The following is a 62,230-nucleotide window of genomic DNA, read 5'->3' as shown; positions in this document are numbered from 1 at the left end:
ATTCTGAGAGTTCTTGGGATCAAAGTCACTTGAACTAGCTGGGAGGGAAACATCAGAGTATTCCCTACCTCTTTCCTCTGCATGTGCTTTTCCAGCCACGAGAGCTAATTATTGCTGGGAAGAAGCAATTGCTCATACACTAAGGATCATGACACCAGGTGTGGTCATGGAGGGCCTATTGGAGCCTAACAGGTTAATTTTATATTTTACTAATATTTGTGCTTATGCTAATTTACAGCTCAAAGAGTAGAACTGCAGTGACAACTGTGGAAGCTTCTTCGGAAGACAATGATGGCACCATTCCTATTTGGTACCAGATGTGACTTCAGTGTTCAGAATTGAAAATGTGTGAAAATCCAATGAAACGAACAAAATGCTCACTCAAAACCCTCCCCAAGCATACAGACTTTAGTGAGTACATCCTAATGCACTGAAAATATCTCAACATCAGCCATAACTAAAAAAAAATCCAACAACCCACAAAAAGAGAAATCACATTGATTGAAGTATTTGCTAGTCATTCTCCATGGTGGAACATGACATAAAAAGATCCATCTCAACCTACCAGGTAACATTACTCATGTCTGCATGATTGTAACACAGATAACCTTATCTGCAAGATATTTGTAGATACCAAAGATTTACCAAGAAAGCACCATGGTAGTTTCCATAAATTCATAGTTATCTTGTTGGCTTTGTGGAAGGGGGTGCCTGGAGATGAAAAAGACAAATGAGGTCATGTTACTTTTCAGTGGTAGTTGGATGGTAGCTGAAAATTTCAAATAGCAATGACAAAAGGAGATTTATGAGCACCTTGCAATATTTAAGAACATCTGGGCCCAAATATACTTCCTTATGCAAACAGATACTTGAGTATGGAAATTGGCACTTACACAAACAGATCACCATGGGTACAAATGTCTCCCCTTGAAAACTGCTCATTTCTTAAGCCAAATCTGCTCCCGTTCAAATTTATGGCACAATTTCATTTGGTCAGAGAGGAAGCAAGAATAGAAACCCAACCTCTGCAAAAACATTCTCAAGGTTGTTTGGGCTTTGGTCGGCTGGTTGTTTTTTTAAATCAGACCTGCATATGGGACTGTCCATCAACTTGAAGATCATTCAGCAATTGGAATGGATTTATCAGAAGTTATTTCTGCAATCTTTTCTCAACACAAGGTCAGTAAAGCTTTTTAAGTGGTTATTTCCTGCAGAGTGCGCTCAGACTTACATTGCTAATGCACCCAAAGGCCTCAGAAGTTTTGTTTACAGATTCAGAAAACTGCAAACTTTTTCATTTAGGATGCATTCACATTTTCATTCCAGAAGACAAACTGTTATCTGTTTACCACAAGGAACGTCAGATATTTCTTCTATAAGGATTTTGACAGAATTCTGGTGTGTCAAATTTACTGAATCCCAAAAATATGAGCCTATTTATTAATCACAGTTAGCTTTGATAAGCTCTGCACACTGATACCAACTTGTTTTTTCATTTCTTTTCTTACAATTTTTCTTTATTTTTTCAATCAACCAACATTACCAGTGAGTAATAAGCAGCCAGGAAAAGTGATCCATAAAACACAACAATGTTGTACGTTTCCCATGGCTACTCAAGCTATTAAAAGGTTAGTTCAAGTCTGTAGGCAGTGAAATCATACCATCATTATCATTGTCTTGTGGGAGCAATGATTCTGGGTGGTCTGTAACACTACAACTCCTGGCCTCCTAGATAGTATGACGATGTTGTCAAGAAGAGCCTATCTAGGAGTGTAAGTAGGCTGAGGCTTTTTGACCTCATAGATAAATAGGTTTTGTTGAAAGCTGTTCTATTATTTTTCAGATTAGCTTGGACTTGCATTTGGTTCATTCTCTGCCATGGGGGTGGGGAGAGAGAAATGCCTTGAGATATCCAATAAATATTTATCCAGCTGCGGTAGCTTGATTCTTAAAGTATAACTGTCAACATCTCCGCTCCCTCATGCAAATCTAAATTTGTAAACAATCCTAATAATTTCTCCTCCCTGTTGTTCATTTTAGTTTCACATTCCTGACTGAACAGCCAGAGTATTTGAAGGAAGGAAAGCAGCACTAGTCAATCCAGAGCTGACTGCAGTGGAAAAAATATGTGCTAAAACCATGGGTTCTCAGAACGGACTGTTCAATGCTAATTTTAAATCCTAAAAAACAGGGCCAGTCTGACTTCAGAGTGTGGCATTTTTTCGTATTTTTTAAATAATCAAAAGCAACTGTGTGGCTTTTTAAAAACAAAACATTTGATTCAGCTCCCATTCCAATAGCCTTAGAACATTTATCAATTTTTTTTAAAACTATACAAACAGCATTGCACTTCACAGGCATTTGCTTACCACCTTAAACCATAAAATAAAATTTCTTTATCTAATCTGTGTTTGTCTTCGCAGCTATACTGTGCCAGAGCAGAGGGGGCAGTAAGTTGACCTACAAAGGATATTCACACAGTTCTATGTACCACAAGCAAGCTGAATGTTACAATGACATGATACACCACCACTGAAGACGTTTCATTCCAGCCACAGCTAAGAGCTCTTTTCAGCATTTATTTAGTTTCAGCAAAGGCCAGATATTGCAAGTATTTATGCACAGGCTTAATGGAGAATAGCTTTGAAGAAGTTAATGAGCCTCATGATCTGCCAAGACTAGTCTTGCACTTAAATTTTTGGAGCACAAGGGACTAATAGCTTCAAAATTATGGAGACAATTCTCTTTAAATGTAACATTTTAACTTGTTGAGACGTTAAGAAACAAAATAAGGTATTTCGCATAGATTTTATATATGTTAAGTTTCAAGTCCTTGGAGGACTCTCTAATGAATACAGTTTTCCCCATCAGTAAAAGTTAAAGTTCCTTTCAATTTTCTCCTCAACTATTCTCACATCACTTCAAGAACAACCAAATTTGGTTAGAAGTTTGTAGAAAATTCTGAATTGATGAAGGGACTGATAAAGCAATGGCATAATCCCTGTTTCTGGCATGGTTTCTTTATGAAAAGGCTTATTAATAAGATGGAAATTAAAAAAACAAAACAAACAAAAAAAACACCATCTGTGCTAGACCTTGTCAAACCCACAGCTGTAAAAAAGGTGTTTAGTTTGTATATATTGATTTGGAAGATTATATGCTAAAAAGAATGTGTATGCACAGGGAGTCAGTCGAGACTTAACTCTTTCTTCCTATCTACAGCTTTAGCTCTCAGCTTTAACACAGCTTTTCTGTTACTTCCTAAATGCAAAGAGTGAACTATGCATTTCCTCACTCTCATTCAGCTTGCCAGGAAGGAATTGAATACCACAAGCAACCTCGCAGCTTTGATATTACTCCCTATTTCACGTGGAGCCTGAGTTCCACACGCATTTGAATTAAAAGCTCTGTTGAGCATCAGTCTGCTTTCAGTTCCTGCTGGTAGATGAAGCCTGAAATACAAATATCTATCCTTATTTTCCCCACTACTTTTTTCTCTCTCCTGAGATATGCTCATGAGGCAGTTCTATTAACTCAACTCTTTTTCTCTTTCCTCTCCCTCCCCTAGAGGCTTCCACATTTTCTCTGGAGAAAACACACATTTTGGTCAGTCCAGCTGCTCAGGAATCCCCATTGCTACCTCTAGAGCTCAAGGAGGTCCTACACCTTCAGATGGCTTTTCGTACCTCATGCCTTCATAGACATACTGTCACCTTAAGAACACGGTGTTTCTGTATGCTGGTATTCCCTCAGGTCTGCCAACTGACTGAAACTGCACTATTTTAACAATAAATACTGTATTCCTGGGGTAACAGCTGGACTCAATGATCATAAAGGTCTTTTCCAACCTAGCTGATTCTATGATGCTGTGATCAGATGCAGAAGTTAGCATGCACCACTACTGAGGATCACATTTCCTCTTTGCCGTGTAAACAAGTAAGGTCCTACTGTGCACCAGGCACTGAAACTTGGTCCAGATTCTCTAGATGTGTGGAGCTGAGAAATTAGAAAGAAGTCTTCTGGGAAGCAGAGGAGGGATACTACATCCTCCTGGTCTCAATGGCTGTTCTTCAGCATTCAGTGATACCAAGGGTGGAATATAGTATGAAAAAGAATCACCTCAACCTAGCAGGTAACATTACTCATGTCTGCATAACTCACAAGGCCAGCATACATGGCTGAGGGTCAGTTCTGGCACACAGATGTTGCCCTTGTGATCTGACCCCCTTTCCATTTGCAGAACATAAAGCCCCATGGAGCAGCTGTTGAAGGAATTCATAGAAGAGAAAGGGATGGTATTACAGAGGTTACAGCTTCTCCAGTTCCAAGTCTTTCAGAAAAGAACCTAAAGTAGATCTGTTTACTCAGCCGTACAAATCCAGATGATCCATTCTGCCAAGCAGTATTTTAGTCTCTCATTCCTGTCCCTGAATTTCTTCACTGTTGATACAAATATGAAAAGGAATCTAAACTAGTTCTACTCTGTGAAATTTTCAAATTACATGTCCTGTTGCATCTTCATACTCTGTTGATCAGACCTAATTTCCTGGCAGTATTTGTCACTATTACTCACTCACAACACACCATTTAAGTCATTTTTGTAAGACCTCATCAATGATGCTTACAACATTGGCTTTTGCTGTACTTCGTAAATGCGGAGTAGTACATACAGTTATTCATAAAGGCATTGAAAAGGCAGTCTTGAAATGCAGATTAAGGACATCATTGTTTTTAGACCCACTTTGGCAAGCATTAGGTGTGTCTTTATAGCTGTCCCCTACATTTCCTGTGCAGCAATGTCTTCAAAGAATTCCATCAAGGCAGTGAGCTGTGACCTCCACTTCCTGATGCTCAGCCCACCGTAATCAGGCTTTTCTGAACAATCTTACATTTCATCTCTGAAAAGTATTTTTCTAGGACTTTCCTACCAAGAGATGTCAATTGTGCAGGATGGCACACACGGGTGCTTCCCTGGGCATTTAGGACAAAGGCAGTGTGTGGCACATGTGAGGCTGCAGGCAGCTGCTCAAAACTAAACCACCTTGGAAAACACTTCCTAGAGATGCCTTGTTCCCCTCCTCAGGCACCTTCCTGCTCTTGGGCATGGGTAGATGTTGTACTGCCCAAATACTGAGAGGGCCCTGCCACATGTGGCTTACAGCACATGCCTGGCACCCAGCAGGGGAACAGCAGCAACCTAATAGATCTCGGTAAGGTTGAATGTGTGTCCTGGTCTGCATTCCATTAGTGACTGCTTATTTAAAAAAATAAATAAAAATAGCATATCTCAATGACACCAGGACACCAGCCACTCCTCATTTCATATCCCAAAAGGCTGATTCCTTAGTCAACCGCATATTCATATGTGAAAGACGAAATCACAACAAGAGTTTAAGATCTTTTGGAAATACATTCCAGTTTTTCAAAAGTAATTCTTACAATCATGGAATAGTTTGGGTTGGAAGGGACCTTTAAGGGTCCTCCTGTCCAGCCCTTCTTACAATGAGCAGGGATATTTTCCATAGGATCAGGTTGCTTGGAACTACATCAAGCCTGACCTTGAGCACTTCCAGGGATGGGGCAACCATCCGTCACCTCTCTGGGCAGCCTGTGTTTCACCATCCTTACTGTAAAAACGTTCTTCCTTATATCTAGTCTGACTCTGTGCTGTTTTAGTTTAAAACCATTTCCCCATATCCTATCACAACAGGCCCTGATAAAAAGTTTGTCCCTATCTTTCTTATAAGCCTCCATTACATATTGAAAGACTCTAATGAGGCCTCCTTGGAGCCTTCTCCAAGTCTTTTTACAAGGGTAGGAATTTCTTTTGAAAACATCTTCTTTATGCTTATTAATGCAGCTACATGAAAGTTGAGTTTCTATTTTTTAAAGAAAATCATGTTGGCTGTTTTCAGTAGGAAATACAAAATATTTTCAAGGTTCCTACAAATGGGATGTTCTGGGTGAAAATTCAGGATTTCAGTGCTGTGTTAGGTTTCTCTTGCAACACAGTGTCACTGCTAGAGCATAGCATGTATTATGGTAGTTCCAATATTTCTTTTAGGTACCAAGGTTAGGCATATTATTATTTTGTGAAATACTCCTGAGGTTTTAGAAGTTTAATAATTCCTATGCAAGAATGTAAACACTAACTCTTGTTCAGAGGTACTTGGAAATAATTTTTATTTGTTTACATTTATACTTTTTTATTTAAAATAGTTATGAAGTCTTTTGCGTTGAGACAGAATCTGACATAACATTGCTATGCATTCTTCCTAAGATGTGGTGTAAAAGTATGTTCAGTTACAAGAAAAAGACCTTAAAAACTGAGGTATTTTGAACAATAATTAGTGTTTCTAAATTTATAGTCTTCTGAATTAAAGTATTATTTATTTTGCTGGAAAGTTTTGCTGATGAATAAAATCATTTGTGTTGGAAATTTTATTGAATTATTACAGAATCAAGATTCCTGAAAATGTTTCTCTATTTAAGAACTGGTAAGTCAGCTAAATCCCATCTTCAAAGTAAAATTGCTGTGTCAGAGATGGATAAAGGTCCCTTAACATCAGTGAGAATACTTGATCTGTGCACAGATGAATTCCTCTTCAATTGTTCTACAAGTTCTGATTATTTTGACAGCTTTTAAGCTACCAAGTTTGCCTTCCCCACCCTGTATCATTATGAGACCATGTTAGGGCCTTACACTACTCTGATCATTCCTAACAGCCATTTACCACAAAACAGATCATGTTGTTCTGCTTCAGAGACAAAGGTCCAGCCTTACCCTACGTGGCTGTGTGCAATGAAGCAATTAAAACCATTTTCTGAAGTACACGAAGAACCAGTGGGGCTAATATCAGCTCCAGTTGCTCCTGACTCCTTTGGCAGCCAGGCACCTTTCCACCAAGTGAATCAAAGGGGATGGATTCAAGTTACTCCAGAGGAAAGCTCAAACTAGTCTGATCCATAGCAAGGGTAGTGACCTGCTCCTGCCTCCTGCTTCTGTCTCAGGAGGGTGTAATGCATGAGCTCCGGCTAATACGAGCACTTGCCAGGCTGTAGCTGTTCAGCCTGATCAAGGAGCACAGTACATCACAGGGCAACAGGCAAACTGGAACATCTATTTATTGAATTAAGCAGCAAAACAGATTTTGTTCACTTGCTTAATGTGAAGTTCTAAACTGGTCTCAAGTTATTTAGAAAACAGTTCACCGGATTGCAAATAATAACTCAAATGAGGAGATTCATACAGAGGGAAGAGGACAATTTAGGTGCCAGGAGCACCATCTCTCCATCACTCTGCCTGCAGAGAGTTAAAGAAGGGGAAGAGGAGGATGAAGAGGACAGGAAGAGTCAGGGCACAGAACTACTATAGGTTTTCTTTTTTTAACCTAAGTCCTTACCAAACAACTCCACCACAATGTTCCTGTTATACTAAAAGCACATACTTGCCAAGAAACAAAGAAAAGCTGTGTTTGTCCCTGGAAAAAAAAAAGCCACAACAAAAAAGCAATGCTTCTCTTGCCCTACAAAGTTTTGCCCTTATATCTTGCTTTATTTTCATTATAATCTTTGTCTCCCTGCAATGTCTGAGATTTCTTTTTAATCTTTCAATTACTCCCCAATATCCATTGTCCCAACTCTCTGCACTTTTCCTGCTTTACATGCAACCCATGTCCTGAAAGCATGTGAGGAGGCCAAATACCAGGCATCTTGGCACAAGCTTGTACTTTACACCTATTCACAAAGAGAAAACATTCTTCTTTTCTTAAGGAAAAAGAAAAAATAAGGGGGAGCAGAGCTCCACCAAGTAGTCATAGCAAAGAGATGAAGTAATGTTTACACTCACCCTTTCTAAAACACGTCTGGTCCTTTAATAATGACCTGTCAAAGCTGAAAATTAAGAGCAGCCTCCAAAACGGTGAATTTATTGTTATTAATTATTATCCATACTGCTGTTATTTCCTTACGTTCTCTAACTGTCTCCATCACACAAGCTGGTTTACATTTGCAAAACAAGAGGATTTCCGCAGGCAAGGTAGGGGCTGCTGCCGGACAATGGCAGCATGTGGACTGGCCTGATGTTCACTGCAGCGTGGCACAGTGGCACCCAAGAGACTCTCAAAGTCCACCAGAAGCTTAGGCCCAGACCCAAGCACCCAGAGCTGCCAGGGAAAGAGCAAAGAGCACTGAAAGAGCCTTGGACAAAGAGTCTCCAACAGGGAAGCTCAGATGGGCCAGCTGGGAGGGCGTGATGCCAAGCACAGAGCAGGAGCAGCATTTGTTTCAAGTAAAGCTCTACAGATAAGCAAGGCTCGGACCCACTACCCCAGGCTGTGGATGCTGGGTCCAGACATCCTTCTTCTGAGCACTATGTCCTGTGGATGAGCAAAACAACACAGGTCCCCCGCACCACTCTTGCCAGTGGGCAAACCTCCGGAGAGAGGAGGGTGGAAAGCTCAGCCTGAGAAGCAGCATGGCACAGAGGAGCTCATGGTAGCTCTGCCAGGCTTCTTCCTCCATTCTACTCCACCGAAGAAGCTACCATGAGCAGCAAGCCAGAGTCATGGCAGGGGAAGATATTTGACCTAAAACATGAGGTTTTTTACTGTCAAAGTACTCTTTATTTGAGAATTGCTTCTTATGAAAGCATTAGTTACCTATCAAATCACGAGCCACTAAGTCAACAAAAATTATGTTATAGTCTCCTTCTCTTGGATCATAAGACAGATCTAGCCTCTTGTCTGAAGAATTTACAGTGTAATCAATTACATACCTTGTTTTTATTTTTTAACATCACAAAAGCACACAATAGGTACCATTTTGACATATAAAACCATCCATGAGCACAGATCAATTTTTTACGATTAAGTCAATACCCCATCAGAATAATTCCTCTTCACATATTTCCACAAATCCATCCTCCCAAGGAAACTTGTCCATTCTCATGGACACTCAGAACAGCACAGCAATTCATTCTCAGCAGCAAGACCTCTGCCCAGGGAGATGAGCCAGGAGCAAGGGGCAAAGCAAGGCAGGAAGGGACCTCATGAGCAAGCAACACAGTCCACAGTCTCTGAGCAAACACCACAGGTTCAGTGACATTAACTCGGGTCAGCCACACTCTCCAGACAAGTGTGCAGTGATGAGATAGGTCCAAAGTCAAGCCAGGAAGTCAAGACAAGTCAAGACAAGGCAAAACAAGGTCAGGGTCAGCAAGGCACATGGCCAGGTACAGGCACACTTACAGTGCAGTATAGGCAGGGAAGTGAGCTTAAATGTGACTCCTGAACAAAGGGAGAAATCCCCCAAGAAGCCTTCTCACCAAGCTTACACAGCTGCTCCATATCACAGCTGGTTTTGACAGAGCCAGGGAATGGTGAGCAGGTTGAAGACCCTACTGCCACACTCCACACCTGAAATCCACCTCCAGGAGCAGAGAAGCAAGCCCATAATTGCACATAATTGTCCTGTCCTCCTGCTCCCATCATCACTACAGCTGAGTGTCTCAAACAGCCTTTTTCTGTATTGCATAGACTTCCCGTCTAAAAATTTATTAAGCAGTATAGCTTTTGCATTTGTATGGCATATCCACTGGCTGATATTTTTGAAGTGTAACAAATGTGAATGTGAGTTTATCAATTACTCTGAAAGGATTGCACTGAATAAATCCTATCTGTATACTTTAAATAAGGTTTATGCTCATGTTTATGGAAATCTGTGAAAGCAAGGATTTGTGAAAGCTGTAATTCACGGGTATTGTGGGTGAGTATAAATAGAATTGGCTACTCACATTTAAAAATAAAGACAGCATCAGTATTCAAAGGTGAAAAACATGTTCTTAGTATCAGCCTTGTTACAAAAAAAAAAAACCCAAACAACAAAACCAACACACACAAAAACCCAGCAGAATTACCAGCCTAGTTCATGCATGCAAAATTCTATTGTATTTTCCTGTGTAACAGCTATTTGCAAGGACATGTGCTTCATGGATTCATTGCAGTATCTGAGAAACGCTGCAGTTACATGCTTGACCTCTGGAAAAAGCACAACCATACTCTCAAACATGTACGAGAAGCAAACCAACATGGAGAACAAGCAAGGTTTTATTCCCAGGTCAGAGGAAGGTGTCTCCTCCAGCCTGGCCCTCAGACTGGCACTGGCTGGGAGAGAACAAGGCACTGCTCAGGTAGGTGACGCAAACTGGCCAAAGTGAGGGCACAGGCACTGGGTGTCTCCATTTGCTCTTGGCAGCAAACTGAAATTTGAAACACACCACTTGGAAGAGATTTCTGCCTACTCCTGTTTTCTAGTAATGAAGGAGGGGTTTTGTTCAAAGAACATGGACTTTGTTTAAACCTGACATTTCTGCAAAGCTGTACATTGTTGTAGTCTTGAAAAGAAATAGTTTAAAAGAAGAAATTCCTTGCCAACTGGGATTTATTATTATGTGCCTTTAAAAATAACTGTCTGAAAGACTGCTGATAGGCTTGTGGCTATGAGAACTGAATAGTCACTATGAACGATACAAATAACCGTATACAGAGTACACTGCTCCAGGACAGGTATTAGTTTTGCATTGTAAGACAGACATCTGTAGATCTATTTCAAATTATCCCCTCATTAGAGTTTTTGTACCACTGCTCCCTCCTTAACAGCTCTGTGTTATTAAACTGAAAGTCAGCTGAGCATAATAAAGTAGTGTATTTAAAGTATGTAGTGGATGTCATGTCACAGTCACAACAGCTTATTAGCTGACAGTCAAAAACATCTACTGGCTAAGCCTTTCTTCAGGACAAGCTGGGGATTCTTAAATTCCTCCATCAATACATTTTGCATTTCGAGCTCTCCTGCAAGAGGTGCAGAGGACAAAATACCAGCACAAGAGGCTGTGCTGGCCCTTCTCCCCTGAAACCACCACTAGGGTTCACATCTCCTCCTGCCTGGACCAGGGCTTGTTCTTTTCCAAACTGTCCTCACATCAGCCTCAGTTGTGCTCCACTCACAGTGTATATTTTACATTGTTTAACTACATCCTCTCAGTACAAGTTTGGGGGGGTTTGGCTGTGCACGAGAACTAAACAGCCCACAGAGATTATAAGGACAAAATGCATTGAGCTACCTAAGGCAATTTCAACAGACTTCAAGCAGTGGTGACACAAATTTTCTCTCAGACTAAGCTTTTATAATTCTATCTAGCTGGATAAGGACCACAGAGAAAGCTTCCTGCTTCCCACCCTGTGAGGTGGCAGGTTCAATACAGCTCTTGCCCCTGTGCAACTACAGCACACTCCTGAAAATCTGAAGCAAGCACTGGTGAAATACCTCTACCCAAAACAAGACCCATTCCTGTAGATTGCACATACAGGTACAGTGGACAAAGTGTTGAAGAATATGTGCTATAAAAAGATACAGTTTAGTTGGTTTAAAATCAATTTAACCTTGTATTGGTTTACAAGCAAAACGACCCCTACTAGCAAATGGTTTTGTTAATACAGTTATGTCTGCAGTCAGACTGACCTTTGCTTGCATAGAGCCTGACTTGAAGAGAACAATAGAAGCCTTCTACAATCGCCATTGCGGGGGGGAAGGAGGGAGAACTCAAATTCAGTTGAATAGTATAGAAGTTTGCATTTTTCAGTCATATGATTCAATACAAAGTAGATTTTATTTTAAAATGCTGCAGAATTGTACAGGCCAAAAATAGAAAGCTAAATTGGTCACATCTGAAATTCTTTATGTTGATGTATGGTCACCTTTAGCTGACAAACATCCACCAACAATGTCTGCTGTGTCAAGCTGGCAGACTAAAAACCAAACCAAACCCAGAAAATAAGCATCATGCTAGCCCAAAAGTGAAGATTTACTGAACAAAATTAATGTATAGTATTTCGTTGCCTCTTCACTCCTGAGGAAGATTTCTAGCATGAATGTGCACATCTACGGGGGTATAATACAATGGGCATCACAGAAACATGGTGGGATGGCTCCTTTGACTGGAATGTTGGAATGGAAGGTTACAGGCTCTTTAGAAAGGACAGGCCCAGCAGCAGGGGAGGGGGAGTTACTATTTATGTTAGGCATAGGCTGGAGAGTATGGAACTCTGTCTGGGGACAGGTAAGCCATCAACAGAGAGTTTGTGGGTGAGGGTTAAAGGGAGAACAGCAATGGCAGACATTACTGTGGGGATCTGTTACAGACCGCCTGATCAAGAGGAACCTGTGGATGAAGCACTCTACAGACAAATAGGAAAAGCCTCACACTCACAGGCCCTTGTTCTCATGGGGGACTTCAACCACCCTGACATCTGTTGGGGCAACGGTACGGCCCGGCACAAGCAATCCAGGAGGTTTCTCGATTGTGTGGAAGACAACTTCCTTCTGCAAGCAATAGAGGAGCTGACGAGGAGAGGTGCCCTGCTTGACCTCGTGCTCACCAACAGGGAAGGGCTCGTTGGAAATGTGACTCTCCAGGGCAGCCTTGGTTGAGCGATCAGGAGATAATTGAGTTTGAGATCCTCAGGACAGTGAGAAGAGCGTGCAGCAAGCTCACTGCCCTGGACTTCAAGAGAGCAGACTCTGGGCTCTTCAGGAACCTGCTTAGCAAGGTTCTATGGGATATAGCCTTAGAGGACAGGGGGGGCCAAGACTCTTGGTTGATATTCAAGGATCACCTGCTACAAGCTCAGGAGTGTTGCATCCTGACTAGAAGGAAGTGCAGCAGGAGGGCCAGGAGACCTCCTTGGATGGATGAGCTGCTGAGGAAACTTTGAAGACAAAAAGAAGTTTATAAAATGTGGAAGCAAGGACAGGCGGCCTGGGATGTTGTCCAGGAATCTAGGTACCAGGTTAGGAAAGCTAAGGCCTAGTTAGAATTAAACTTGGCTAGGGATGTTAAGGATAACAGGAAGGGATTCTATAGGTATGTAGCGAATAAAAGACAGGCTAGGGACAAGGGGGGGCCTCTCTGGAAGCTATCAGGAGAGCTGGCTACCCTGGATTTGGAGAAGGCTGAGGTTCTCAATTACTTCTTTGCCTCGGTCTTCACTGGCAAAGGCTCTGACCACACCACCCAAGTCCTGGAAGGCAGACACAGGGACTGTGAGAATGAAGACCTTGGGCCCACTGTAGGAGAGGGTCTGGTTTGAGACCATCTTAAAAACCTGAACATACACAAGTCCATGGGACCTGATGAAATCCATCCACGGGTCCTGAAGGAGCTGGTGAATGAAGTTGCAAAGCCACTGGCCATCATATTTGAAAAATCATGGCAGTCAGGTGAAGTTCCTGATGACTGGAAAAAGGGAAATATAACCCCCATTTTCAAGAAGGGGAAAATAGATGACCCTGGGAATTACAGACCAGTCAGTCTCACCTCTCTGCCTGGCAAAATCTGGGAGCAGATTCTCCTGCAAGGCATGCTAAGGCACATGAAAAACAACAAGGTGCTTGGTGACAGCCAGCAGGGCTTTACTGGGGGAAAATCCTGCCTGACCAATTTGGTGGCCTTCTATGAAGGAGATACAGAACTGATGGACAGGGGTAGAGCAGTTGATGTCATCTACCTGGACTTGTGCAAAGCATTCAACACTGTCCCACATGACATCCTTGTCTCTAAATTGAAGAGACATCAGTTTGATGGGTGGACCACTCGGTGGATAAAGAACTGGCTGGATGGCTACACTCAAAGAGTTGTGGTCAACGGTTCAATGTCCAGCTGGAGATCAGTAACGAGTGGTGTCCCTCAGGGATCAGTGTTGGAACTGGTCTTGTTCAACATCTTTGTCTCTGACATGGACAATGGAATTGAGTGTGCCCTCAGCAAGTTTGCTGATGACACCAAGCTGTGTGGTTCTGTTGATACGCTGGAGGGAAGGAATGCCATTCAGAGGGACCTTGACACACTTGTGAGGTGGGCTGATGCCAACCTTATGATGTTTAACCATGCCAAGTAGCTACAGGTTGGGCAAAAAGGAAATTCATGGCAGCCCTGTGGAGAAGGACCTGGGAGTGTTGGTCAATGAGAAAATGAACATGAGCCAGCTTCAGTGTGCACTCACAGCCCAGAAAGCCAAATGTATCCTGGGCTGCGTCAAAAGGAGCATGACCAGCAGGTTGAAGGAGGTGATCCTGCCCGTCTACTCTGCTCTCATGAGACCTCACTTGGAGCACTGTGTGCAGTTCTGGTGTCCTCAACATAAAAAGGACATGGAACTGTCGGAACAAGTCCAGAGGAGGCCACGAGGACGATCAGGGGACTGGAGCACCTCCCATATGAAGACAGGCTGCGAAAGTTGGGTCTGTTCAGCCTGGAGAAGAGAAGGCTGCATGGAGACCTCGTAGCAGCCTTCCAGTATCTGAAGGGGGCCTACAGGGATGCTGGGGAGGGACTATTCATTAGGGACTGTAGTGATAGGACAAGGGGTAATGGGTTGAAACTTAAACAGCAGAGGTTTAGACTGAGTATAAGGAAGAAATTCTTTACTGTTAGGGTGGTGAGGTACTGGAATGGGTTGCCCAGGGAGGTGGTGAATGCTCCATCCCTAGCAGTGTTCAAGACCAGGTTGGATGAAGCCTTGGGTGATATGGTTTAGTGTGAGGTGTCCCTGCCCATGGCAGGGGGGTTGGAATTTGATGATCTTAAGGTCCTTTAGAAACCTAACCATTCTATGATTCTATGCACAGGTCAGCAGAATGTATAAATTACTGCATCATGTTATAATTTAAATAGTACTTGTCATCTGGGCAAGGAACAGGGGTTTGTTAATCTTTAATTTTTTAGAAAAAGAGTAATTTCATTTTAGTACAACAGTCTCTGAAAGATAATGAATACACAATTGCTAATAAGAGGACTTGGTACAAGGATTACAGCAAAGATGATCTTAAGAAAGCAAAAGTATACTGAGTCCATAAACAACACCCTGCTTCTTCTAAAAGTTAATGCTGTAACAAGGTTTTATGGCATTTGTAATTTTTTCTCAGTTCCAATTTCCTGTGCATTTGGGGAAAGAAACCAGTTGGAAAAAGTCTTAATGACACAGCCAAATGCATATTTGCATTGTAACAGCAAAATTAGTTGTTTAATAAATGTTATGCTTTATTCCTTCCAAAAGTGAAAATCAAAATGATTTTTGGAAGAACTTTGTCTTATGCTTCCAGGTACTGCATATACAAATATGGGTAAAATAAAATCCATAAGTCCCTGCCAGTTATTAAGTATATATTGTCAACAGGCAGTTTTGGTAAAGCCAAACACAGTCTCTACACACAGCACTTACATGCTCAGTACCAGCCTGGGTCCCCATAGATTTCTATCTTTAAATTATGAAAGCACTTTGATACTACATTCCATACACAGGAAGAGGGTGGCTAAATAAGACATTCAAAGCCACAGCTGTAGTGATCCCATGTTCTAGTGGGCACTGTAACCACCCTGCTGGTCTGCCTCCTACACCTTAGCATCACTGTAACCACAGTTTATTATAACTAGTCCACTTGTCACTAGCAACCTCACAGAGCATGATTTCTAACCAGTCAGCGTGAATTAACCTTTCCATTAAAGTTTTCCAGCACTCATTTATATGAAAACACCCATCCAGATATATATGCTGTGCTGTAAATCTCCTTTAAAGACCACCTAGCTCCCTGGTACAGCAATACCAGGAAGCAGAGCCTTCAGGCATTCTCAGAGAAGTATACAGTAAAATGAGTCTTCCAGAAACTCCCATCAAGACACAGCTATTGACCAGTATCTACACAACAATTAATGACAACTCATTTGTGGCAGAGAAATCAAGGCTGGCCTAATGTCACTTTGAAACATGAATGTGCATGTGTATACTCATTCTAAGAGGCATACATGCCTAATATTTTCTGAAGCACTTTTGAAGATCAGGCCTGTTTACCCTGCCTATGGAAAGATAAGCTTCTTTAGAGCTCCCTCTGTTGTAAAACAGAAGAAAAAAAATAATTTTAATTCGCAGAGCAATTTACTGATCATTTTTATATAGGAGAGGATAACAAGTTTTAAGAAATGTGAAAGTAAGAGCTAAATTAAATAATCTCTGGAATTAGTAACCCCAAAGTGATCAATGTTTGTGGCCAAAAAAAAAAAGAGAGAGATCTGAATGTAACATTTTTAATACTGAAAGATTTTTAAGTTTTTTTAAGAGGAAATGATGTGGATTTGTGCTGTACACAGAGATTTTTTCACTCAATCCTACATTCTGTGTCAGTATGTCTAGGTTTTGCAAGCATGTAAGGAAACACAGTTCAACTATGCTCACCTCTGATTTCTCACTCTGCTCATCATGTGGGTTTTCCTACCAGAGAGTTGAACCTGGCCCATCCCAAATACTGCCTTCCACCCATTTTCTCTCTGGACAAAAGGAAGAGTATGACCACCTCTCCTGTAAGTGGGAGAAAGGACAGGCACAGTTTCAATTTATAGCTGTTAAATTAGAAGCTTCTACCTTATGTCTCTTCCCAGCAGAAAAAAAAATAAATACTTTTTCTTCATCCAAAAGGCTTCTAGGAGAGCCAAGGTCTGGCAACAGCTCCTGCTGTTCCCCAGCCAGGCACACACACAGACCTACCACCACCACATCCCCATACAAAACTCTAAGTTAATTATTCCAGCTGAATTTAATGTCTGGTGAACTGCTGTAACACTTATCACTCAAGTTTATGAAGGTAAAAGGGGGAACTGAGAGATACTATTGCTCACTAATGCCTTATGGCCACAATGAAAAACCCAAACAAACATGCAGGCATGACAGAAAACCTCTGTGACACCATGGAGCAGCACTGCCACCTTTGTGCTGTGCCACCTATTTCCGCAACATGCAGGGACACCACACTTAGGATTCGAGTCCTGCAGTCACTATCCTAAAGGACTGTCCAGTATGGGTCATGACATGGCAGATTCACTGTTCACAGATCAGTTTTTCTTTCCCTTTCCACCACACCCTCAGGGTTCAAATTCTCCTTAGTCATTCACTCAAGCACTGTACTTTTCATTCTCTGGTTACAGACCATTAGCCCAGACCCACTGTTGTTCTGGGAAACACTGGGTGCAGAGCCCCAAGAACTATGGAGATGGTGGGACCATACATGAATGTCTTTGAGAAAAAGCAAAGGCCAAAATAGAAGTAGTCTCTATTCCTTCAAGAAAAGATGACTCTGGAGATTACAGTGACTCCTCCAGCTCCCTGGGGTGCCCTGAGAGGCCATGAATGCCTCTCTCAGCAGTGGGTGATCGCTGCTCCCACCCTACAAGCCAGGGAGAGCAAACAGAAACCCTCAGTGTCCCCATGGAGCCATATTTGACTGGAAAAGCAGCATTAACATTTCTGGTATCCCCAGGGTAACACAAGCATGTTTTTAACAGGAAAATAATTAGCACATCAGAGTGCACAGTGCAAATCAGCATTCAGGTGCAGCTTGGTTTTAAACAGGTATCTAATAATATTATATAGCAGGAATCACATCCCCAGGCACACCCCCCACCCCCCCCCCCCCCACTTCATTAAGTGATAGGGATATTTGCAAGGGTGTGAACAAGCCAACCAAATCTTTACTCAGAAAGTAGCTCATGCACCAGGTTCCTCCACTGCTTCAAAATTCTGATGCTGCTGCATCCCTGTGGCTGATGTATTGCAGTCCACCTCCACAGAATGAGGTGAAAGACCCAGGAAATGCGATCAATGCAAACATTGTGGAGAGGGTTGAGATTTTTTCTCTTTGCCTTGGAAGAGATGTAAATAGCTGAAGGCTGGAGGTCACTGGAGCCCCCCAGCAAGTCTTTGTAATAACAGACAGCAATCTCGAGGTCTGCAGGTGATAAGCTATCGCTTGTCAGAAATATTTTGTATGCCTCCTGCTGAGCTTTTCTGGCATTCAAGAGACAGATCAATATTTGGTATTTTCGCTGTGCTTGAGGTGCTATTGTTCTTTGTATCTGAAAACAGAGTAACTGTTCAGATGTTTATAAAGGTAGCCAGGGAAGCATTAGGAGGAATGTGAAACAGAAAGAAATTAAAATATATTACAAGAAGTGAAAAATCTTCAAACTCTGGTTAGACTGAATGGTTCTATAAAACCAAAGAAAAGGTATAGTATTTCTTACACAACACACAAAGCAAGGGGTCACAACTGGAAGCTACTGTTTCCTTTAGTGAAATTTATCTAAAAAACTTGAATACTTGAGTGAAGTCAAATCAGAGATCATAAATAAGGGTTTTTTTAATCTTCAGACAGCATTATTAGAATGCTGTTTGTATAAATTAAAGAACAGGTATATAAGAAAGGCTTACATATTTCCTATGTTATAGCTAATGGACTTTGGGGACTTCTCTCACTTTCGAATGAACAAAGGCTAAGCCAGGTTACATATTTATGTGCATGAGATGTGTTTAGGTAACTACAGAGAAGAAGCACCAACCATACTTATCTCTGAGATTAGAAAATCAAATTAATTGCCAGCTCTACAGGATTTCTTTCTCTAAAAAAAAAAAAAAAACCCAAAACAAAATACCAGCAACTAAACTCAAATCCATCAATTGCTTAACTGTTAACATTTTAGTCTGTGCTGCCTGAAGAAATTTTGGTTTATAAAAGTTAATTTTGCCTATATTTGTTTTGGTCTGTCTTTAAGCACTCAGCACTGGGCTGCCCAACCCAATAAGGCAGCTGAAAATGGAGATCAGGTATTTCTTTGGTGCAGCTCTCCATACTTAATGGAAACATACCCAGAGCTGCTCTGATATAAATAGCTGGTGCTGATGACAGCAAACAGCCACTTACCTTACAGATCCCAAGCACACCTTTTTAGCCAGGTCTGGGTCTCAGGAAATCTTGTCTCTCCACCATGAACCTCTTCCCTTACCTCCTGCTTCCTCTTCCCTGCTGTGCACACTGCACAGATGCAGCTCAGCACTCCCTGATCCCCATACACTTTCCACCATTCCTAGAGAAATTATCCATCAACCCCCAGCTTGAAATCAGCTCATCCCATTGCCCCCAGCTCCCTATTGCTTACTGCCACAATCCCAGAAAAGTATTTTCATTTGTTTTTCTACTTGCTGTGAAAGAAAGCATTTACCTTACTTGACAGCATTAACAAGGCCTATGACTGCTCACGTAGCAAACACCGATGGCTGCTACAGTCCTAAGAATACAAGGACAGAATTAAACTAAATGTAAAAGAAATGGGATTTGTGTGATGTATGTGGGCTGACTACCCAATCATCATTCCCTATGTGCCTTCGGCAAGTGGTCAAAATCAGACTCTGGCTATAGACACACATGTTTTTGTTTGCTGCTGCACTAGGGAAGGAAAACACCTATCTGGCAGCCTGCTCCAGGCCCTTTGTTGTGTTACTCCATACTACATTTGGTTCGCCTGCTGGTGACAAAAGCACCCATGTTTTCATTAATGTAAAGTCAAAAGCTGCATTGCTGGGAAAAAACTACAACAAAAAACAAGACAAGCAAGGGGTTCTGCACTGGACTGTCTGCTCTCTGCAGACAAAAAACACACCAAAAATGTTTCTGTTTCTTTACAAATGTGTGGTTGCTACAGCAACAATGTTATCACCTTGTCAGTCAGCAGCCACCACTCAGCCTCACAGTTTTGTGTGCCACTGATAACAATCTGGACTTGGCTTTAGTCAGCAGTAGCTTAAATAGGATTAGAGATGTGGCATCTAAGATATAACCATATATAAAAACGACTGCAGACCTCAGATCTACGGACTATCATCAGTATGTAACTGTACAGGTCAGCCTTCAGTCTCAAGATCCACTCTAGCTTTGTCTCCTGTCTCCTCGGCATCCTGCTCATCATGGTACAGCAGGAATGAGGATAAAACCTCAGTTCTGAAATGACTTTACTGTATGGTTAAGGGAGGAAGTGGTATGTCCACTTTTAGGTCCTGCCCTCATTGCAGCAGTATTGCATCATCTCATCCTTTTTTCTGTTTACCTTCAGCTCTATCACATATGGAAACACAAGAGTAAAACGAGGTAGAAAGGAATTAAATGGCTTTTCAGAGGCTGCAGCAGAGCAGTAATCCAATGTGGTTATACCACAGGCCCCTAAAAGCTGGGGTCTCCAGGGCCTCCTGACCTCGGCTCTGTGCTTGACTTAAGAGCTGCTCTTCTCTACATCAAGTCAGTGAACAGTACAGATTAAGTCCCCTCAGTTGCGCAGCCTACATCTGCATTATGTGGCATGGGCCTCTGGAGGAAAACAGTATTTATTCTCTGGAGGTCTCTTACGTGTTGAAGGTGATCCACAAGCAGACTTTGAGCAGGGTATGGCTGCATTCATCAGCCCATGGCTCTTCCTTGGGCATTGATGAGATTCATGTTTTCAGCAATGTGCTAATTATACATTGACAAGCCAGGCTGCAAGATCTGTTAAGGACTGTGCAAGCAGCCTGAGCCAAAGGAACACAGTGGTGCATTACCAGGGCTCAGGAAATCAGCAGTGAAACAGCTTATGCAAGCTATCCCGAGCACTGAGCAGAAGTGGCTGCCTCTCACCAGGCCAAGGCAGGCACAGCAATCACACTAGACCAGTTCCCTTGGCCTTATCCCATTTGAGGCCATGGAGATGGGTAAGCCCCACAGAGAGCAGGTCATCACTCTCATCCTACTGTTTGGGTGGCGGATAGAGCCTAAGCCCTTACCACAAGAAGCAATAGATTCGGTATCAAGCAGGAAGATCTTAACAACAGTGAGAAGCAAACAGCTAAACTGACTTCCAGCAATGATGCAGCTGCAGCAGTAACAGCCACTGTTACCAGCCTGACTGGAGTTCAGTCCTTTTAGCCACTTCAGTGGCTATTTACAAATGCAATTGTAAAGAGACTCGTCATTAATTGACTGTATTTGTAATGGAGTCACACATGGTTGGCTCTTGAAGATGAGCTATTTAGTATCTTTACCGATAAACTGGAACAAAATAGAAATTGCTTGGACATTAAATCCACAGATGATGCATCTGTTTGAGAACTGTAACTAGTAGTAACTGCTGGCCTCTGAGACAAAGCAATTGCTTGGTAAAGTGGCTCTGTTAGGCAAAATCAGGAAAATTCTTAATTAATATCATATTGTTAAGGAGCATGACAATAAATTGGTTTGTCTCCTTGTGTACTGTAGTGCATAGTTTGCTTTCCAGTTAATCTGGGAATGTCACTTAACAAGTTCCATGTTAATGTGAGGATCTGTGAGCAGAATAAAGCTCTTGCTTACTCCAGGTCTCTTCCAGTGGGACATGTCAGTTTGCAGCTTTTGATCTTTTACATAAGATTGATAGTTTTAGATTTGTTATAGAGTGAGTTTTGCAACTTGTGGTTTGTCAGAGAATGTGGAGTAGGTGTTGTGCAGACCGTCCTGGACTTTCAGACAATTATGACACAATGACAATAGTCAAAGCTTAATGAAAAGGTGATACCTTCTAATCTTACAGTGCTACCTGCATGAGCAGAACAGAATCGTGATACTAACTGTGACAGTGAATCCTGCAGAGATTTTGATAAAGCTGCCTAACTGTGAGCCTATCGTTTCTGTATCCAGTCAGGTCAGGAGAAAACAGAGCTCCTTTACTCCACAGCTGAGAATGGGATCAGCTAATGATGGTAAAGCTCCTGAAGGTGGTGTATGTTGGCTGATGAAGATACAGGCAAAGAAATTAATTCTTGTAAAGGGAGTTCCCTCTGCAGCGCTATGAGAAACACAAAGAAATCCTGTTTCGACTGGTTAATTGAGCAAACATTCCATCCTGCCTCAAAATATGCTTGCTATGCTTTTTCAGATTTTTTTCTTTTGGAAGTGTATCACCCCTTAGCATGTTCATGTCTCCACCGGTCTGAAGAGCAACTGTCAGCTCCAGCCCCTGGGGCTCACCTGCTGCTCCCCACTCCTGTCAGGCTGGATTTCTTTAAAGAGCATGTCAGTTGCAGCAAATCTTTTCATGCACTGGGAAAGGCTTTAGTATTTACCACCAGATCAGTTGTGCTGGGTACTCCTCCCTGCCAAGCTTCTACCTCCCTTGACTGTACTGGTGTTTACTGCATATTGTCAGCCCTACCTTTACCCACCCAGCTCTCCCAGGAATGCTTCAGCTGTGCCAGGCTGCTCTTCTGCCTTCATCCATACAAAATCCAAGTGTGTCCCATGACTGGCACTAGCAAGACTCCTTATGAGTCTTCCCTCACCTTTCTGGTGCTCTTATTTCTTCCCTTCTCCTCACTGTGCTTTCCCATTATACGCACGTCCTCTTCTCCAGCTCCCTGGCCCGGCCCCTCAGCCTGCTGTCCCCCCTGCTGCCACCCCGTGTCTGCATTCCCTGCACCCTCCCCACAGCACTATATCCCAGCAGACATGCCAGGCCTGGACCACATTGCCAGGCTCTCTCTGTTTTCTGTACCGCACTCTTGATGTGTTTTCAGCCTGATGCAAAGCTCATTCAACCAACAGAAAGAGCTGCTTTGACTTTAATGGATTTCAAATGAAGACTTTGGACTGTGTCTCCACAGCAGCACAGAAATAATGACAGTGTTGTGTACAGATACCCAAGCCAGCTTTGAACTAATTAGACTGGATCCCAATAACCATCTAATCATAGAAACAGGGAGCTCAGTATTGGGTAATTTACCCTAATGAGATTGTGAGCTTGTCAAAGGAGAAAGCTTGTGCTTGCTTTATTCCAGTTCCAATCTGACATCATAGGCCCACTGCCTTTTAAGAAACACCTACTACTATTTAAAATCAAACCAGCACATGCCAAGATTAATTTCTCTTTTCATAGTAATGCAGCCACATGGAGCAACCACCTAAAACATCCTAAGTCTCGTGGTCAGTTCTCTCTCATCTGCTTTCTGCACAGTAAACAAAAGCAATGTTTTACAAAAAGACAGTAAATGTAGAGCACAAGAAAATATGTGATTTATCTGTCAACTTACTAGGGGGAAAAAACCAAAAGCAACAAATCCTTTGTTCCACAGTACACAGAGAGAGCTAATCCTTTCCTTGTAAAAAACGTAAATGTTGAGTATTATTTTAACCTTTCAAAATGCACAAACAGGACTCTCCAGCCAGTGGCATAGGTTTTCCCTTGGAAATCAGAGGTAATCACACCTGCAGTCTTAGGACACACAAAAACCTGCTAAATTGCATGTAAGATAAAGCATGCTGAGAAGACAGATACAGGATGTTTCCTATATTTCAACATGTATTTCAAATTCCAGTTATGCAAAACCTACTGCCTAGGATTTGCTTCAAAATGACATTTTCTATCTTATATTTGAGTATAATTTTCTGATTTTTCCCCCCTCATTCTGATTTAAGGAAAATTCCAAGTCCATACACAAGTGTCATTGTCATGTTCATCCTGCCAGAATTGGCTGAAACTAACTCTCACATTTCTGAAAGGAGATGCCTGACTTCTTATAGTCCTTTGCTTTCAGCAGCAATCACTGAAACCAAAGGTATCTCCTATACTGTTGTAAACCAGCCAACATAAGCAGAAACCTAACTATAGATCTGGGAGTCTAACTTGGGGGTTCCATCTTTGAAAAGTGTGATTTGACTTCACTAAGTAAACTAAATACTGTGTGTTCACTACAAATGTCTTAATTCCTGAAAGCAAAGCAGAAAAGGAAGACAAACATTAGAGGAAGACATATGAGGATCTTCCATATGATAGTGTTAGGCCTGAGAAGATGAACAGATATCTCTGCAGCCTCTCAATATTTTTCCCCACAGACTTGGGTAACAAACTCATCTTCAAACTGAATTCAGTAACAAAATCTATCATCCAGTCATTCCTTCAGTTTTGTATTGTCATTTGGCCAAAGACTATAATTGACTAAGATGGAGATTTTTTAAATAACTAGAGATAACAGGTGCTAAATGTGGTTATCATAGAGTGAATGCTCAATGACTTCAGAAACCATCTCAAAGCTTAGGGAGATTATAGACAAGTACCCCTAGATAAGGTACAAGGCTTTGGTGCACCACCACAAGCTACATGTTGAACCTTAGGCTTTAGTAAGTCTTGCTTCCTTTGAAAATGCTGTAGATTTTCAGATTCAAAGTTTCTCATAAATCCAAAACTTCCTTCCAGCAGAAGGGAGTGAGCAGGAGGGAGCCTGGTGCTGTGGGAGCAGGATTTAACAACCAGCATTAACACTTACTAAACACGGAGCTCCTCCTTCATCTCACCCCAGTCTGCCAATCTTCATCCACATGGGATAACTGAATGTTGTCCTTTGTTGATGCATTAATCAACAAGTGCTGTATCTGTGTTTGAAACATTATTTGTTCTCAGTATGCTACCACTGCAGGCCCACATCTAATGAACCCCCAAAAGACCCATTAAAGATTCAAGCATGGGATAAATCAAACCTCCCAAAGTTATTTAGTTTCATCTTGACACTCCCTGTCATTTTTCACCCATTTCTTAATGCATTCTAATTTATATTAAAACACTTAGCATTTCAGAACTCTGAAAAAAACCCAAGCTATCCTTCAAGACATGTCCTTTTATAAATATATTAAGTACACTATTAACATGCTTTGGTTCAAAGGAAACGAGTGCCCTGTTAAATTTAAAACCCCATGAAACCTCAAGGGAAGAGAAAAGTCCAAAGTAAAGCATCTGGGACTAGACTGCAAAGCTATTTAGGTACCAGACTCCTGCTGATTTAGGAACCATCATACCTTGCAGACTAAAGCTGATTTATGATTCCCTCAGGGAATTCTGCATTTCATCACTGAATTTTCTGTTACCATAACACTTTGTCAACATCATCATTCCCCCCTTTGCACCTCTCCCTGAATTGTTAACCTTCATTCTGCAAAGTCCATTAAAGGACTCTCTTATTTCTAGCTCCCTTCATACTGACTGCTTTGAGTATCTTGAATTGCTGCTACATTCCAGTCCTATCAGACTCTTCCAATGCCTGTAGGTTTATGGTGTTATATATATTAAAAGATTACAAAAATTTAACAAAATCCATTTACAGCATCTTCAGATTTTCCTATTTTGGACATGGTCTATGCGCTTCTTTCCTGCACTTCTATAACCCAGGAACTTCTTCTCAACTGAACTCATTAGGATCCCTCACAACTTCAGCAGGATGTAGACATTTATGCCAACTATTGAAATTACAGGGATCCCTATTTTTCTGCCACCCAATCACTACTCTTTTTTCCAATCATGTCCAGTAAATGTATTTTATTGCAGAAAAACTTCTCCATGCAATATCTAAAACTTAAACAAAATTTCAGTGTTTTAATAAATCTCAAAGGATGACCTGCCACTTCTGAATCTGAAAGCTTAGAGGAGCATATCAAGGCATGTTTCTCAGCTGAAACAAAGTCTAGCTACAAGGTCAACAGGGTCCAAGTGGTTACAGAGGTAGATGTCTCTAGGAAATGTGCCGTTGCACAGAAGCACACAGTATTTGAGAACCCTCCAGTCCTCCTTCTATCTGAAAGCTGCACATTTCTGATTTAGAAGTCATTTTAATTAGAACCTACCAATCATGATAACTAGCAGACTGACAGCCCAGGAGGCTCCATGGAATGTGACCAAATACAGAAAATGAGACAATGTTCAAACCAGGTTGTCTTCTTCCCATATGCCATTTTCAGCTCTTCCATTAATAGCACTGCACCCCCAGGGTCATCCCTCCTGAAGCTGAACCCCGACTGCACCCAGAACAGCAGCTTTTCATACAGTTTGCCATGCAGCTTTTAATCAGAAACCCTAGATAAGGCATGTGTACAAGCAGCAAACAACAGTGCAATATGTGAGGTTTTGGCTTAAAGCCACGTGCTCCAGGAGAGAGCAGCGCTACCCAGCCACAGTGCAGGCAGTGAAGAGGAATGCATTTTCCCACTGCAACGCATCAGTCAAACCCAGTGCTTTTTCCTAATACCCTTAAAGAATCACAAACTTTCCACAGTTTCCTAAATGCAAACTAAACTTCTCTTCCCATTTGTTTTACTTTGCCCCGTTAAGTTTATGCGACTTACTTTTTTTTTTCAGTGAAAAATATCACCTAATTTTTTAAGCAAAAACCATTTTACTGAATATTTTCCTTTGGCTTTGTAGGGTGATCAGTCAGTTATGTAACTGACTCCAAGACAAAAATAACAAAATACAATACAAATACATTTCTCTAATGAAGTATGATTGTTATCTCTATTGCAGTAACAAGCAAGGGGCTGAGCACAGCTCTTTCTGTTAAGGCCATACCAAAACCTGCTGTCATGATTTAACATGACTGGATTAAAAAAAAAAACAGTTACTGCTTACACCACTTTCAATAATTTATCTGCCCTTCAGAATTAGTGCAGCAGAAAGTCCCAGTGCTGAAGGGGAGAGGATCTGTGTTTGTAATTGTGTAGCACAGAACACTAATGCTACTAGCCCTTTTGTTTGTGGTACAAACCAAGTATTGTTTCTATGGACCCGATCCTGCATCTCTTTGTAAAAACATCCCTTTGGGCAGCGGAGGTTTCCTGCTAATGGTGACAAAGTCACACAAACCCCATAAGCATTTGCTTGTTTTCTTCATCTGATGGGGAGATCAAGCTCTGTGCAACTACAAAATCACCTTATCATATGGTAAAGGAATTGTTTTGTTTTCCTGTGATTGTCCTCAAATTGGCTGCTGGCTATATCAGGCAGGATGATTTATTACTAGGAGAAAGGTGTGTTTTGTAAAGCATCTTCTGACATACATATGCCAGAACAGCAAAAACCACATGCATCTACCATAGTCTACACACTGAAGATCGCAAGGAGGCCACTGAGCCCATTCCAGTTACTGCTGTCACTCTAATCTCTCATGGAAATAAACTCTATCCAATTAGCAGTTCTATACCAATAAAACTACATCCATACTGAAGGGGCCATATTAATTTCATTGTACTGGTTTAATTACAGCGTTACAACTTATGAGCACACAAGGCTTCAGTATCTATTAAGAAAATATATTTCCTCTTAAGAGACTGGGGAAAGATTTAATTCTCTTAAAGTCAGCAAAATGACACTAGGGATGATTGAAGCCCAGCGCCCCTGATAACAAATATTCCTATGGGTGAATCCACTTGCAGGCCAGTTAATTACCTCCGTACCCTGCTGGTATGTTCCAAATCTTATTTTTATTTCAAAATCAAAGCTAAATAACTAGAAAAATCATGTGTCTGAGCCAAACTGCAACTTTATGGGTTTTAATTTTTGAGATTAAAGCGAAGTACAAAGACACACCCAGTCAGCAAAGTCTGGAGACAATAAGATGTAAAGCAATCCTCCTCCTGACCTCACATTAACACAGAAATCACCCTACAGCATGCAAGTGTCAGCCAACAACGGCACCTACTTATTTCCTGTCAGCTTGTCCCTTTGATCTAACCTGATCCTTCTTCACTTTATTAAAAACGTTCTAATCTTTTGTCTTTGATCTCCCTGTAGGATTCTTCAAAGAGCTTCAAATTAGCAAACATACAAACAACAAAAAAATGTACTCTATCTGAAAGAAACAATGATGTGGGGAGCTGCTTCCTTCCTCAACACACAAGTTTAAGGAACAGCAGCATTTTAAAGCCAAAAGATGCCACAGTTATCTGTTGTTTATTGACATTAGGGTGGATGACAGAGTCCAAGCTTTTTTACTGGGGGGTGGTTTGCTCTGAAGGTGTAACAAGGCAGCCCAGCAGGGGCAGCAAAAAAGCCATGTGCATACTTCATTCAGCATGCCAGATGAAAGGATTATGTCACATTCAAGAGCAACAAAGAGCTCTGTTTAAGTTTGTACCAGGCTGGAACTGTGGGGCAGCCGTTAAAGACCACCAAGGTTTTAAATAAAACTGGACACTTTTAAGTTTCCTCTAGCTTTCCTTGTGGTAAATCCACCCAATATGAAGGGAATGTCAGTATCTCCGAGGAGGAAGATCTCTGAGGCTTCAAAGAAGAAAACAAGTTTAATGTATTTTTATGTATGTAAAACCCATATGTTTATTTTAAATATGTATTTATATATGAATTTTTTTTTATTAAAGGTACCATGAAACTCAAGATCACTGTATTAATTTTCTTCCTAGTAAGCAGCAAAATGTTTCTAGCAAGGAAAAGTACTGCCCTAGGACCTCTACTATGCCAAATAGCTAACATCATTCCTCCCTTATAACTTTAATATAGCCCCAAAGATACACATCTTCCAAGTTAAATCAGTGCTTTTTATTGTCAAATATTACTCACCTCTGAAAAGTTATGAAGCCAGGTTAGAAAGACTCTATAAGATACAATAAGTTCCTTGAATGTGCATCTGCCTCTTAGCAGAGACTTGATTTTTAACTCTCACTCCACGTAGAAGTAGATCAGTAGCGAGGTTGACCTTTGAAAAACAATCCAGGTCACTTGAACCCCCCTATGACTGCAGGTAATAATTTAAGGCTCAAACCAGTATCTGATGAAGTCAATGAGATATTTTCACTGGTCCACAAAATCCTAGTTATGAATTGTGAGACAAGCCTTGTCAGTAGAATCTCAATCCCATGGAAATACAACTAAACAGAGTTTGAGCAAAGCTGGTATGAGTGTACCTTGGCCAGTAGTCCTTATATCATGCTCCATACTTCTAAGATTAGAATGGACGAAGTACCTATACCAATTCTTTTCTCACTTGTCATCCTAAAATCTACTAAGATTATAGGTAGCAGGTGTATATCCTGAGAGTTAAACATGACTTAGGTAATAGATCATTATAACTCTTCCAACTCACAATTATTGAAGACCAACACTGATATCCATGGAGAATTTCAGTGAGGATCCCTCTGATTCCCTGTACTCCTGAAATACTGGTTTTCTTAAGTGGTTCAGGAAACACTGCTGCTAGAACACATATTATCCAGCCACAGACATATCAACAGCCCTTTTATTGTCTATGTTAGTGTCTATAATGGGTTTGGAAGAGCAAGGCAAACGTTAAAAAGACCAATTAGATAATGTATCAAGAGCAAAAAATCAAAACTGCAGAGATTTGTTTGTATAGTTAAAGAAATGGTAGGGCCAAAGACACATTTCTTTGAAAGCCGGGAGACAGTCCTAAAATGAGAAGCTCTGCTAGCACAGCAAAGCACTTCAGTCAAGCCAGGAGCCCTGCATAAAGCTGAAGAATAAATTAGACCAACTGTAAATCAAAATATTTATGAAAAGTCACATTCAAGGTTTGACCTTGTCAAACTCATTAACTGCCGAAACATTGGTTACCCACTTTACTGACTTACAAAGAAAAAAGTTGTGTTTGTAATTAGCCCAAAACCACACAGGAACATTCAACAAAAGCTACTGGAACTGCTACTCCAGATTTTTTCTTTTGACAGTTCACTAGCGCTGGAAATCTACCCAACAACAAACAACACACGCTTTCATCCTGAGTAAGTGAAAAGGATCTTCCCACCGGATATTGTCTCTTGTGGCTGTTAATGATGAAAGGCAGAGCTCAGCCTTTCTAGGAACTGCTGCGTACTAGGAATGCTCCAGATGCATGGTCCCAGGCCAACTTCTTAGCAGGCTTCTTGACGTCTAGCTCTTACTTCAGCTGAATCCACCATGCAGTCTGCTTCCGGACTCTGCAAGGATTGTCCATTCCCCACCTCCTTTCAATTTGCACAGCCTGGGGGCAACCCCATTTACAGGGACTGAATGGGCTGAAGACACCGGATCTCCTTCCCATACAGGACTCCAAATTGGTCCACAATTCTGGGCTCAAAATATTTCCTTAGAGAAAACAAATCTTAAAAACTACAGTTTAGAGAAATACTAAGAAATACGTTTGCTTGTGAAACTGTCAACCCGACTACAAATAATTTTGGGAGCATGATTTTTGAAGTTCCAAGTGCATTCAGCAGGTTTGGGAACTGTTGTTTTATGAGACGGTCAGAATCTTCTGGTTTTCTTCCATCAGAAAACTCAGAATGAGAAAGACCATAGAAAGGAAACATTAAGAGCACAATAAAGTTATCTGGACATTACCAGCCCTCTTGGAATGTTTAGCTCTGGAACTATTTTTTACCTGATCTATTTTGACAATCACCATATGCCACGAAACTAATAAAAACCTGAAAAGCCTCTCTCAAAGAGGGTAGAGCAGCATGATCACTAGCATTCAAGCTTGACTGAGACAGCAGCTAAAAAGCATGCTCTTCTCTGTTGAATTTTCATTAATAATCCAAGTTACTTAACTATGGAAGCCAAACTGCTATTTGTCACACTCTAGTCCCTAGAATACTGTTCATAACGTGGCCTGCACTCTTATCTACTTAAGAGTTGACAAGATGCATACCCTGCCAATATCCTACTGAAACTTCACAAAAACAGACTTATGCAAAACTTTAATGTCCTAGATTTCACTGCTCTATTGTACACTTTATTGACCTACCTAACTCTCCAAATTCCATTTTTTTAAAAACAAAACATAACAGCAGTAACTGCTGAAAAGCAGAAGTTTCAAGTATGTGTAAATATAAGTCCCTGCCTGGAAGAATGTAAAGACAAAAATGAATGAATGAGATAAAACTATCTTCTTCGTACTTGACTGACCTATACAGACTTACAGCCTAGCTGCTTCAGCACTGACACTGCAGATCTGTAAATGCATTTTACTCTTCCAGAACAGCAACAGGTTCAGCTGAAGCAGTCTAAGCAAAAAAAAATTACCATCATTGAGCCTGCAGGAATTCTGTACGTGGTACTGGGTAGTCTGGAAACCAGTCAGAAACACTGCAGCAGATCAGATCACTGTGAACTGGACAGAAGGGGATCACTTACAGATTATTCCTGCTAAATTATCTTTGAACAAAGGAACCAGAAAATGTTTTTGCTGCAATCATAACTGACAGTTTCTTTAAATCAATTAGAATGCAAGCATATTCTTTCTTTAATCTCATACCCACAGTCTATGTTAAGCACATGCCCATAAGGGAATGCAGTCTGAATTTAACATAACTTTCTTTAAAAATAATAGATTTTCCCCCTGAATACTGTAGTTACCTTCTCAAAAACTGTTAAAATGAATTCTGACTTTGAAAAAATATTATTATATAGACAAATCAGCATTGCCAGTATAAGGATGGTATTTCATATACATATATCAACTTAACTACTTACATTGACTGATGCATCCCTACACTACGTCCAGAGGCCTTCAAAGGGAACATATATCTTGTGGCTAACACACTGGGCTAAGGATCAGGGATCTTGTTCAGCTCATGAGTCTGACAAGTTTCTGCTTACTTTAGGTGCACTATTACCTTTCATTCTCTCTTGTATCGTGACAGACATCACCAGGGAGCTCAGCCATACCCACTGCACTTCCCCAGTCAGAAGTGAATTGGTCAGACCTTCTAAGTACTAGAGCACTATTTTACCAAGAAATGTTTTGTTCTTGCAGGAAACAGTAGGCTTGGTATTACACAGAAGGATTGAAGCTGTGGCTGCCCACCCCTGGCAGTTTTGAAGGCCAGGTTGGAAAGAGCTTTGAGCAACCTGTTCTATCGGGAGGTGGCCCAGCCTGTGGCAGGGGGCTGGAACCAGATGAGCTTTGAAGTCCCTTCTGACCCAAACCAGGCTATGATTTAAACTGAAGCACTAGAGCTGGTGGCTGCCTGAGCTTTATGTGGCTTTTCTGCCATCTTCCTCCAAACACAGCCGCAGTCCATTGCTCTGCACTCTATAATCTCCCCGCTCAACGGCTGCCGGGGAGAATCTTGCTGACGCTTCTCCGCAGGCACTGTTTGACTATGGAGCTGTGAGCCGCCGTGCCACGACCAGGTACTCACTTCTGACTGGCCCTACACAAGCGCGTCGCCAGGGGGCGCGCCGGAGCGCAGGGGGAACGCTCGGGGTGCCCAGCGCATGCAACGGTCGGTCTGGAGGGCTGCGCAGGGGCATGGTGCTGAACGATACAGACCCCGAGAGGAAACCCCTCAGAGCCCCTTCTGGTGTCAGCGAGGGTGACATGCTTCCGAAAAATAGCTTCTGTTTCTTAAAAGAAACAACGCTGATGACTGAGTCTTGCCCCTGGCAAGATCACTGCTGCATTATAAACTGCACAGCATATGTGTGGGGCTCTCCCGCTTTAGGTTTTGAGATAAAGGGTGGTAAGCACACAGTGTGTTATAACTAGGACAGGGTGTCCCTGTACAGGGCAGAGGGGTTAGGACTAGCTAATGCACAAGGTCCCTTCAACCCCAAACTGTTGTGGGAGGCTATGTTATATTTCACATTGGTAAACTCCATGCAAGGAAAAAACAGGTTTTGGAAACAATACCAAGCTTACAGAGTAGCAGAATAGATATAACTTCATTCTTTTCCAGGACACAAGGTGAGACAACAGCACTGGAATGAAACAATAGGCTTGACCACTCAAATCATAATGGGTATCTAAACAAGAAGATCTTGCTTCACACTTACCTCTACAGAAAGCAGAAGCCATGCATTAAGCACATGCTTTTACAGAGACAGATAAAAAGTTTAAGACCTCATACAGAAATAGATGCCTCCCTCTAGTGGTTTCTCTTTTTGTGACCATGTTTTAGGTGGGGAAAATTGCTTTATAGTTGAATAAAACCTAAGCAACTAAGCACAATATTCTGAGTTTAGCAATTCAAATTTATACAGGTGGATTTGGTAGTGTGCCACATCTGCAAGATCTGTCAATGAATCTGTGCTATAAAGACATGCATTGAGAGTCACAAGCTCAGACCTTGCAGCCAGAGTGGCATCTGTCATGAAGTGTTCAGGGTATGAGAACCACAGTTACTATTCATTTTCCTTTCAATGCTTTGTATTACCTTTTTATTAAAGGTGTTATAGAACAATAGTCACAGCATGCCAGTCTGCTAGCAAAGGTGAGTTAACATTGGTAGAGAATAAAAGATGGTATAAGCACCTTGTTCACAAAGTAATTTTTTAAGTTGTTGGAACAGAGATGCTGATTTGAGAATAGTGAGAGAAACTGCCTCTGGAGGATACCAAAAAATGGTTTCTTCTGCAAGTGATCAAGCTTTATCATCAAACTCTTGAACATTGGTTGGAAAATTAGGTTATCACTAGCACTCCAGGAGCTTTCTTTTTTGGACAGCTGTATACACAGGGCTGCCACAACATACAGAAAAATCAGATCTTTTACAAAGATTAGAGAGCTTTCTTTTTCACAGTAGCACTGGATAACAATCTGTATCTTGCTCACATGCATCAAATGAACAATCTACAGCTGTTAAACATTCTAGTTTCCAGCTCACAGAAGAACTAGTCCAAAGATACAGGAGTCACTTGGCTTCAGAGAACTTTACACAGTGAAGCAAATGTTACTAGGTCTGCACTTTAAAAATAGAGTGAAGAAAGTTTACTCATCCATCATACTTTTTATTTTCCATTACCAGTATGTGATCATCTTTAAGGAAGTGAGGGATATGAACTGAGGAACATATCAGCTGCACTTTACAGATTAACAGCCACAATAATAGTAAGCAACTCTACAATCTCTAGGTTTCACAAAACTAGTTTTCATTTGTAATACTTGACGCAAGAAGATTAACTGCAACAAGTGACACTATATCTGTAAAGTGCTATTTGTTAGAAGTGGCTAAAAAAGCACAACTACAACAGATCTGGGTGTTCGGTGGCTAGATTGTTGATCTCCTCCAAATCTTTAATTTCAGGCTCTGTGTTTTTTGATGAAATTGATGAGCCCATTTGTTGAGCTATCATGAGATGTCACAGGAGCATCTGACTCCAGTTCAGGTTCAATTTTCTTGGCAAGTTGTTTTCCAAGCTCAACTCTGCATTTATAAAAGCAAGAGAAGAAAGAACATCATTAGTGCTAACAGCCTGCAGTGTTTACTGTAAGATATTGACATTAAAGATAGATGCCAGTAGAAAGTAACTTGACAGTGAACACTATGATCAATGTTTCCCTCTCCCCCCCAACTAACAAAGTTAATATTATTCAACTGGGCACCATTCATGAACAAGCTGGAATTCTCACAGCTGCTTAACTGAACAGACAGATCTCAAATTACAGGATGTCTGAAGAGAGAGTTCTGTTGTAAGAGTTAAGCAGAGTCTTTTCCCCTTCAGTACTCAGTTGTGTTATGCAGCCTGCCTCAATGCAGAATGCATTCAGCTTCCTACTGTTCACTCTTGAACCTGTCATCACCTAGAACACTGATTTGCAGCACCAGGACAATAAACAACAGCTGAGTTACAGGCCTAGAAGCCTTCCACAACTTACAGCATGCTGGTCCAACAGTTACAGCCACAGAGACTAAGGACCTAGGATATTCAAACAGCTGCAAGAAACTAGGCTGGTTCTACAGTATCCCCACACTGCATAGTTTTGGATGCCATTCTGGATTTTGATGTGTTACAGTAAAAGCTGTAGTTACTCCTATCCCACACCTGATCTCAGTTTGTAGCATTAGCTACAGATGCCTACAGACATCAGCTTTTATTAGTCAGTTTCTACTGCAATAGCTTGCTATGGTAGGAGAGCTCTAAAAAAATATACAAAAAGCAATCCTTCAGCCTTTAAGACAGCTTAGTGTCAACAGCTATTCTAGGCCTGCAGAGCAAACTTGCTCTTCAAAATACCCCCCGCAAAAGCATAAAACTAGGTTCCACCTGAAAAATATAATTTCCCAATCCCTCTTTCTCCTGCCAAGTGTTCATGCAGTATGTTGTACAGTTTACATTGTTTCAGATTAAAAATAATCTGATTAGCTCCTGGTTATGTCTTCTATTTTTAAGACTGACAAACTCCTCAAAAATCTGCTGCTCTCCACATGGAACTCTACCATGAACCTTGACCACAGGTGCAGTCTGACCTAGGGTTCCTGTATATGAAGACATCTGCCATGAACAGTCTTTCATATCCAGTATAGGAGAACTAAGAGGCAGTCTTTTGCTTAACAGATGCCATTCAAACTGCTTACTAAATGTTTCTAGAGGTAATTATTTTTTTCCATTCTAGAAGGGAAATTATTTTCCCTTTCCAATTCTCAGAGCATGTGTTCTGCCTGCTTGACTATTTTATTCATTATTACTGCCTCTTTTCTGCATTCATAGTATTTTCTTAATAAAACAAAACAAAAGGTCCTTAGTTAAAATTGCATCTACAAAATTATGAATGGCTGACCAAGGATACACAGTGACTTACCTACTGCTAATCTGTTTCATTTAAAACTTTCATAATCAGTAAAACATTTAATTGTCTTTTCTCCAAGTCATGACAGATTAAAGAATACCACAGTACAAGAAACATATCAAGGAAACTTACCCCCACTGGTCGTAACTGTTAATATCCCACATAACTCCTTGAACAAATATCTTGTGCTCATACATGGCTATAAGCAGAAAAAGATGTATCAATTAACTTTACCAAAAAAGTCTTAATATGCATTCACAGAGGAATCTATTTACTTACCAATGATGGCTCCCAGAGTGAATGGGTTGAGTTTTGTAAACATTATTGAATTGGTTGGTCGATTTCCCTCAAAGACCTTTCAAAACAAGAATTACATTGTTAGCTACTATCTTCTAAAACTTATATCAGAAACTTCAACTTTGTATTTTCCTTACAGCCCACATGGCACCAGCTGTATTAGCAACAAAACCGAATTCCTGAAAGCTTTAAATGCTAACAGCTTCAATCATAAAATTGTATCATTTTCACGTTTTATTAAAAACAATGCCAAGATGTTATCTCCAAAGAGTCTCACTGACTACTGTGGTCTACAGGAAGTAAAATATGAGTCATTATCCTACAGCCAAAGATAAGATCTTTTCTGACAAACTTCCAACTCGAACTTCACAGCTGTCAAGACAGTAGCACTTGACAGCCACCGGAGGGCACTGCCCCATTAGCAAACTCCATCGAGCATCAGACCCCCCTGGAGCGCCCTCACCACCACAGCAACCAGTCAGAGGAAAGCTGTCAAATGCCAAAGCCTGGTTACCTTATGGGGAAGAAGCTTCTCCAGAGCATCTCCACTCAGTCCTGCTGCTTGAAGTTCCTTACGAGCTTCATCAGCAGTCTTTCCTTTCATCAAGGCCTCAGTCTGAGCAAGGAAGTTGGCCAAAAGGATCTAATAGGTAGAAATAAAAACTTCAACTCAAGCTACCGTTTCCTTAGCTAGAAAAAGATACCTAGGGCTTGAATCTAGACCAAGATACTGATTATAGTTACAGCGCTTGTTTTTAACACTATGGCAGCAAGATGTGCAATACTTATAGCTGCATAATGCCTGCTATTGCTTTTTACCTCGGAGTGCCAGGAAGTTTGATTACTGTCTTAACAGTACATGTATCCATAGACAACCAGGAGTGTTTTGCAGAGTCCTGCCCCTAATGAGTCTGAGCAGTGAGAAAAAAGGAGCCATAATTTTATGCAGCTCTTTCACCCAGTGTAGTCTGTACTTTGTCACATGCTACACCATGGCTGTAGATTCAGCTGAATAGGGTGCTGAGTCATTAATTTAGATCATGCTTTATCAAGGTTGGACAACATGATCCTTGAGGTCCCTTCCAAGCAGGGATTCTGTAATATGCACGGACTGCCAGGTGCAACAATTAGTCAAAAAAAAAACAGCTAAGACATATTTATTCTATATGAAGGAAAACCACCACAGCATACCATATACCAATCCCTACCAATTAAGTTTTTAGTCTCCTATTCCTTGCCTAATGTTAGCTTGCACTTTCATCCTATTCATTACACTGAGCATAAACTCTTACTGTATCTACAGTTGATTTAAACCTTTTCTCCCCTTCTTTTGCAAAGTCATGTTCTTCTAAAACTTTTGCCTGGACTTGGTATTGCTTGACAAAAAGTACAGTAACACAGTTTTATAGAATTCGAATTCTGACATCATGAAAAGATTGAAATCTAGTGAGGAAACATGCTTTTTTTGAAGCATGCACTTAGTAGTAGAACTGGACATGTTTCTACTTACAAAACTTGAAATTGTTCAGCAGTTCACTGCAAATCTTCAGTTGGATGATACAGTAAACTACAATTGGGCTTGTTAAAAAATATCTGTCTAGAAGGCTTTCACCCTAGCCATGTTAGTATACTCACTAAGTTCTGTCCTGGAACAAGATTTGAAAACCTCCTTGGAGATGCTGCTGCATCGGCTCTTGAGAATTTACTTCTACTCTGCAAGAATTCCATTCCTTACAATTAGAATCATAGAATAGTTAAGTGTTGGAAAGGACCTTAAGATCACTAAGTTCCAACCCCCGTGGCAGGGGCAGGGACACCTCACACTAAAAAAATTCCTACAAGGCGTTTTCTCTCCAAATACTTAATTGGTCAACTCTTTCCAGCCTCCATAGGCTATCAGACCACACCACTGATCTGCCTCAAGAACTGTGGCTGCAGTTTCAAAAACAAAAATACAACTCTATTACATAAAAGATGTAATCATGATTAAGATCTTTTCAACCCTATTATAAATGTTCACAAAGTGTATGTATAGAGTTTCAAAAAGACATTTAGAAATCTTGCACACTGCAATACTGAGTAAGCTCCAGTGCCTTCAGCCACAGTAGTATGGGTGCCCTGACAAGGAACTTATTACCTTGTGATGCAAGCCATTTCTGATTGGATGCTGGGTCTGGACTGGGATCAGGAAGTCACAAGGAATCATGCGAGTTCCTGTAAGAAAAGGCACATTAATAACCCTGCAACATGAATGTCTTAGAAAAAAAAAACTTGAACTCTCAAAGCTAAGACTCAGCCATGTAAAAAAACCCAAACTTTTTCATTAACAGCAGGGGGAAGTGACACTACAGCTTTGTAGTTTTATCTTTAGTTCACCATCCTTATTGTAGGGTTATAAAACCTGCATCTTGTAGCCTTCAAAAGCCACTAATGAATAGCACCATAGCAATGTGATGCTAAGGAATATAAGAGTCCAAACTTTAAAACACTGTAAAACCTGCAGACTCTTCCAGCTTTGTAGCTATTGAGAATTTAATTCTAAACTAAGGCAGTGAATAGTTTTATTTTACCTTGATGAATGAGTTGGTAAAAAGCATGCTGCCCATTGGTGCCAGGCTCTCCCCACACAATAGGGCCAGTATTGTAATCCACTCGAGAGCCCTTCTTGGTAATGTATTTGCCATTAGATTCCATATCACCCTAAAAGAAGGGAAGGGCTGTATTAGCATTCTTGCAGAACCACACAGTATCAGTACAAGTTTCCATACATACTTCAATTACAGTAAGTGTTGCCTATTTATGGAGGCTTCGTAAAAATCAGGGATAGAGCTGCTTAATGGACATCATGATAATGGATGTCTGAGGGAAAAAAAAAATCTAAATTAACTGAGTAAAAAAACCTGTACTGAATCATGGCACCAGTCTTATTTAAGCCCTTGCTAACATAAGCAACTGCAATTTTAACCTAGAAACATGCATTCAGGCTCTAGAACCAGGATGGAAGCATACCTACATACTTGCTTCTTGAAACTTAACCCTCTCTGAGCCTTACCTGCTGGAAGTAGGCAGCAAAGCGGTGCATGTATTGGTCATAGGGCAGAAGGGCATGGGTTTCACATCCATAGCAGTTTATATACCATATCCCCAGTACGGCCAACAGAACAGGCATGTTTTTCTCCAGCGGAGCAGTGCGGAAGTGATTATCCTATGTGACACAAAGGAAAATTACACTTTTGATATAGCAACTGTTATTCCTCACAACTCTTAAATTATTTTTATTGTTGTTTTGATCCAGAGAGAACTCCCCAAGCACAGACATTTAAAGGCATTGAAAAGACATAAGAAGCTTAACTTCAGAAACCAACCTGCTTTCTGTTATCTTACTAACATCTCTTAAGAGAAACATCTGAAATAGGCATCAAATACTCACCATCCAGTGGGCTCCTGAAAGCAGGCTCTCAAAGTTGTCAAACCCTAAATGGAAAAAGTCAGTTTGAATTTACTACTACAACTCAAACTTTATTTTCCTTGTAGAGAAAATTGTAAACCACTTAAAATTCCTTGTGTGCAGCAAGGCTCCCAACTATCAGTGGAGTTTAAGGCTGCACTTTGACTTCTCCTGAAATCTGCATCCTGTAATTCTATATGCTGTTATGACTGAAGCTTCAGAGCAAGTCCAACTTCATGAAGCATACTTCAAAAACCTTTGCCTAAAATCCCCATTCAGACAGAATAAGCAAGTAGAAGGAAAACAGAGCTATGTATTAAAGGCTACATAGCTTTCATTAAGTTTGAACACTTGTTCGCTTCCCAGCCACAATGGGAAACACATGCACTCCCAAAACACGAGGGCAAGGCTAGTACAGCAGGGATTTCTGTGTTGGTCTGAGGAGAAAAAACTAATCATAGTTTTCTCAAAAAAAGATTACCCATTGCAATTAGTGTATTTAAATCAATATTCATTTCCACTAATAAGAAGTTTAACATCATCATTTCCTGCAAAGCCAGGCACGCTGATTTTCATATGGAGATGAAGTGCTTAGCAATCAAAGCAGCAGCTCTACCTACGGTCAGAAGCCAGCTTTGGGAGATGAAGGATTTAAGAGTAAGAAGTGCCAACAGACTGGCTTGTCAGCCATCAGCACCAAATCTGTCTGACAACAGAGATGAACAGTTTATTACAGACAAAACAGCAAATGCCTGAATGAAGTTTATTTTGCTGTTCAGAAAGTTTTTCTACACATGACAACTCCTAATCATATAATTCCAAAGCCACCAAGCCCAATGTTTTAATTCTAACCTCAGTTCAGGGTAATTTAGCTTTTATTTAGAGAAATAAGTGACATGGCTTCAGACTTTTAAGTATTTGAAAGTGATGAGGAAACAAATGCAAAGCTGCTAAACAACCTTCTCACCAGCCAACAGCAGAGCTCTTTGAGCTCTTTCACATTAACTGTGCTCTCCCCCTGTATCTGAGATCTGGATCAGAAATACCTATGCTACAATACTAGTAGGTGGGAATTTGTTTCAAGGGTCTATGTTTGTTCCATGATCAACTGCAGACAGAAACACCACTCCTATATCATCAGGCCCTATAGCCTAGAAAAACAAGTACTGGGGACAAAAGAAAGTAATGAGAGAAGCCAATTAACAATGATAAACAGAGCTCATATGCAGAACTGGAGACACAGAGCTCTGATGTTTAGTATGCATATGCTTACAGAAACTACTCAAATAGTTTAGGAATGTCAGTTGCAAGGTCTGATTTTCAACATTGACATGGCTTTACATATAACAGGCACTTTTGGCTACACAAGTGACTCAGGAGATAACACAATTTGTCCATTTGTACTTAAGTATGCATAACTTCCAAAACTGCATTTACAGTATTAAAAACCTCAACACTGCCATTGCATTGGATTTTCTTCATACAGCCAACCACTCAGAATAGAGTGGGTAAAATAATATTTGCACCAAAACTGATCCACAAGACACTATCATTAATGTATTCTATAGTTACATTTCTGCAGAAAAAAAACATCATTAAGAATACCTACCAATGTGCAGGGCAATGGAGAGACCAATGGCAGACCACAGAGAATAGCGGCCACCAACCCACTGAAAACAAAGAGACCGGTTTAGATAGGAGAAGTGCAAGGCTTTTAAATTCAAATTTTTTCAATCTATGAGGAAATAGCAGCGTGTGCTTAGATTATTTTCAGCAAAACCAGCATTTCTGGTGATAATTAACTGCATTGTTATATGGTATGGTCAAGGTAACCTGCACTTCACAATAGCTCCCTAATGAATCCTCACATATGCATTTTTTTGTTTTACTTTAAATTTATTCTTCTCATCCAATTTGAGTCCCATCTATTGAAGATCCCTTGATTATTCCAATTCACCTCCTAATATTAAAATTTCACCTTGTATTAACTGCTTTCCTAATGTCACCCCTCTACAGGTAAAGTCTGCTTCAGTGTGAAAATCCTGCTATCTAGGAAAAGGTAAGGCTCTACAAATATTTTTAAACAGCAGTTTTAGAAATCTAGAGTTTGTCAGGCACATAGTCAATGAGGCATAAACCAACCTGTTTCTAATTAAGTATAAGGGCCAAGACAAGGGCAGTATACTTAAAAACATGCATCTGCTACAAAATATCAAATTAGTCTCCCATTTCTGATGTTTGACCTTTACAAGCCTAGACCCCCCGCAACCAAATGTCACAGCTTATAATAACTACTTACACAGAGGAATAACCTAAGACTTGTATCTCCTGTTACCCAACAGCTGATTAGACAGCCAAGAATACAGAAGACTCCTCTTCAGACCTTTGACTGCAGGATTTTAATGGAATGGGCAAGAGAGGAGACTGTTTTGCTTGCTGACAGGTACTCAGTTTAGTTGAAAGTTGCAGATGTTTCAGTACAGAGTACAACTACTATAACTTCAGTGTTTTGGCAGTTTCCTGACATCTAGTTAGCATTTTCTGACACAAGTTAGGTTATTGTAAGAGTAAACATCTACTACACAACATTAGACATTTACTTACATCCCAAAACTCAAACATGTTCTCTGGGTCAATTCCAAAGCCTTTAACTTTAGGCTAGAATAAAAAGAAGTAAATAAATAAACCCAACTACAACAAAAAAAGCAATTAAGAACACTGTACGTAAAACCCAACAATCTTTAAAAGCTTTATGACTAGCAAATAAAACCCATAAGCTGGATACCTTTTAAATATGCAATTCTCCAACTACATCCTTGATTTGAAAAATACACAGCATCCATCAGAAGTGTACCTTCCTTTCAGAGATCACTATCACTCTTCAGCAATCTCAAATAAAAATCAGTGACATACACATTTTCTAATCAAAATGGCAACAGTTAGGAGTTGAACTGACATTCAGTTTACATCTAACAGAACCAGAATGGAAGAAAGTAATTTCACACCACAGTGACAGCCTCTCAGTTACTGCACAGCCTAATAGCTTTTGGTCTTTATCCTTTTGCATGAAACACCACATTAAGGTACATTACGCTCATCATATACTACAAATTATTCACACAAACTACTTGCATCACTTCAGCACTTGAGAAGTCTAGAAGAGTAATATTTACATAACCATTCATACAAAAGTAAGCAATTACAGGTAACATTCATTAATAACAGGGCAGTCATTTAAAGTATAAGAGATCTGACTTCAGATTTAAAACTCTAGCAGAAAAAGCACAAGCCTACAGAAAAGGTCCAAACCTGATACAGTTCATTACCCTAGAAGTCTTGTATATTTTTTTAATAGAAAAAAGTTATGCTTCCTTCAGGAGGAAGGCTACCTTTTGGTATGCAAGTAATGGTGTCTTAAAAGGTAGGCTTCCTTACTGGATTTTAAAATGAAGCCATCTTAAAGGTACATAGGAAAAAAATAAAATATACTTACAGCATTGGTAGACAAGGCAACGAAATGCTTGGCCACAGCTGAAGGCTTGACAAAAAACAAACACATTGTTAGATCTAGGATGCTAATTATTTTGAGTTCCATTCATAAAGCTTATTGCTACCATGTAAACAAAACACTGCTGGCTATCAAAAGTGCAAAAAATTTTTGCATTATATTGACTTTCTTATTCACGTTCAGTGTGGGATCTGGCAGTGTACCTGCCTGAAGATAACATTCCGACGAAGCCTTGCGGAAACAGTCACTATTTAGAGCAGCACACCATTTCCTTAAGAATATGTTAGCAGTCTGGAACATCACTACCACCACTGTGGAGCACATGGAGTTTGTTGTACATGCACTACCCTTCCAACTAGAGTCAAAAGGTCAAGACAAGTGGTATTACTGATAAATCTCAAGCTCCAAATTTAGACTTTGGTCTTTCATTAAGTAGTGGGGTGGACAAAGATGAGTTGTCTGCAGTAGTAGTGTAGTATGGAGTTTTGAAGTCCAGCTTTCAAACTGTGTACAGCTACCCTGATTGGAACATGCTGAAGATCATCTTGATTACCTGAGCAGGCAGAATCTCCTTTTTTCTCTTAAAGATTAGAAATAGCAGGGAATGAACCAAACACAAGGTTCCTATTCATAGCACAGCCATCTGCCACTGAAATGTCAGTATATCGCTCCAACCATAACTTCAACTTTTTAAATATTTGCCAAGAATGGGAAGGCAACGCCACATAGACACTATATTCTTGGCTTTTCATATCAGCAGTTCCACTAAATTATTATCCAGCTCTGAGCCAAATGCAGCACTATTACTTAACAGGCAGGATTTGGGGGAACCATGCATAACAACCATTTATAATGAAAAACTGATATTCACTTTGATTGGACATATAGTCTGTCACTAACCATGAAACACTGAAATTATATATAATAAATTATACATTATAATATATATTATATATATATATATATATATATATACACACACACATACAGTATTTGCTGAGCTATTCATCTTATGTCTGAGCAGCTATTGGCTCTGGTCCAAAGCACACAGAATGACCAGGGAGAAACTGCACAAGAAAAAGCTCTTGCATTCCATTATGCAACCTAAACATATTAGACTTACATCATTAGCAGCATGTAAGAACCACTCTTTGGCCGTTTCTGCATTGGTGATAGTTTCTTGGGTGGTGAAAGTCTGCCCATCAGAAAACAAAGTGGTATGTAAAACACTGTACTTAAAACTGAAAACAGTTCAGGCTACTAAAACATTGTATGTTCCAATAATCAGAGCAGAACAATTGCAGATACTCATAATAGATACCTGCTGTCACATTTCAGCAAAAAAGCAAGCTTATCAGTCCAAAAAGACTAGTGCTGTGACATTTACCTACCTAGTTTTAAACTAACATGTATCTGAAATCAGAATAGTTATTATTCCCCATTTCCTATCTTCCCTATCCCAAACTGCTATGCAAAACTTTGAGACTAAATTATCTAGTCTTTCACTAAATGCAAAGTTTTACCATTCAACTAAAAAGGAACTAATTAAGTATCAAAACAGGATAACCTAGCTTGATTGTCATCTTGTTCTTCAATTTCTACTTTTTCATGTAGGAGCACTCATTTCTCCCAAGACTCTTGCCATAATTTTGTTTTGCTGATTAGAGGAAAACATTTTGCTGCTTCATGAAGTGTGCACAGAAGTTCAGTCATGCAGTTTTGCAAATATCTACAACCATTCTGATTTACTCACCCATCAAAATTCAGCTTTAAGGGCACTAGACTGAACTTACTCTCATCTATCTCAGAAATATTTTATTATGAAACACAAGCCTTTTATGGGAAACAAAAAAGTGCCATTCATCCTCTTCCAAACATATCCAATTATCTAACTACAGTCTGGCAAACAGAAATAGAAGTGTTACTCTTTCAATTTGCCAGTCTTCTAAACCTTTGAACTGTGGTCATTCATCTCAATTATTCAAAGTGACCATGTGCATTAGTTTGTGAAGTTTCTTTATTGTGCCATAAGTTGTTGCTTGGCTGCAGTATTGCCAAAATAAGATAATGAGCACCACAGTACAGCATCGTCAATATTACATACACTCATTTGTTACAGATTGTCTTCAACAGCAAAAAGGTTCTACTGTGCTTTACAAATGTAGGCAACCCAAGTTATGTAACTATGAAGTCTTCATCAGTTTCCCCTGTTGACAGAAGCATTCCTCAATGCAAGATGGCACAGCAGTTGTGTTTATAGAATAGTTAATATCAAGGCAAGATTTGAAGGCCTGCAGTCTGTATTCAGAAATAAGTGCCATCTTTGCCACTTTGTAAACAAAGCAGCTTATTATATATAGTGCTCAAGGGCTCGTTTATTTAGATGTAGATGTATTGTCACTACCCTAAAACAGAGTGAAGATTTCCAAACTGCATGCAATTAATGCAAAACATTAATGCAGAACCAGAACACTGTTAAGTTACACTGTACTTAAGAAAAAGGACCAGAAGTAACCTTAAGTAAGAGTAAGGAATAAGGCAAAAAAGTCTGAATTAAAAAAAAAAATAACCACACAGGATCTGACACTCTACCCAGTAAAATAAAACTTTGTGAATAAAGCTGAAAACTTGTGTTGACCGAGAAACACAAGTTTCTAGACAACACAAAACTGCTTATAAGTCTCTCTTGTAGGGGAAGTAATTTTTAGCACTTGACTTCTGGATTCCCAAGTATTTCAGTAGCAACACTAGACTGCACTGCAACTTCAGGATGAATCACAACAGACCTGTTTAGAAACAGTCTCTGATCTAGATCTTTCTGTGGACACATTTCTATTCTGACTGAATCCTTTACAGTTACAGAAAGGCACACTCCAGTGCTTGTAAGAGACATACCTTTGATGCAATGATGAAGAGTGTAGTGTCTGGCTTAAGCTCAGCCAGGGTTTTGGCTATATGAGTACCATCAATGTTGGATACAAACCAAACACGAGGACCTCCCTTGGAATATGGTTTCAGAGCTTCAGTTACCATCAGAGGTCCCTGGATAGAAGCAACAAAATTTTATCTTCACTGCAAGCATACACACACAAAAAGATGCAGAAGATGTATAGAAGTCATCTTACCAAGTCAGAGCCACCAATCCCAATATTGACAACATCAGTGATTGCCTTTCCAGTGTAGCCTTTCCATTCACCACTACGGACTCGCTGTGAGACAAACAAAGTATATTGCCGTGACTCTTTTTACACCTAAAGTTAGTGATTCTAACACTGAAAATGCTGGTTTCAGGCACTGCTGCAGAAAGTCTCTGAAGACAACTTTCAAGCTTCTAGACTTTAAAGCCTACACACAAAGCTACCTTCTTAACTCAAGATTTAATTATAGTCAACATAACCGTTCATTAAGAGCTAGAAGTCTATTAGGACATACTTAAAAACACACTGTAGTATCAAACTCTCCTTCTGTACGGACTGCTATAGCAATTACAGTATTGACAAAGGCAAAAGAAACAAAGCTAAAAATGAAAAGTATTGGGCATTGAACTATTTGCAACGATTATCAGAACCAGAAGGGGTTAAGTCTTCAGAAGCAATTTTGCTAACTAAACTGGAAGACATTAAAATAATGAATACAGCCATGCAGATAGTGATTTACTGGCAAACCAAACATTCAAAAAGCTTTTCTAATGCATGTATGTTTGCAGTAAGATCTATTTTCTGGGCAGGTTTCTGCTCTATTGTTGTCATTTTAATAGTTACTGTGAGTTCTGACAAACAAAATTACAATCATTAAGTAATTATCAAAAAACTGCACTGGATTTTGCCCATCAGATACCACACTATGCATTAAGTGTGTTCAATCACAAAATTAATCTTCCTAGTATCATGCACACTTCAACATATATTCCCCCATTCTAAATCAACTCTTCTATAACAAATCACCTGGTTATTCTGATAGCTGCTCTCCTCCACAGATGTTTAAGTTAAACCTTACAGAAAATCAATTTTTAATATATACTATTTCTGTAGCCTGTAGATCATGTTTTAAAATTCCATCTGCTTAAGTGAGTTGACTGTAACAAGCATCTTTGTCAATCTTTCCAAATGACCTGCTTAACATTACCTTTATTTTAGAGAAGATACATCTGCATGGAAAGTGATATTTACCACCAAAACCTTAATTAGTGAAAACAACTATACAGTGGAAAAGACATCACTGAATTTCTGTAGCCAATTCAGTTCTTGCGTTATCTGAAGAAAATACCAAATTCAGACCAATTAGCATCAGTTAACAATAAATGCGGTTTTGGCATTTATTCATTAGGAGCTGAACACAGTACAGGCTCATTTTGTATACGTTAACAAGTATGAGCTGGCAGCAATTACCTGACACTATCCACCTGGATAAGACTCAATCAACCAAGTTAGTTCCTCAGAGCCATATTTAAAATGCACTAAAACTACCCGGTGAACTTTTACTGATTAGTTTTATCACATAAATTTGACTTCTTTAGAGTACCAAGTTCTTCAGAGCATTTCCTTAATTGATCTGACAACATCTGACAACATCTACATTTTAAATATGTACAGCATCAAAAAAAAAACCCAAACAATCAATGGTATTTGAAGATAATGCTTAACTGCTGTATTTAATTAGGGAATAACAAAAATTTCACACCACTAAAGTTGTAACAGAATGGAATCAATTAGAATCTGACATAAAACCAGTCTAAGAAACTATTTAAGCAGAGTGTAATCAAGTTGCAAGTGAGCGGGTACCTCCTACCTCTCTGATTTTACAAAAATTGATAGAGGTAGTTTCTACTCGATAGAGACAACTGAAAAATTAGCAAGAAGAAAGGCAATATCTGAATGGCACTAAACTCCTTATAAGTCTTCTGAAGTAAGTGCAAGATTAGTGTGAAAAGAGCAAGATCTAGAGAGCCTATTAAGCAAAAAACAACAAAAAAAAGAAGAAAAACCTCAATAGCAAAACAAAAACAAACAAAAAAACCCAACAAAGAAGAAATTCCAAAACCCAGAAAAGCCAAACTGAGCACAGAGAGAAAGGAGCTAATCATACTAATCCCAGCTCTAACTCCATGCTTGAGCCAGAACTGTTACTAACATCAAAACAAGGGCACAGTAACTCATGTGAACGAGCCCACAGTGCTTCACAATATACATAAGAGCTGGGCTAGGTATAGAATAATTACATAAGAAGTATGCTATGGTAGTATTTTATACCTGGCAGAAGTGTTTCATTTTGTCCAACACTTTGTTTACTTCTGGAACAACATCCTTCCCATCTACAAGTATTGGCACATTGGAACGATTTCTGAGAGCAATATGAAGCACAGCTCGGTTCTGAAACAAAAAGGGAAAAAATTAATGAAGCTATTTTCAAATCATACCCAGGGGTCTCAGATGCTGCATGCAGGAGGCAGTAAAGCCTTCACATCTTAAGAATACTTTAGATTAACTGGAATTAGCAGAACAGTAGTTTAAGCGTATATTTGTACAATACACACTCTCTCACTTCACAGAATCACTGCAAAGGGCTTACAAAAGCACAGTATGCAAAGTAAACAAATAGCTTATTTGTTTATATTGATAAGAAAGCTCAAGATCCCCTGAAAAGCAATTAATAACTGAGGGTCAGAATTCAGCAATAATCAGTACTCAGTGACCTTAATTCTTTTGTCATGCTTCAGGTAAGAGAATGAAGTTGATCCTATTTATGATAAGACTGAAAATCAATTATAACAAGCAGCCAAAGTTATTTTCTCTGGCATTTTCTCAATTACCCTGAGTAATCTATTTCGTATAGGAAGAGACACATACTTATGGATTTGACAAAACAGAATAGCCATATTATTCTAACCATTGCTCACAATTAAATGTTCCCATAATACTGACACACCAGCTATATTGGTAGTATCTGTGTTGGGAAAAAAAAAAATCTGTTAGTGTGCACCATTTTATGTTAATTCTCCAGTTATACATAAGTCAAAGCATTGAAATCTGGCCTGTGATTCACCTGAACTGCAACAGCTTGAATCTAGGATGAAGGAGCTAGTCAATACTAATGAACAAATTTAGTCTGTTCTACCTCATTGTTCCCTGATACAGTGAGAGGCATTGTGAGACGAAGACAACACAAACAATACGAACTGCCAAGTCATGATTTAAATACCAAATGTTAATTCAAAAATCATTGAGTCTGACTTGGAATATGAAAAAAGCTCTTTCAGTTACTAATTATCAAAGGGTACCCACTTGTATTTGTGGCGAACAGAGGAAGGTTTCTCTGCAACTCAGCCATGGAATGGTATTTGATAAATACTGCTCACTATCCAGCTTGAGGGAAGCTTTGTCTTGATCAAGAGAAGCAGTCATATTTGACCTGATGTCTACTGTTAAATGCAAGTTTTTTCTAAATATCAGATGGACTAAGATATATGTCCTTGTAACGAGGGGTTAGATTTGAGATACCTGGCAATGCACTTTGTGCCTTACCAAGCTGCAAGTTTTAACTCACCTGGGACAAACACCTGGCAATGACACACTTGGACACACTATAAAGAATTTCCACCTAAGCACACACCATGCAGCCAATGCCTGCAGCACCAAATACAGACAAGTCTTAAAATACTTGAAACACTCTAAAACAGAACAAGAGTAGTAGACAATTCAGCTCTTGTCATTAAGGAGCTCCCTTCTATCATATTGCTTTAGGTTTACTCAGTCATGCTGTTTGAAAGTATCCTGTTTTTAATGTCTCAAGACAAATTTCATGTTGTCCACATGCTCTTATTTCTGAGCCAAAACAATCTGATTTGGTATTCTACACAAACAGAAAAAAATAAGCAAGACAAATCTAATTCTAAGTCAACACCTGACTAAATGAGAAACAGGACAATACAAAAAAGATGTTTCTAGACTCACCATGCAGGTAACTGCTACAAGAAAATTGAAGTATCAAAACAGTAGCAAAGCAGAGAGTTAGAAGCCAAGTACATGGTTTAATACTGTGTTTAAGTGGTTTCTGTGAAAATTACGTCCTTCTAAGAAGACTTTAGCTGCTACCTTTGTTCTCATGTAGACAATGAGGAGCAACTCCATAATATATGGTCAAAGACGTGCTAACCCTGCAGCAATTTGTTATGTGAGGCTAGTGAGACACAGTATCTGAGGTGACAATTATCCAGGTAGGTTTAAGACATCACCTTCTTTTCCACTTCCATTTGAAAGCATTGACAGAAATTGAAAGCATTAACAGAAAGGAAAGGAATCATCTCTTCAGTGAAGCTTTATCTGTGTGTGCATTTTTGCAAACATGAAGTATTCTCAAACAATACAATGTCCAACTGCTGAGTTATTTTAAGCCAACAGCTTGTGCAACAGCTACATCAGTCAATAACCAAGCCAAAGGAAATAAAGATTTATTTTCTTTAAAAATTTACTTCAGATGTACAAAATAGCCTTTAATCTTAAAGGCAAACTAATAAATCACACTAGAGAGTTTCTATGTTTCCCTATTTTTCATTTCAGAAGAAAACATATATTCGGTTTTCTGTATATTTTGGTGAAGATTAAATGTAATTTCAACCTTCATATCTACAAAAAGAGCAAGATACTCATCCTCTTACTGAAATAGGTGGCTAATTTCCCCAAGATTGTTTATAGTCTCTACTGTTAAACATTCCAAAAGATAAGTAGCACCAACAGCCCAAAGCAGAAAGTATTCCACAATCCTCACTAATACTTTGTAGGAAATTTACTAAGCTTTATGATCACCAACAACAGGCAAAAGCATACAAGGAATACCTGCAATGCAATACTCTGCTCTATACCCACTACAAGACCTAAACTTATCCTACTTTCTATGAGTGAAGACCAAAAAAAAAAAAACCACCAAAATCTATAAAATTAAGATGTGTGTGGAAGGGAGGATTGAATAGCTTTAGCCATACACATTTTCTTCTGTCTTGGTCAGAGCTGTTAAGAATTTCTCATTTAAGTAGTGCAGCAAGCATTACAATCACTCAGCATTTCAGAGTGAGTTGTTTTCAAGACTTCCTACATAGACGCGTGATCATCTGTAATATATAAGCACAACTGAAGAGGAGACCCATAGACAGAAATAGCCTTACCTCCGTGAAGTTGATCTTCTCTCCACTGAACATACGCTCTCTGGCACTTTCCACACCCCTTGACTTTGCCTGGAAAATATAAAAATAGATTCCTCTTAGAAACAGCATGCACTACAAAGGTCCAGCTACATCAAGTATGAACATTTACCATAAGATGGTGAAACAAATTACAGTATTAGATTAAAAGACCCACCTGATTCTACCTTAAAATTTCTCTTCTTGTAAAGCAAGTATTATACAGGCTGTTCATTTCCTTGAGAAGTTACACAGTAACATGTGCTGAATGACCAAGATGCAATAAATCCATCTTAATAATTCAGTTTCATGTTGTCATACTACTACGCAGTTCACTGATCCCCTGTACTAACTTCTTTTTTTTAAAGTGAAGAGGAGGTAAAGTCATTTTGCTATTGCTATTTTTGCTAGGATACATTTTTAAAAGAGGAAGCACTACCTGGTCTAAGCCTTTGGCTGCACCAGCAGCCAGGGAAGGGTTGTAAATACAGATACTAGGCTAAAGTGAAGTTTTATTAATTCAACATTTTAAACAGTTACCAGTTCCATCAGCATTTTCATCACTTCTTCTGTAACAAGGTTCTTTGAATAATCCAGTAAGATATCCCCATGATCAGTATTCACAGTCAGGCTGCCAAAACAAACAGGTTTTTTAATTGCAAATTCCTGGAGAAAAACTGTTTAAAGCAAGACTATGATAACTCCTCTATAGATTACAAAATAATTTGCATCTAATTATACTAACTTAGTAAAGATAACCTGAGGGACTGATTTGCCCCAAGAGTTTCATGAAACAACTTACTAGTGTGTTGTTTTAATTGAAAACCATGGTTTTCAGTAAACTAAATTATAATGTCCACTTTCTACTTGTGAAAGTCCAAATACAAAAAAGTACATTTAATGCATAGCTGGACATTCCCATTCTATTTTCACTATGCCACTAGCACTCTCTAGGCAATAATTAGCTTTTTCCTGATATATCATAGGTAAAAAGCTTACCACATTCTTTTGCTGCTAAAAAATTCAACTGTCTTCCTACAGGTCCTTTCAACAGTAATGACTACATAGTCATTATATTATATGGTAACTTGAACAAGCATGATTTAAAAACCTATACAACTTCATGTACAGAAACACCCAAGAACTATGCACAATTAAACTCTCATTTGTGCATGGTCAGTCTCACTGACCCAATGGAAGTCTCCAAATTATTTTACTAATCATCATCTGAAAGCTATAGCCTACAACTTCAAAACACAAGCACTTTTGGGTTTACTGCTGAGATGAAACACAGAAATGGTGGTCCAGTGGAAATCAAGCGGGCCCATTTGTATTACTAGCTTTGTAGCCATGGGAGAAGTTGTACAGCCCCTCTAAGTCCTTTACAGCACAGTTTTCTGCCCATTTCTTCTTTGCACTAACTGACAGCCAAAATACACATTTACTCTGAACTGTAGAACCCAAGTCCTTGAAATAGTTCAGTAGGCGTCCTATACAAGCACAGAAGGCCTTTTGTATCTTACTCTCTTGCTCCACTTGCACAAGCCACAGGAAATTGCATGCTTCTCAATTCTCCATGCTTCCACATTCTTCATTACCTCCCCTGCTTTCTCCTTCCCAACACTGAGCACAGAAATACGCACTGTCATTTTAGTGACCCTGTATGCCAGAGACTTCACAGGGACAAACCATGCCCTAATTGCTATTCCAAACAGATATAATATGAAAGATCAAGCAGAATTCTGCTAAGGAAGAATGAAGCTGAACTTGTAATAACAGTAATAATCAGCAAAGCCTACACATTTGGGTGGCTTTATGAACTTGAGGCAATTAACACAGTAGTGTGCCCTTTTTCTAGTCCTAAAATAGAAGAGAAAGTAAATAAGGAAAGGAAGGTGTCTTGAAGCACTGTCTTTGAAGAGTGTTTCTTTTAAAGGTATGAACACAAGGCAAAGAAGGAAAAACTGCTAATCACTGTTCTCTTCACTGGGCTGCAAACAGTAATTCTGAAACCCTGACCATGCAGCACAAGACTACCTGGAATACAACTAGCTAAGAGAAAGACTGTCACCTCTCACCAGCAAAATTTGCTATTTAGTGATACAGTACAGAAGAAACATAAGAAGTCCTTCAAGTCTGACAATTTATAATTTATTTACAGACAGCTCTCAGATTTTAACACATTTTACTAATGATACCTCAAGGCCATTACTATAGTAATACTACTTCAGTTTAAAGAAGTGGAGCTCTTAAAATTCTCATCTACAGTTTAACACAGAAAAATAATCTTTCCCAGTATTCTACTCCATGAACATGAAATCCTTATAATCTTTTTATTTACCTGACATACACTTTACTTCTAGAATTCATTCTTATTTTACTTATATGAATAAAAAAAAATCAATCTCATTAGAGCTAAAAGACAAAGTATCCCTTGAAGTTCTGGCTGCATTCAAATCACTATGCATTTGAAGAAACTGCAGAAAGATGGCATTCCAACACATTCCACGCAAAAAAAGCAAGCTGCAAGACCTAACTTCCCACACACTGTGGAGCACACAGCATGCAACATAATCCCATCTTAAACCCTTTGTTTAAACAAAGACCTAAACCCTGCAGCTCAGGTGCATTCTACTACACTATCCATTCTGCAATGCAGCAGCTAATGGTAGTACTACCTAGGTGGAACAAGAGCTTTGTCACGTAAGCCACATCCACATTTAAGTGATGCAGTCCTTAACTGAAAGGCCACCTGCAGCATCTCAATGATTTTCTCTCTCAACTAAATACAGACTAAAGCTGTATGCAATTCCTACATGTATTATTACACATGGATTCCCTGGTAGTATATTTTCCATTCAGATTGGAGGCTCTTTCTGATTCTTCTTAATGGACAAGCCAACTAGCAGGAGCATAATAATAGTGCTTTATATCCTGCACTACCTATTTGCATCAAGAGTAACTTAACCAGCATCCAGGTATCTATTATCTACTGACTTCTATGACAGCTGCATCAGATCAGTTCTAACCCCTTCAAAATAGTGGAGTTTTTCATATTGTTAAGACCCACTGTTTCTACCAGATCTTACATCTGGGTGACAAAGAACGCCAAAGGTATACCTTATGGGGTTGACTATACTCCCGATCAGGAAAACAGAAGATACAAATTCTGAGAAAGGCAACAGGAAGAGAGGATTTTCCATCTATATTTTGTAGGATATAACCACCAAGTGTAATGTGCTTGTAATAAAATTAACTAGGTACTTGTTTCTCAAACATAAAATACTCAGATTATGTTATTCACACCCATCAAATTTCTCCAGAACCAGGAAACACACGGGTGAGCATAAATTTCTCTTTTCCTTCTAAAGAAAGATAAGATAGTCAATGTTTTTATGACAATACCTAGCAGAACTAACTGAAATGTACTCACAAAGATGAATTTTACATTAAGATACAGGTGCAAACCACAAAGGACAGTGTGGTCAGTCCTCCAGACAATGCATGTTAACCACCATCATCCTGCTCATCTGGCTCAAAGGGGCAATCAGTGAGATGTATACAAGCAGATCTGCCAAACCAAATCAGGCTGCCAGTTCCGTAATTGTATTTTTGTATTTCATGATTAAAATGGCAGCTAGCGAGATTAAGATGCAGTGCTATCCCCAACAGGAGTACTTACTTAAGCCATTCAGGAAGGAACCTTGTAAGAAAGTGCTTCATTTTACCTTTTGATTTAACTAATTTACTTCAGCTTTCCCATGTTCCAAGGATGTTACCAAATTCAAGTCTCTTCAAATATAGTAGATACAAGGAAATCCTGCAACCAGAACTAGCTCTAACAGAGAAAAGCTAGATGTGTAGAAGATAATTTGATACAGTTCTTTAACAGTACAGAAAATCCTGTTAGAACAGCCAGATGAAGTCAACACTCCAAAAATTTAGTATACGTTTTCCAACAATGCAACTGACATTCTAAGGTTCATCTGCTGGTGCGTAGGACTTCATATGCGATGATTAATTACAATTTAAGAAGTATCTAATGCGCTCAAAAGGGAAGAAAAATCACTTTATCTCGGCCAATTCTGTAAAGCTTAATACTGCAACAAGTCTTTATCTGAAAGGTTGAGAACTGAACCTCAGTTTATCTACATTACCCATGCTCACTTTAAAACTAAGTCAGTGACACATCTACGTACTATTACTTTACAAACTGCTGGTCTGTATACTCCAACGGAGCCACACACAACTGCCGAGCACAGGCTCTGGTGCGCAGGATGAAACTGCTGAACGTTACCGTACTGCTCGCACTTACTTCCTCCTCACATGTTAATATGTTGCAATACATCTGCTGCAATGTGGATAGCATGAAGCAAGGGAGGGCTAAACCTGCTAACCATCCCTCTCCTTCCCGATCTCAGAGCCGAAGTAAGCACCGCCATACTCCTGACAGGTAGAGACACATGGATGGATGGCTCCATGTGATTTTATCGCGGAGCTTATCATGACTAAGCACAAGGGTGCGAGACTGAGCAACGGAGGACCCACAATGCCGCTGTGCAAGCCGCAGCCCGGCGCTGTGCTTCCCGGCACGTACCCTGCTGCAAGGATGAGTCAAGGACAAGCGGGCTCTGCCGCCCTCCTCGGGGGACGCCGGGCAGCGCTCCCCCGCCCGCACCCGCCCCGCTGCCCACGCCGCGCTCCCGACAGAGCTGCAGGCCTCAGACGCATGTGCCCGGCCTGCCATGGGCCCGCGGGCGGTCAGCACGGGCTCGGTCGTCTTTCCCTGGCCCCTCCGCAAGCCAGCGGGAGCGGCAGCGAGCGGAGCGGTTCCATCTGTGCGCGGTGATGTCCCCTTCGCTCCCCCGCCGGGCCCCGCTCCTCTCCCGGGGCAGCACAGGCAACAGGGAGCGCAGCAGAGCTCCGCCCGGCCCCGACGCGGTTGAGGCAGGAGGGTGCACCCCGCCCGCGGCAAGGCCCCGCTCTACGGCAGCGCCCACCTGAGGGAGCGCAGCAGGCAGGAGGCAGCGCTACACAGCCCCAAGCAGCCCCGAGCCTCGCACACGGAAGTGCCCATCGTGCCGGCAGCCTGAGGGCCCGGCGGGCGACGGTACTCGGTGTGGAGGGCAGGTGTGACTGCTACCTCGCGGAGCCGCGGGGGAGGGCGGGTGGGAGCAGCCCAGCCTCACCTGAACTTCTGGAACCGATCCTTGTCGGCCTCAAACAGCTGCCGCAGTACAAGCTTGGACGAGTTCGCCTTGTGCCACTCCACCAGCTTCTTAAACTGAGGGTCTCCGGAAAGCGCCATGTTTGCTGCTAGGGAGGGCTGCGGCGGACAACGAGAAAGCGCCCCGGAGCGAAGACGGCGAACACCGCAATCCCCAACGCCTCCGCCTTTATAGCGGCGAGCTCGGCCTCCTGCCGCCGGCTCCGCCCCCCCTGCGGCCGCCCCGCCCGCCCGTCCGGTGGGATTCCCTCAATTCGCCTGCGCGGCTCCTGCGGGGGCGAGTGATGGTTGGGCTTGTAGCGTTTGCTACAGTTGGTCGCGGTGGAGGCTTACGGAAGGGGCCGCTGGCCCTTGGGGCTGCGAATCCTACACTAAGGGAAGAGCCGTTTCCCCGCCACGGGCACCTGTGCGCCGCGGCGGGCGCAGCGGTTCGGCAGACCCTGCTTGCCCAGCTCCTCATTGGCCACCCCCGCAGTTGTGCCAGGGCTGTTTGGGTGCATCGGTAACTGACCGGGGTAAAAGCAATGGCTCTTCCTGGCGTTATTTTTATCCTTGGTCAGCCCCACGGCCTGGTCCAGCGTGGTCCACTTGAGGGGTGCAATGGGCATGGGCGTGATGAGGAAAGCCACCGGCTGCGTGGCCTCAGGCCTCAGGATAGGGATGCGGTTCTGAAGCCCGCCTGGCGTTGACAGCACCGTGACACCTGCGCTACACCTCTAATCTCCATAGGGTGCCCACCCTTGCTGCCAGCAGCATCTACCCACTGCTTCAGATGGCAGAACCACGATACACCACCTGCCCTGGTCTGTGCTCCAGGGCCTGGCTTCCCCTGTCTGTTGCATAAGGAGCTCAACGCGGCTGACCTGCGACGACTGCCAGCCGGCGCCACGGTCCGCTGCTCGGAATGCAGGCCAGGGCAGGCGGGTGAGCAGCTGCGCCATTCTTCAGGAGGAAAAAAAGGGCTGTTCTGGGCACAAAGCAGAACGTTGCCTGAACACGGGCATGTAAAGAAGCATGTCAAATTCCAGAGACTGCGCTCTGCGGCTTAGGTGAGTAAATCCCAGTGAAGTCATATTTTAAGCACCTAAGCCCCATCTGAGCCCAAACTTGAAGGCAACTTGACTGGCGTCACTAAAATCACAGCCTAAGTTTTCAGCAGCAGGATCAGCATCTTGTACTTGCTGCAAAACAAAATTCTTACTCGATCCTTAATTACATTAGCAAATCTGTACCTCTAGTATAGTTATAATAGACTGCCTAAAAAAGGCCTCTCCTAACCTCACACTTGCTTGTTTCTAAGGTTTATTTTTCAGACTTTAAATAACTGTTTAATAGGCCAAAGCCTTTTTTCTTCACCAAAATAAATCTTTAATAACTTGATATGTATTATATTTTTTACATTTTGGAGGCCACTCTAATCCCTACCAGTCATAGGTTTGGGCAAGTTCTCCAGGTCCAAGCCTTCTCTCATGCTATCTGAATCTACCTGACCATGTATCAGTGCATGTGGTTCCCTGCATACCTTCACCTAAGGAAGGAAAATGAAATGACAGGTAATGATTAGACTATGGAGTCGATTCCAGAAAGAAGCACACAAATGCCCAGTAAGTCTTTAAGAAGCCACTTAGATCATCATGCACTCTGCCATGTAAACTTTATACATTTTCCTTCCTTTTCAAGGCTTTCAGGATAAAACCCTCAATAATCTTAGAACCCTGTTCAGAGTCACGCTGCAACCCAAGGTATAAAGTTCTTCGGCTTAATACCTCCTATTAGTTACAGGGACAAAACGAATACCCTTTTTAAAATTATATTACTGATAGCATTTGATAGTCAGCCATGAAATACTCCTGATTTTTCTCAAATCGGAGCAAATTGGGTTTCATTAAAGTGGTCTCACTACATCTGTACCAAATCCAGGGATTCTTTATATACACTGTTCCTGAGTTTCTCTCCTGCTATCAGCAGTAGTCATTGTTCTCTGAGCACTTTCACCGCTTTCTACTGATTAGCTTCAAGGTCTGCCATGTATACAAATTTACATTCACTTCTCTTCCAGCTCTCCTCAGCTACCCTGTTGTTTTCTTAAATACTGATGTCTTAATTTTGCTTCTAATTTTACACTTCTATTATTTCAAAACTGGCAATTCCCCTGTTCTGCCTTTCACTGTAAAACATGGGTGGTATCCGAGGTGTTACTCTTCACATTCAGGATTTCGCTGACTCTTGTTAAATGACCTGCTGAAACATTTTTTGATGATTCCTTTCTTAATTAAATCCTCATTCATCACTGTAGTTCTGCGGCCACTTCAGTTTTCTACTTCCTTTGCAAACTACTGAACCACAGTATAACTCTGTAGCTTATTCCTGCTCTGATCAAGTAGCAACCATGAATCTTGTAACTGTTCAGTTTTCAATTTTCATGTGAAATTTGAATCCTATGTTCTTATGCAGCGCAACTGCCCAACTGTACTTCAGTCCAAGCTTCATCACAGCTCTCTTCAGTTTTGTTTCCCCCTCACTGTCATTTTTTATCATAGTCCTTGCACTGTTTGTTTTCTCTCCAAACCCTTCAGATGTTAAATCTTTAAGATCTTCAATTTTATTTGATCCAAACCCAAAGTCAGCAGGATTTTGCTGGCTTAACATCCCAAATCTACAAGCATTCTTCTCATACTTAGTTATATCTGTGCAAGAATGTATAGGCTCAAGTAATCAATAACGTATTAATTCTAGTTCAAAGTATGGACAAACTACGAGTGTAACATCACTGCCTTGCTACTGATTCCACTGTCTGAAGTGCTGTTTTTATTACCTGTGATTAATGTGCTTGCTGATTACATAATGTAAATTCTATTTACTTTCTTTTGTAACACTTTATTCTAAAATTTTGAGATGTTCTCTCTCATTTGATTAACCTTCAAGTTTATAAGTTACCTGCCATTTGTATTTTCTTTTCTTAGATTCCTTTGATGCCAGCACTTCCTTCTTCTTTCTCTACACACCTCAGAGAGTTTTAGAGTTTAAATTATTCTTGTAGCAGATTGTGCAAATTTGTGACACCTAAGAAAGGTTTCCAGGCCAAAGTCCTAATTCTAATCTTCAAAGACCACAGGATGTGGTCTTTGTAGCTGTTCCAGGAGTTGCTTGTCTCTCCATAAGCTGTGCAACAGCTGACCACTACAGGAACAGTAAGGCCTTGTCTCCACTGAAAAGATCAACAGATTTCATTGTAGAGGGCAGGAGGAGGATTTGGACCTGGAAGTTCAGTAGTCAAGACAGCTGTTTCTTTGACAGCTGATAGCTGTCATACCAATTTCCCTCAAGATTAATTTTAAGGCAGCTCTAATGTAGATGGAAGTAATGATGTAGAATCGAGGCAAACCCACAAACTGGTGGAAGACAGATAGTCTGAACATAGTGGTGCTTTAGCTCTTGCAAAATAGATGTCTTAAACACATTTCTATTCCAAAAAGGCCAAAGGCTATCATAGCGAGGGATGACACCCTTTGGGGCTGAGAAAGGGCATTTTAGTAATGGATATTCTGTAATTAATGGAGATAAATTTTGTGACCGATAGAAAAAATGGTGGATTTACCATTTTACAAATGCCAGTCTCTATTAACAACAGCTGCACAATGACCTACTTATAAAAAAGACAAGTGAAAATTCCATTTTGGAAGACAGCTGCATAGAAATTAATATTTCCAAATGAATGTGGAGAGCCTAAATACTACTGCCTCAGGCACTTATGCCAGAAAGGTTAAGTGGCACATTTAATAGATAATCTCTATGATTAATTTATCAGAAAGAACCAAGTGGCAAATTTCCCCTAATTGAAATTTTCTGGCATGATAAAAAAAATTCATATATAATTCCACCTCCACTTAAGTCCATTGTACTAACCTATTTTATTACGTGAAAGCAAACAAAACTACAGACTTCCATTTTCTGCTAATGAAACAAAATACATGAGTGGCCACAGAAAAAGCAGCAGAATGGATTCTTCTGAATAATAAGAAATAGGACCAGACTGACAGATCCAGTACTATGTTTCAAATACAAGCAAGAAGCCAGATTTGCAGAGAGCTTCACAAGCAAGTTTCACCAAGCGTTTGGTTTTAGGAGTGGGAGAAACCCAAATGCACACTCACTACATGAACTGGTTGGAACAGGGCTCACTCAGGTCAGCAAAGAAACATTTTTTTTTTTTGAGATTGGAGGAGGCTTTGGGGAAAAAAAAACATAACAACCTAAGGCCAGGACTGACTGTCAATGTAGCAATTCTGAAATATTTGTCCTGATTGTTTATACCTACATTTTAAAGTATTTCTAATAGACTAAGTGGTCTACATTTTTAAGAAAAGGACAGTTTGCAAGGAGAAGTAATCTTTTTACTCAGACTGTGGTAGTCAGATGCAAACACAGAGAGAGAGCAAACTTCATGGTAAGGACAGACAGGAAGAAATGGCTCTGAATTAACTTTGCTAGGTAAATCAGTTAAAAAATTTGAGGGGGAAAAAAGGGGTACCTGCATCTGCAACAGTGGAGGAAACTTGCAAGGAGAGAAGTAATGTGGGTCTTATTCAGAACAGCAGTTACATGTTTCCTTTAGGCCATGAAGTAGCATGTGTGTGGAAAATATTGATATATGGTCAATGTCAATGTCTCCATTATATCCATGTTTTTTCTGCCCTGTCATTTTTGTTCCTGGGTTTGTCAGAATCCTTTTAAAGACCTTTCTGATGGTCAGGAGAGCAATCACAGGTGGTGATTACTTTGTTTAAGGCTCCTACTGCTAATTCTTTCTATGTTTTATTGCTCATCTATTTAAATTAATTAATGTATGTAATAATTTTTTGTTTTATTTATTTGTATGGTTCAGTTCACATAGTCCTCATAAGAGCTTTTGGTTCATCTTTGGCTTAGATAAAACAAAAGTTTAGAATCTGCATATTTAGAAAACATGGATATTGATGGATCTTGAACAGATGTATCAGCTCTTGAACCCAGCATACAGGTGCATGGCACTCCTGAAAATTGCTGCAGAGCATCTCAGCTTAGCAGCACTGGAAAAGTGAACCTCTACATGATTCTCTGAGGGCTTCCTAATGAGTTGCTGGAACTGGAATTCCTTATGCCTGATTCCAGATCTCACACCATATCTTTTGTATTAAAAAGTATTGCTGTTGAACAGATTCATGATACACAGACATTTCTTGGCTAGAAAGTAGAGCTGTGTTTTTAATACACTTTTTATCTGTCACAGGTTTTACAGGTTTTAAAGCTCATGCAGAGAAATTTTGCAGATTCCACTTCCTTCTCTTCCCTCCTTAGAGGCATGGGAAAGAATCTTCAATTATCCTGCTACAGACCTGCCTGGTCTTCACAGAGTTAGCCCTGGGTAGTAGCTTCAGATGCAGAAGAGGGTCTGAACAGTAGATCAGAGCTGAGAGCCAGAGGCGTCCTGTCCTGTCCTGTCCAGCCACTTCCACAGCAATGCAGCAGTACAGCGCAAATGCCCTGCCAAGGAAACGCAGCTTCTGGGAAGAATAAAATAGTAATAATCTACAGCAAGTCAGTGTGGCGGTTCATCGACCAAGGCTCGGTAGCAGTTCTCCTGCAGCTTTGCTAGGAAGTTACCAACAGATGGCAGTACTGCACTGAGGATTCGGTATCTTTATGCGGGCGTAGGGACTTCCTTTCCCCTGCCTTTCCCGAGGAATTTCAGAATGGTTACTACCTTGTTTTAAACTCCTCTCATTCCTCGCAGTGTTCAAGGCCAGGCTGGAGGAGCTTTGAGCAACCTGGTCTAGTGGAAGATGTCCCTGCCTGTGGCAGGGCTCTGGAACTAGATGAGCTTTAAAGACCCTTCCAACCCAAACCACTCTATGATTCTATAATTTCTTTTAAAAAGTAATTATGTGAGCAAAAATCCCCATAACATAGGCACGTGAAGAACATAAACTGTACTATGGTGGGAAAGGGAAAAACATTTCCAATTATGTCAGAGGCACAGTCCATAATAGAGATATTTTCTCTAAGTTTCTTACTACTGGTAGCTTTCCATCTATGAAAAAGGGAGCCAGCAGTATAAATGAGCATTAAGCCACTGTATTTTAATTAATTGGCATTCTAAAAAGAGCAATGGCTAAGTCTGCAACACATGTAGGAAATTATCTATCTCAGAGACACAAAAATTGTCAAACTAGAGCTTTTTTATATTGGAATTAACAATTTTACTAAGTAGAATAATTCTGTGTAATTTAATATATTTATTACTGATCTGGAAAGAAAGCAAATATCTGAAAATGGAGCAGCAAAATCTGTAGAGGACAAGTTCTTTACA

General features: G+C 40.5%; 1 protein-coding gene across 1 annotated transcript; it reads right to left on the bottom strand.

Moving 5' to 3' along the window:
• Positions 1-32,845: 32,845 nt before the first annotated feature.
• Positions 32,846-56,048, bottom strand: GPI (glucose-6-phosphate isomerase). Its single transcript, XM_005152179.4, has 18 exons — positions 55,844-56,048; positions 51,195-51,285; positions 50,640-50,708; positions 47,731-47,850; positions 45,607-45,690; positions 45,377-45,523; positions 43,605-43,676; positions 42,467-42,511; positions 41,578-41,631; positions 40,583-40,643; positions 38,956-38,999; positions 38,578-38,730; positions 38,096-38,225; positions 37,663-37,739; positions 36,040-36,168; positions 35,508-35,583; positions 35,361-35,427; positions 32,846-33,864 (listed from the first exon to the last, which is right to left on the bottom strand). The coding sequence occupies exons 1-18, from the start codon at positions 55,960-55,962 to the stop codon at positions 33,741-33,743; spliced, it is 1,662 nt and encodes a 553-aa protein (XP_005152236.1). The 5' UTR covers positions 55,963-56,048; the 3' UTR covers positions 32,846-33,740.
• Between the last annotated feature and the right edge of the window lie 6,182 nt (positions 56,049-62,230).

This window comes from Melopsittacus undulatus, chromosome Z (genome assembly GCF_012275295.1).
Source record: "Melopsittacus undulatus isolate bMelUnd1 chromosome Z, bMelUnd1.mat.Z, whole genome shotgun sequence".
NCBI lineage: Eukaryota > Metazoa > Chordata > Aves > Psittaciformes > Psittaculidae > Melopsittacus > Melopsittacus undulatus.
Note: the sequence above shows the minus strand (reverse complement) of the source record. Positions and strands in the feature narration are given on the sequence as shown.

What these genes read in the sequence shown, in the direction of transcription:
- GPI (XM_005152179.4), bottom strand. Translation starts at nt 55,962, where the DNA reads ATGGCGCTTTCCGGAGACCCTCAGTTTAAGAAGCTGGTGGAGTGGCAC. An exon ending in TTGCTGCCTACTTCCAGCAG is followed by an intron (nt 38,226 to 38,577) that starts GTAAGGCTCAGA and finishes CCCTTCTTTTAG; the next exon opens with GGTGATATGGAATCTAATGG. An exon ending in AGAAGCTTCTTCCCCATAAG is followed by an intron (nt 35,584 to 36,039) that starts GTAACCAGGCTT and finishes TTGTTTTGAAAG; the next exon opens with GTCTTTGAGGGAAATCGACC.